Source organism: Pinus tabuliformis, chromosome J (genome assembly GCF_031772625.1).
Source record: "Pinus tabuliformis cultivar Carrire ecotype Pingquan chromosome J, CPIR1, whole genome shotgun sequence".
Classification (NCBI taxonomy): domain Eukaryota; kingdom Viridiplantae; phylum Streptophyta; class Pinopsida; order Pinales; family Pinaceae; genus Pinus; species Pinus tabuliformis.
The window spans coordinates 329,531,792-329,603,880 of record NC_142295.1 but is presented as its reverse complement, the minus strand read 5'-3'; positions in this window follow the sequence as shown (position 1 = coordinate 329,603,880).

Sequence of the window (72,089 nt, the reverse complement as noted above, 5' to 3'; positions counted from 1 at the left end):
TATAGGTTATAAATAAAATATTTGAACAAGGAGGTTGAGTAAAAGATTTTAACATGAAACATATATAGAGGAAAGATTGAGAGAATTCTACATATATATTATACCACCCTAGATCCATCTTAACTGTAGATCTACCAAGGGTCTAGAGGGATCAAATCTCTTTTGAATCTAAAAGATGTTTGCATCTCAAGAGATTTGATCCCTTTAAAAGTTTGGTAGGTCCCGAGTTAAGATGAATTTATACTAATAATATTAATATTAATATTATTGATTATGTTAATAAATTTAATATTAATAACATAATTTCCTATTATTATTGATTAAAGTTTATATTATAATGTTAATAATAATAAGTTTATAATAATATTATTAAGTTTATAATAATGTTAATATTGACACATATATAACATTAATAACAATTATTATAACAATAATATTCATGATTAGTAATATTTTCCTTAAAGAAATTTTGGTAAGATTAATATTAATAGAAATAATAATATAATATTGTTGCATTAATATTCTATTACATTGAAAATATTGCATTAATTATAAAATAAATATATTGTTATTATAGACAATATTGCATTAATTATAACATAAATATATTATTAATGTATAACAATATTTGATGTAACAATTCATTTTTATATTACTATTCATGCTATTAATAATATTATTATTAACATTTAATATTATGTTAGTAAAACATAATGTAATATGTAATATAATATAATAGTGTAGTTGATATGTAATATAATTTAATATGTAATATGAGGGTTGATGATAGTATAATAATTTGGTGGATATGTAATAATGATTTAATATGTAATATAACATATGAATCATGGTTAACCGTGGTCAACATCGATCGACCATGGATAACCGTATAGGTTAACCATCGTCAAGCATGATTAACCATCATAAACCTATAGTAGATTGCTAGGGTTAACCATAGCCGAACCATGATTAACCATCTACAACTGTCATTGCAATGGTAACCATAGTTAAATAATGGTTAACAATAGATAAACCACAGTCAAAATGTGGTCAACTATAGTCGAATCATATTCAAACCATAGTCATTCATAGTCAAACCATAATCAAGGATGTTTAAACATGTTGAACATGGACAACTATACTCAATTGTGCTCAACCGTCATCAAACAATTGTTAAACATAGCCATGTTCACCCATGGATAAACCATTCTCACATATATTTAATGTTTAATTAAAATGTTTAATAATGTTAATATGGTTTAAGACACATTAGTTACCTAATGTGGTTGAATATGTTTGACTATGTCAACAATCTTCAACTTTCGTCAAACATAAGTGTCTATTATTATTGATTAATATTAATAGTCAATCACAATCAACCACATTAGTTAAAAAAAGTCAACCATTGTAGCGAATGTTTAAATAGTTGACCATCATCAAACATGGTCAATCCTATGTTTACCATATTTCACAATAGGCAACCTTGTTCACTCATAATCATCCTTAGTCAACATAACTCGACCATATTCAAATATAGTTAACCATGGCTGAACAAAGTCAAACGTTGTCAACAGTAGTCAACTAAGGTCATCCTTGGTTGGTCACAATCAAGATTTAAAAGTGTTTAAGAATAAAAATATTAATATTAATAAACTTGACTAATAATAATAATTATATTAATATTAATATTAATATTGTGACGTTGAAATTGTACATAAATTTATCCAACGTCACAATATTATAACCATTGTTGCAATGTTACATTGCATTGCAATTTGTCCAATTTCATCATCGGACATTACAAAATGTGTTCAACCACATTCAATTTTGTGGTTGAATATGTTCAAATATGTTTGATTGTAAAACATTACAATGTTAACCATTGTCACAATTTTACATTACATTGCAATCTCTCCAACTTTGCAATCTAACATTACAAAATGTTGTCGGTCACATTTAATATTGTGGTTGAATATGTTTGACTATATTTCACGATGTTTGACAATCAACAGTGTTCAACTTCGACAAAACATAATTTCCTATTAATATTATTTATTAATATTCATAATCAAACATATTGTGACTTTAGAAGGGTACACAAATCCATCTAACGTCGCAATGTTATATTACATTGCAATTTATCCAACATCGCAATATGAAATTACAAAATTAGCCAACCACATTTATTAATCTATTTGACTATGTTGGACTATGTTTGACAGTCAACACTCTTCAAATTTGGTTCAACATATTTACTTATTAATATTATTAATTAATATTAATAATCAAACATAGTGAACCACATTAGTCAAACATAGTCAAGCATAGTTGATCATGGTTGACAATATTCAACTACAATTGATCATCGTTGACCACAGTCAATCATGATCAATGATTGACTATAAGTCAATGTTAATTGAATATTAAATGATTGATTATAATACAACCTTGATATCCGATGTTTAAATAATTGACCATGATCAAAATTGGTCAACCCTATATTTACCATATTTAACAATAACCAACCTTGAAAATCACTTGGTTGACAATGGTTGACAACCGTGGTCAACCATTGCAATCCATTGGCAATGGTTGGAAACCATGGACAACCATTGCTAAATAGTTACAATTTTTGAATGTTGTCAACCATGGCCAACCATGGTTGACCATTGTCAACCATTGACAATGGTCAACCATTATTAACCATGGTCAATCACTGTTAACTATGGTCAAGAAGTCTCAACCATTATTAATCATTGTCAACCATGGTAAATGGTTCAATATGGTCAACCATGGCAAACCATTATCAATCATTAACAATGGTTGAATATGGTTAATCATGGTCAACTATTGTCAACCATTGTCAACCATTATCAATGAGAATATACGAGCGTCAAGCATGGTCAACCATTGCAAATTGTTGTTAAATATGGTCAACCATGGTAGATCACTATTAACCATGGTCAACCATGGTCAATCATTGTCAACCATTGTCAACCATCACTGACCATGGTTAACCATTAACAATGATCAACTATAGTCAACCATGGTCAACCATTCACAATGGTCATTTATAGCTAACCATAGACAACCACTGTCAACCATTGAATATGGTCAACTATTGTCAACCATGGTCAACCACAATCAACCAAAATCAACCCTCATGAGCCATGGTCAACCAGAGTCAATGAATACACCTACACATCCATTGTAACTAATATGGTTGGTGTACATCGATTGATAGCATTTTTCAATCTCATATGCCAATCAACATGTGAAAATAACGTTAATGGGCAAAGATCAACCACATTAATAAGTGTGATTGTGCTAGTAATATATTACTACCAAAATCAAATCATGCAAGCATTTAACAATGTATACAATACAGGAAATTGTAAAATGCGGAGGAGCGATGAGTGATGATGGTTGTGCAAGGGTTTTGAAAATCTAGGTTTAACAGAGACAGGGTTGGAAGAGGAACAGCGACGGCGAGAAGGGTAGAAGGGCAAGTCCTCTGCATGCAAACGGACGTGCGAAGACATAACAAGAAGAGGAGGGTTAATAAATTAAGAAAGGACTAAAAGACACCATGGCAGGGGAGCTGGGGAGGGGAGAGATCCCCTCCTACAAAAATATGGCGGCAGGAGAATCAAGTGGGGGCGGGATGCAGAGAGACCCAAAGGAGAATAGCAAAGACGTGCCAGTTCTGGGGAATCGGTGGCAAACAAAGCTTGGGGGTCGATGTCTTCCCAGAGCTCAAAAAAAACCAAGGTATGTAATACCCAACAACAAACTTGAAGAATACAGATGTTATATGAGAGACCATGCTTTGATATGCAAGTTCGTAGGTTTCTGGCCATCGGAAAGGGACCTAGCTAAGTGGATACAACAAAGATGGAAGCTGAAAGGGCATATAGATCTAAAGTTAGGGGCAAAGGGTTTCTTTACAGTGATATTTGCAAATCTGGAGGACAAGGAAAGAACCTTTGAAGGAGGACCATATTTTATGAATAATGCTGGTTTATTTATGAGGCATTGGGATGACCGATATAATCCAGACCACGAAAATATGCTAGCAGCACCCATCTGGGTAAGACTATTTGGTTTACCAATGGAGTTCTGGGACCCCGATATCCTGGAAGGCATAAGCAATACAATCGGGGCTTTCGTTAAAGTAGCAGAGTCAACAAAAAGGGGGAGGTATACATCCTATGCAAGGATATGCGTCTATATGAATATAGCAGAACCATTGCCGAAGTACATAGAGCTAGAGTACCATGATGAAATATGGCAGCAACCGATAGACTACGAGCATATACCCTTCAGATGTAGAAGGTGCCATGAATACGGACATCTCTTCAAACAATGCCCACTGAATAAAGAAGAGGAAACACCAAGGAAACAGGAAGAAGAGCAAAGGAGGACAGAAGAGACAGATGAAGGGGAAACGGGTTTCCAGGAAATCCATAGGAAAAAAAGGCCAGGAAAGGAAATGACAAGGATGCAACAACTTACAAAATCAGTAACAGTAGAATGCCAGAACAAGTTTCATGCTTTACATGAGGAAGAAGAAGAGTCCAGAAAAGAAGAAAATGTGGAGGAGCCCATGGAAATTATAAAAGATACAAAGGAACCAGACCTAAACCAGAATAGTAGGGCAAAAGGAGGAGTAGAGGGGAGTATGGAGATGACAGCAGAACAAACCCATATGGAGACAGATACACAGAAGGACAACGGAAACGAGGAGGAAATAATCATGAAAAGATTGTTACAGGACTGGAAAAATCTTGATGAAAGGTTTATCCCAGAAGCTCAAAAGCAATTGTATAAAGAGACATTCGAGAAATACAAGGAAAAGAAAGGAATTACTTTAGCAAATCAGATAGATGAAACATGAATGCAAGGAACCCAAAGTCTGGGAATGGACAGTATTGGCAAAGGAGGTAGGAAATGAGGTAGATGGACATTGAATGAAACCATACAAGTAGTTGGAGAAATATTGGTCAACTCAGGTAGGGTTAAACCTCTTTCAGAGGTATTTCAACAACCATCCAAGAAGTTATAAAATGATAGTCACAAGTTGGAACATTAAGGGACTCAACAGCAAAGGAAAGCAGAGGTATCTAAAGGAGAGTATAAGGAAAGATAATCCTAGCATAATGATAATCCAGGAGACAAAAATTAGCTCCCAACAATTAGAAGGTATAATAAAAAAACAAAAAATACAATACGAGGTGATGGGTCAGGATGCGAGTGGCACGGCGGGGGGTCTTGCAATCCTCTGGAACCCTGAGGAGGTATTGTTTGAAAACTGGATAAGCTTTCGCAGAATCCTTACAGGCTTATTCAGAATGACAGGATCATCGGAATGGATTCTCATCTCAGGAGTCTATGGGCCGCACATACCAAGGGAGCGGAAAAATTTCCTTAAATATCTGCAATCCACAAGAAGGACCTTTCCAGGAATACCGTGGATAGTAGGGGGAGACTTTAATATGATCAGAACAATAAAAGAAAAGAGAGGTGGCATAAGTAGACCGGATCAAAACATGAAGGAGTTCAATGAGATGATTACAGAACAAAGACTAGTAGACATCCCAACAATTAACGGCAACCACACATGGAATAACTGAAGAGGAGGAAGAAACCAAATAGCTTCTAGATTAGATCGATTCCTTATATCAGAACAAATAATGAACATGGATGTCTTTGTTGTATCCACAATAATGCCAGCGATGGGTTCAGATCATTGGCCAATTAGGTTGGAAATAAATATCAAGAAAAAGCCCCTCAAAAGACCCTTCAGGTTTGAGGCCTTTTGGCTCAGGAATCCTCAGTTCTTACCTAAGGTAGATGAATGATGGACTCAAAGTACACAAAATGGAAAAGTCAAGATGCATACTTTTCAGCTAAAACTCAAAGAACTCAAAGGGAAAATCAGAAAATGGAATAAGGAGGAGTTTGGGAATATAATGGTGGGAAAACAGAAGCTAGAGAAAGAAATGGAAGAGATACAACAAAAAATTATTACAAAAGGCAGAAATGGGGAAAGAAGTAAAGAGGAAGGAATTATAATTAGCTAACTTGAAGAGCGGAGGAAACATGAAGAGATCCTATGGAAAAAAAAATCCAGGATAAACTGGTTACCCAAAGGAGAAAGAAACACCAAGTTTTTTCACCAAGCTATGATTCAGCATAGGCAAAGGAACAAGATTTTTTCCATCAAGAATGAAGAAGGAGAAAGGATAATAGAACATGAAGGAATTGATCAAGTATTGGTAGAATACCATAAAGACATATTGACAAAACCACAAGTAGACAGAGAAGCAACTATAGACCTTATCTGTAAAGAGATCCCTAGAATAAAAACAGAAGAACAAAATATGGCATTGATGAGGGCTGCCACTCTAGAGGAAGTAGAGGAAATTGTGAAGTGTATGAAGAAAAACAAAGCGCCAGGACCGGATGGATATACAGCGGAGTTTTATCAAGCAGGCTGGCATTTTCTTGGACAAGAGATTCTGGAGGCAGTAGAGGAATCTCGCATAAAACAGAAGGTATGGCCGGGTCTCAATTCTACTTTCCTTACTTTGATTCCTAAAAATGCCAATTCTGAAACTGCCCAGGGTTTTCGACCAATTGCCCTTTGCAATGTAATATACAAAATAATCGCTACTCTGATGGCTAAAAGATTAAAACCCATCCTCCCTAGCATTATCTCACCGGGGAAAATCGGCTTTGTGGAGGGAAGGCAAATTCTTGATGGATTAGTAGTCAAAAGCTTACGATCGCTTAAACTGGAAATACCTCAAGGCAATTCTTGCGGCCTTCGGATTCAGCAATAGATGGATAGATTGGGTTTATAATATGATATCAACTCCTATTTTCTCTATCATGTTAAATGGGGTGCCAACGTCAACCTTCAATGCCACTAGAGGAATAAGACAGGGGGACCCTATATCCCCTTTCTTATTTATACTGGCTGTGGAGGGTCTAGGAAGGTATTTCAAAAAAGAATTAAGGGAAAGGAAAATTAAAGGATTAAGGCTATGGGGAAACAATCTGCCCATGACCCACCAGTAGTTCGTGGATGACATCATGCTCTTTTGTGAAGCTTCAATAAAGGAGGTAAGGGGCGTTAGAAGGATTTTGGACTTATTTATGGAGGCATCAGGTATGGAAATAAACAAAGAGAAATCATGCACCTTCATCTTCAACACTCCTGACACGATCAAAGCTCATTTAACCAGAACGGTAGGATTCAGACATAGTGAAATACCAACAAAGTACCGGGGAATCAACTAGATATAAACCCTACAAGAATAGAAAACTGGCAGCAAATCATAGAAAAGCTCAAGAATAGACTTGCAAGTTGGTCTTTTAGATCACTGAACATAGCAGGAAGATTGGTATTACTAAAATCAGTTCTTCAATCTATACCAATTTACCCTCTTTCAATCATGGTTGTCCCTAAAGGGGTTTGCACTAAAATGAAGGAAATATTTGGAAAATTCATATGGGGAAGGCCAAAACAGGAGAGGAAATGGGCACTAGTTTCATGGAAAATCTTGACAAAAAGAAAAGAAGGGGGATTAGGACTTAGAGACCCAGACATTCTGAACAAAGTGCTAGGAGCGAAGCTGTGGTGGAGGTGGATGAGGGGAGGAAATGACTTATGGAAGAGAATATGGACACAGAAATATAATATGCCTGCAACAACGGTAGGCATCCTCAGAGTAGAAGAAACCCCAAAAGGATCTACAATATGGCAATTGGCAAGCCAGAGTAGAAACATCATAAACAATTATGCATTCTGGGAAATAAGAGGAGGAGGTACAGCTAGATTTTGGGAGGAGGAATGGCAATAGAGAGACAAAATGGTCAGTATACAAGCCCTGCAAACCACACATCAAAAGGCAGTAAGGGAGGGGCAAGAATACATAAGAGATTATTGGAAAGAAGGGGAGCCAAATGGGATATGGAGAATATGGAGAAAACCAGAAGAATGGGATGAAAATATAGATCAAGAGCAGCAAGGCATATATATAAAAGAATTGGAGTCAAGGAGAATCAGAGCCAGATTAGGACCGGATATTCTTAGATGGGGAAAATCCACAAGAGGGGCCTTCACAGTTAAAGAAGCATACTATTTAACAACCCACCAAGAGAGGGAGGGAGAAACCTTAGACTGGAAAATAATTTGGAATAGTAAGTGGTGGCCGAAGATAGCTATATTTGCTTGGCTAGTTGGAAAAGAAAGGATCCTGACATGGGATAAGATTCAGAAAAGAGGTTTCTTGGAACCCCCGAGATGCAACCTTTGCAAACTGGGGATCGAAACCCAGGAACACATTCTAAACTCTTGTCCTTTTGCTCAGCATCAATGGGAAGAGATCAGAAGTCTCTTCGAAAAATCAAATAGAGATCCCAGTGACATCAAAAAGACTATCTTTCAATGGGGTAAGGGACAATTCTCATGCAAGGTTGTAAGGAGAACTTGGAATCTAGCCATAGGATTTGTGATATGGCTTCTTTGGAAGGAAAGAAACCGAAGGATTTTCTTGGACAAGACCAATACTCCAGAAAAGATTTGGAGAGGAATTCAAAACTCAATTAGAGAGACTGTTTTGGCAGAGACCTGGGAGGAGGAAGATTGGAAAGCGAACCCTGAAGAAGGAAGAATCTTAGCAAAACTAAATATGGAATTCGGCATGGTGTATCCTAGAAAAGAAATATAGCAACAATCCCAGACTCAAAGTCCAGAACAGTTCAGGTATCATGGGCGAAATTTCATCAAATTGAATTTTGATGGGGCTTCCAAAGGGAACCCAAGGCCGGCAGGCTTTGGTGGCATCTTTAGAGACAGTGAGAGACGCACAAGATGGGTGTATGAGGAATGAGGAGGCGTAATGACCAAAAATGAAGCAGAACTGTGGGTTGTTTATCAGAGTCTAAGGATAGCAGTAAGGAATGGCTACACAAATATGGAAATTGAAGGCGACTTAGTGGAAATGCTACGAAATCTCAACAATGGGAAAGAGTGGGAGAAAGTAGCAAGAAGCTGGAGGACGACAGGGATCGTTCAAGACTTGGCCAAAATTTTAAAGAGAATCGAATACAAAATCATTAACCACGTCACGAGAAAAGGAAACAAGGTTGCAGACTACCTCGTAAATTGGGGATGTAAAGAACAGGGGGAAAGGATTGACAACAGCTAGCCAACAATAAGGAATAAACCGGGATGGGATGAACTTAGTACAATAATCACTCAGGAACATAATGGAACCACAACAAAATAAAAAAGATCCCCAGAGACCCCCGATCGAGGTGATAATGGCGATGATCAGGGCAATAAAGACAAAACGAGCGAGGGATGATAACGAGGCAAATGGGATTTGGGTAATGATGAAGGTGGACATAAAGATCAGCAGAAAGGATATTATTCCAAGTAGGAGCTGTGATGAAGTAATGAAAGACGAAGTTGGTGGAGGTAATGCTGCAGAGATTGGACGTGGGTACGATGGCACAGAAGAAGGATGAAGGGAGGTGGGCGCTCATGAAAACGGCAGGTGGCAGAAGAATCGAGAGAAGAGAAATGAGGGGAAATGCAGAGGAGAAATCATAAAGGAGGGAGGCGAGGCAAAGGAAGGAGGCCGTTTAATGAAACTGCAGAGAGTTTGCAAAGAGACAGGGTGGTGAAAACTTTAGTTAAGTCCATACAAAAGCAGAGGAGGCAAAGACAACAACCAGGCAATGCCGAAAGGAGGAAAAGAATGGCTACAAGGAGAAGAATGAGAAACGAAGCAGACGAGGAGAGCGTCGACCGGAAAAGCCCGGAAAAGAAAGGGAAGAGAATCGATGCTGGGGAGACTACAGAGCAGTATGAGACAGTTCAGGACGAGACAGATGACGAAGTGGAAATGTTTGATTCGACCATGACAGACGGTCCTGAGCAACCAAGAAAGAGTGTATGGAAGGATGAGAGGCTATCAAAGGACAAACCACAGGAAGAAAGGAAGTATGGAGATAGGAGAGGCAAAGGGCGAGAGGAGGGAGGCGACCCCGGGAGCACTTCGGGTATGAAAGGTCTAGGAGGCAGAGGAAACTATAGGAATAGAGGAAGAGCAAGACGGGGACGAGGCTAACGTAGCAGAGGAAGAGGATGGTCGGAAGGGAAATGGGAGGAATGTGAACCATTACCGGCAAGAAGATATAAAAAAACATTAAAGAAGAAGATACAGTTCACATGAAAACACTAATGAGGATATCAGAAGAATAATATAGCAATTGGAGGAAGAAGCGACTTCGGGTCAATCAGGATCAAAAATGGAAGATTGGGAATACTTGCTACGGGATCCAAGGAATACTAGAGGACGCATGACACTCTATAAACAAGCCTTGCATGTTTACTGGGTTATGAAAAGGTTGTTGGCGAAGGCTATGGAGTAGGTTGCGATGGAGATGGCTGAACTATCCCATGGAATTCCTAATTTGAAGAAAGAAATGCAGAACATTCAGGTCACCCTGATAATGCAGGACAAAAAAGTGGAAGAGATACAACAGAAGATAAAGAAGATCAATCCGGGAATAAAGAAAGAAGATGATCAGCAGGAAGCCATGGCTGGTTAATATCTGGAGATATGTATATGCTTTCCATAGTTTTTGAATGACGGTGGATAGGTTTTGGTTTTAGTATCAGTTTATAATGCAAATAAGAAACAATAGTAATCTCTTTGAATGTTTAGTTTACTTAGCCTGGACAAGAAGAATTAGTATTTTCTGTTTTTGGATGGCTGTCAAAAACTTGAGGTGGCCAACAGACCCGGTTTCCCTTCGGGGTGGGTTGAGGCCACCATGAAAATGTAATGGTTTCAATTCGAATTAATGGAAAAAGTATGGTCGCTCCTTAGCTTACAAAAAAAAAACAATGTATACAATACAAGTAACAACTTATACAATGCAATAGATATATGCATGACATGATGAAAATGATCTTACTAGCCAAAAAAATGGAGCAACAAGTTGTAAATCTAAGGAACTTTGGAATTCCAAAACCATTTAGCTTATCAAAGTTAATGGCTTTAAATTTTTTTTTATATACTTTCACATATTTAACATTCATATATTTCTTATCAAATTTAATGAAATCTTTAAAAAATCTATTATGTACTTTCATATATCTTACTAAAATTTTTGAGTATGAATGGAGCAGCAAGTTGTAAATGTAAGGAAGCTTGGAATTTCAAAACCACTTAGCTTATCAAATTTAAAGGCTTTAAGAATTTTGTTATATACTTTCACATATTTAACATTCATATATTTCTTATCAAATTTAATGAAGGCTTTAAGAAATCTATTATATACTTTCATATATCTTACTAAAATTGTTTATGATCTTCTAGGATTTTTATTTATATGTTTGATTGTCAAATTGTATAAAATTGTTTATGATCTTCTAGGATTTTTATTTATATGTTTGATTGTCAAATTGTAGAAACTTTAGCTACTGTTCCATAAAAAGCTCAATTACAAAGTCAATGAAAATTAGGGATGAAAATTATGGACACTCCTATAACATGAATCTACAATTAAATTAAAAAATCTACTTTATAACTCACATTCTTGATACATAAATTTACAACTAAATAAAAAGTATTAAGAAAAGCATTAGTAGAAAACATTTTTAGATCCAAATACCTTATATAAAATATAAAAAATAAAAAATCATATACTTTCCTATTGCGAGATCTGTATGGTCAAGAAACTGCATAACATGGGTCGCAGATTACAATTTCAGTTATCAGCTATCAATTACAGTTCTCTTATCTACATCAGGACGTGCACCTGCCATTTTGAATCGCATAGCTTAATGGCCAATAGAAGAGTATAAATGGCCTTCATATGAACATACCATCAAATTCTTTGGTCTGATAACTCCATGCATACGCTTCTAAAATGCAGCTATGGCGTTCATCCCGTCATTACTCTGCAACACGCAGACATCAATATAAGAAATATAAGAAATTTGAAGGTAAAATATAAACAATAAAAACCCTATATTTCCCTCTAGGATAGTGAAGATCCTAGGAACAAAATAATCCGAGTATAATTTTATGTTTACTCACATACTGCAAACAGTCCTAACAGGAGGCCACAGAGCCTGAACTTCTAACATATTTTCGTTAAGCGAAAGCTGCTTATTGTTATCAGAGGACTTGAAGCACTTACAAACAGTATATTTGGTAAGCAGCTGATCTCGAATCACGTTCTCCAGAATCTCTAGGCTCTTGCAGCAAACGCTCTCAGATTTCATAAAACACTTTCATGACCGTAAAGAGTTTAAAAAACGTTTCCAAGACCGGGGAAACCACTTTGCAAAAATTTGAGAAAGAATGCACATATGAAATGAGCACCTATAGACTCAATAAAACCACCACCATGATGGTGACAGCCATTTTCTTAGGAGACTCCATATTTCTGCACATTCAAAGCTCGTGAGTATGAGACCATAAATAATGCTTTGGAGGAAACTTCAAAGCTATTGCTGGGAATCTGTTTCCAACTGTACTACCATTTTGGATCAACTACGCGGAAAAATACAATGGGGGTTATTGACCCGTTGGGAATTTCAGTGCATCTCGATGGAATAGATTAACAGACGACCTCATATATGGAGACATTTTGTTTGTTTCCATGTGATAAACTGCATGGTTTTCCCAACGCCAAGTCATTGCCGTTTGGCTCAATCTCTACAAATGATCCCATAGCCTTATTTCTCTGACCGACCAGAAAATTATTACTTACCGCGAACTTCAATTGAATTTGCAAAAAAAAAATCAACGCCTATTCATTTATTAGCTTAAGATATCATATTTTTTAAAGCTAATGAATATTTTTATATATATTAATATAATTTAAAATAGTAAACTATTATATATATACGTATGGGGTTAAAGTTAAAAGGTTACATTGTTTTATATATATACATATATAAAAGGTTATATTGTTAAAGTTTTTGGACAAGTAAAGTGAATAATTTAATATTGATGGGTTAAGGTGGTTGTTTGTTTGCTTTGCTTTTGTGTTTTTTTTAAATAGGATGACAAGTTAATTGGGTGAAAAATTTTACATTTAAGATTTGAATTAAAAGAGTTTTGAGGTTTATGAAGTTTAGTAAGTGTAAGTTTTGGAAGTGATGATTGATTGTATGCTATTTATTTTAGTAATATCAATATCATTTTTAGCTTTTTTTTTTTTTATTAAGATGAGAGACTTTTGGAGAAATTTTAAAAACAAGATATAAATAGTAAAGATGATTAATAATTCATTGATGTTTGATATTGTAACATTCATTTTACTAATATCAATCTCACATTTTTATTTCTCTATAAATATCATGGGATGTAATAAGTATTAAACTAATTATTCAAAATCATTATTAAACACACCAATTAATAACTCACTTTAAATAATTATTTCTAAAATAAAATTTAATATATTAAATAACAATTTTTAAATTTTTAATTAATAATAATAAAAACATCTTAAATCACGTTTAATAATTAACTCAATTATCATTGTCATTCTACGATATAGATTATAAATAAGAATATATTTATATTCATATTAGCACCCGAACTATTTAAAGAGGCTTACCTTGGCATGACAATTAAACACAACTTAACCGTTTGTCAAAGCTTCTCTTTGGACGATTTCAAAGGAATTGAAGTAGGCGTCCTCGGAACGTCCTAACGTGCATTTGAGGATGAAACTCCGGCCCACTTTCAGCGTGGAAAATGGAGCTGTTGAATGAAAATCATTCAGTTTACGAAGGTAAGAATTAAAATTCTTAATTATTAAAATTCGATGACCTTTCTATTTTTCAAACTAAATTATTAAGATTTAATATTTTTTATTTTCTTTAATTCAAATTTATAAAAGGATTACAAATTACTATATTTTTATTTACACTTAAAGAATTATAATAATATAAATTTATTAAAAAAATATATAGAAAGTAATATAATTTAAAATTTTATATTTAGACGCATTTTATTTATGGTATTTTTTTTTCCAAATATAATTTGAAATTTTATATTTAGACATTTTATTTATATTATTTTATTTTATTTTTAAATGGATGATATAAATTTTTGTGAAATTGAGACTTTTTATTATTTAAAATATGTTTTTGAATGTATAAATGGATTCAATGTCATCAATAGTTTCTGGGAAAGTCAAAACTCCATTCAAATACTTATCTGTAAATTGGTTGACAAAGCCCTAAAGTATCAATCTCAAGGAGCAGTTAGTGGCTCGATAGAGTTCTGGCCTCAAGAAGACCTTCTCATATGGAGGGAGGACCTTGTCCCTACAAATTCAATTTGGTAACTCGTGGGAAATCCTTAAACCTCCTAATTGGCCATGAAACGGTGTATTTAGGTTATGTGGACTAAACAACTAGTACTTGCAATTTCAATGAATCTCGACATGATTTTGGACAAAATTGACTAGAAAATATGTCGAGAAAAGAACCAAAATGTAGAAGAGTTGGACTAAAATAAACATAAACACGAATTAGATATAATGATGATGATGATGATGATCACCATCATCATCATGATTAAGATTGACATAGAATTGTGTAATTGGATGTGAAGCACGTTAAAGGATTACTTTGATTTTTTAGAATCTTATTAATGTGTTTAAAAGAAATTACTGGAAGTGTTACGAAATTAGCATTGTTTTGATGACTTAGGATGTTAGGAAGGTTGGTATTGGAATAAATATTTAAAAAATGTGATCTAATTTAAGTATATATATGGAACTTTAGGAGAACATGCTCGTTAACTTCAAGTTTCTCATAATCACAAAGATGATAGAATTGCACATCTGATGATGTTTTGGAATTTTTTGACACCTAGTTGTGCTATGTAACTTGGGAGATTTGGTTAAAATTTTAAGGATGTTGATTTTGTTCATTGCAATAGTCAAAATCAAGAGCCACTTTTGAACCTCTAAATTAGGGTTGACCATTTCCCTGTAGTACTTTAGTTTCCTTTTATCTTATAGTTCTTTTTCCTACCAAATATTCTCTTTAATTTAGAATTAACAATATTTTCAATATTATTGGTATTCTATATAATGACATCTTCCTATGATCCCTAATGATTAATCTGATACATGGCATCTTGATGCCAACCCCACTTGAGCTAGTGGTTTTTTAGCTAGATCTTTAAGTGTTTTTGAGGAGCCTCTTTTTTAGCTAGATCATGGTTGTGCACTCAATTAGGGAAATGGTTTTTTGTATGGGGAGGATAAAATAGAGTGAATTACCTTTAATTCTAAAATTATAAATTCTAAAATTATTTTGGATCTGCTCTATCTTTCTCTAGGATTCTTTAGAGATACTATGTCCCCAAGATTCACATCCATATAAGATAAAAAGAGTGAAAATTGTATCAAATATGAGTGTATTTTTTTATATGAAATCCCACTTCTAAAGGTCCAGTACTTTACACTTGCCTTCAAGTCCATAATAATTTTTCCATCCTCCATTTATCATGTTCTCAACACTATGGTCACAACTGAGCTTTTGATGAATATTAATACCATCATATACAAAAGTTTCATATGTGATTTTTTCAGATTTTTTTTTTATCGTAAGCTTTGTTTTGTTAATATTCACAATCATACCCATATTAGAGTATAAGTCATTGAGGATTCTTATATGGTTATTAAGGTCATAAAGATTGATTTATATAGGAGAAATATTGGCAACATAAAATATAAGGATGATCAATATAAAAAAAATAGTCAAGCTAGTACAACTAACTTCTCCCAACCAATATTTTGACATATCAATGTATAAGGTAAATGGGGTAGGGGATAGGGGACAACATTTCTTGATTTGTATATTATAGTTAATTTATTATAATCAAGCCCTAATGTTCCTAAACTTGAAAATAACACTCTCGTGAAGCTTTAATTAACAACTCATAGCTAGAAGGAACTTTTAGACCGTCTAACCTATTCCAAAGGTTGGTCCTTGATATAGTGTAAAAATATTTGTTAACATCAACAAAACAATTGAGGATATTTGTTTTACAATTGTAACACAATGATCATAGGTGTAACAAGATGGCCCACAATTTAATGATAGCCTCTAAATCTAGCTTGGACTTTGGCCTTTTTTCCATGGCTTTTGGGCTATATTGTCAATCTTCTTTTTCAAATTACTTCCATATAGATTGAATAAGATGGCACTAATCATAATGGTTCAATTATTAGAGGGACTAATTTTATATTTGCTTTATAGATAGGAACATTGAGGCTTTGAGTATAGAGTTTAGGTAATCATTGCTTGACTGCTAAATTGGGATATTTTATATGCAAGAGATAAGGATAATCTCTGCATTTCTTCAGATCTTTTGATGGTAGAATTTAATTTCCTTAGATTTCCCTTTTCTGAGTCACTTAATCCTAATATTTACCTCTTTTACAAAATCACTTCATCCTCTATTAATACATTTGAAATGTTGTCCATAATAATAGAGGGTTCATAAATATTTTTAAGATAAGAGTTTCAATTTTTTAAAGAGAATCATATTATTTTCTTAAGTTTTATAGGCCAAAAAATTGCACCAAAAAATTTTAGGATCTCGCTTTAAGAAACACAGTAATCAAAAATTTATATCATAAAAAAAATAAGTGACAAAAAAATTATTTATAATATAAATATAATGTAATGTAATGTACACTAGATATGAATATAAATACTAACATGCATATTCATTTGGTAGGTGTTAATAGAAATCATTTACTCAATATAATATTTAATAAAGTGAAAAATATATAGTGGCATAAACTTATTGGGGAAACTACCTTTTAAAACTTAGTAGGAAATTTAATCCATGGTAGCCTCCATCATCTCGTCATCGAAACTTCTTATGCACTTTCAGATGATACTAAGACATACTATGCTCTTCTAAGTATATTTTTCTCAAAATGCATAGGATAAAACCTTTTGTTAATTTTATAATAATTTTAAACCTTTGAGTACCCTTCCAAAAATTTTGGTCAGGGGAAGAACTCTAGATTGGTGGTGGGTGTTATGATCCTTATGATTTAAAAATGAAAAGGAATCAACAATTATAGTCCTCTTCAAGGTGGAAACCTTCTTTTACAATGACTACAATGTACAAGAAAATATTTGATGATCCTAAGACTAGGTCTCCTTTATATATATATACGAGACAAGGGGTACAAATATAATAAAATAGGACTATGAGGGTTTCTAGCCTACATAACAATATACATATTAGTGTTAAAATTGTGTTTATATAGAGCTTAACATGCACCTTTGCTTGAAACAAGTGTTTTCCTCAACAATTGATTAATTGTCAATGATTCTCCAAGAATAAGTCACCTTCCCATGTTATATCTTCCATTGGTAGGTTCTTACATTTGATGATGTATTCCACAATTATATAGCCACTCAGCTACTTAATCCTTATTTCAAGGATTATTTCTACTTCTAGTATGATTTTCCCTTCTTCATTTATCATCAATGCACTTATTGATTTCAAATCAATAGCATGGTCATGATCTTGATTAGGTGGAAGACTCTTAGGAATTAATCCAAATACCTTGGGATTATTTTTTACATCTTTTTAGAGATTCCACAACATAGATGATATTTACATTTGAACATTTAGTGAACATAATTATGTCATTTCACCTTAGTGCACTCCTTTTTGAGTAATTTTGTCTTTCCATTGGATCTTATCACTTTAGACCATTTTCCTTGGATACCTCTAAGCTCAAATTCCTTGCCTTCTTAGGTAAGTCTTATCCAGAGATATTGAAAATTAAAGGTCATTGTTCCCAATGAGTGTAATCATTGGACCACTAATACAACATCAACACTGCCCATATGTATTGCAATCATGGGATGGTCCAACAAATACTACCACTTATTGAGCTTAATATTAATGCACTTCCATAAACAATTTATGGTGCTTTGATCTCTAGTAATTAGATGAAACTCTAGTGCTCGATATAGGAAATAATTGAGAAGTTTTTCTAATTTGTAATTGATGAAGTTATGGGTGCTGCCCAAATTAATCAACGTTATTACATTTTTTATTTTTTATGTATCCTTCTATCTTGAGGTTTTGTGGAGTATTGATTCTAGTCAATGCATGACAATATATTATTGTAGTAGTCTTTTGTAACTCTAAATCTTGTGACTATTCCAATTTTTAAACTTATTCCTCTTTAAAGCCAATGTAGAATAATTTCTTCTCACTGCATTTTTTCCCATTGCTATACTTTCTATCATATTTGAAACATAGTCCCTTTCCTCTTATTTCATCCATTTTCCGAGGAGTCAACCTTGTTGGTTTAGGAGAGGGAGCATGATCTTCACTATATTTATTCATGGACAATTTTCTAGTGGCCATATTTTCACTTTCAACCTTTCTTTCTAGACTGAAAGCATGATGTAGAGTGTTAGGTTTAAAGAGATACACCACATGTTGGATTCTTTCCTTATAAATTTCCCATAAATAGGTCTAATAGATTATCCTCAAAAATAGTCTTCACTTTGAGACTCAAATTTTAAATTTCCCACTGCTATACTTTCTATCATATTTGAAACGTAGTCCCTTTCCTCTTATTTCATCCATTTTCCGAGGAGTCAACCTTGCTGATTTAGGAGAGGGAGCATGATCTTCACTATATTTATTCATGGACAATTTTCTAGTGGCCATATTTTCACTTTCAACCTTTCTTTCTAGACTGAAAGCATGATGTAGAGTGTTAGGTTTAAAGCGATACACCACATGTTGGATTCTTTCCTTTAAATTTCCCATAAATAGGTCGAATAGATTATTCTCAAAAACAGTCTTTACTGTGAGACTCAAATTTTGAATTGTTGAATATTATTTGCAACTAATATCCCTTGACTAAGCATTTATTTGTAAATTTGTATATGTTATGTTTCTTGTTGTTGTGACTTTAAAACTGAAATTGGACTACTTTGTCATTATTATGTCACTAATAAATATTTTACGTAAGCTTATTTTGTTAAGTTTTTAGTAAGAAAATATAGAAAATAATTATGAAGCTACAGTCGGTTAAAGTGAAACTATGGGATGTAATTTAATGATGAAATTTAATTACCCTTGATGGAACAATACCTAGGCATCTAATCTGAGCTTTATATTATTAAATTATATTTTTTTTTTTATCAATAACTCTCTTTGTAAGTCTGGATGTTGTCTTAGAAGGCTCCGGATAGTGGGGCTCATTAATGAGCCAAGTAACCAATTAAGCACATTATACCTAAATTTCAATTAGATTGTACATAATAATTAAAAAACTTATTAAATACATATAACCCTTTCTATTTTCAATGGGGTGTTCTCATCGTCGACCAAGAAAGTAACTGGTAATGATCTCGTGCTACTGATATGTGTAGATCTAGGAAAACATGCTTCAAAATGTGCAATGTCACTGTCAGCATCTAGTGCACATTCTATCTTATGCTATGCAAGGGGTGTAGTACTAACATTGACCTTGGGGATTGTACTATTCTGAGTGATTGGCATGCCACTGAAAGGCGGAGATTGAAATTGGTATCAGTATGATGTTGTGTCCATGTGGAATGGTGATGGTACCAACACCGACCTTTGTACGCCTACGTTGAGGATCAAACTCATCAAAAAAATCCTATAAAAAATAGATTTTTTATAAAGGAATTGTAAGAGTATACAAATTAAAATCGTAAATAAATAAATGGGACAATTAAATATATTCATTTTTATGGCATAATGACGAATCTTCTGCATCAATATTTTAATTATTTCCTTTGTTAAATATGTCTTCAACTAAATATCAACCAAAGAAGCAAGCTCATTGTTTGATATTTTCATAAGATTATTTATTGTTTGCACTAGGTCTGTAGAGGAATATATTTTTTTATCTGTAATATTTTCCTCGGGATGATTTGTCGACTGATCTAGCGTTGGTTCATTTCCCTTGTCACCCTGATACAATGGTGTTTCCCACAATGCAATATCACATTACTATTCATAAGAAGTTTTTAACATGAATCAAGAAAGAAAGAAATGTCAAAAGTCGATGTTCCCCAAACTGAAAAGAAAGACCTCGAAAGGGCTAAAATAGTTGGGACAACATGTATATGAATCCTCACGCCTTATCATAGAGGTATGATTTTTACCATTAAACAAATTATCCCTAAATTCAGCCTCCCCTCGCCAATAATTTCCATTGAAAAGGGTTGAGATTTATTTTGTAGTTTGAGAGATTTGGCTAGCCCCAGGTTTGAAAAAGTTAGTCACCATTGTTGGTAAATATGTATCCTAATTCAAGCATTTAATTATAGAATCTGGGATCATAAGGCTTGGAGATGCAATCACTGGAAATACAAGATTAGAGCCTATTCTAACAACTAACACTAGAAAGAACCAATTACCAAGGATTATAACTTGTCATTGGACTTTGGAATTATAATTCATATCAAGTTGCAAACCAAAATCTTTCATTACCGATATAAAATTTTCACGTGTTTCTACTTATGTGGCTTATTAGCTCTTTAGACTTTAATGGTTGTAATCCTCTAGTGATGAAACCTATTTAATCATGCTCAGGAAAAGAAAATTACAATGTAAATGTCAACAATTACAAGCAAAAGTGTGTGAGGTAAGTAAAGAAGACAAGGAAATAAACTACAAGAAATGCATTAATAAAATATCAAAAATAAATGCTAAACAAGCTTAGAGACATAATGATATGTTGTAGGTTCTTATTTGTTGTAGGATTCTTTTACCAATTGACTTGAAAGCTCTTAATCAATTAAAGAATCATAAACTACACACCAAAATAATTCAGTATTGTGATGTAGGATTTGGTTTCTGGTACTGATTAAGTACCAAAAATCTCGAAATTGAAATTATGAATATTGGTACCGAATTAAGTAACAAAAATCTTGAAATTAAAATTCGAAATATTTGTACTGAATCGAGTACCTAAATTGTAGAAATTAAAATTTTGGGTACCAAAACATGTTAAGAAACTAATTTTAAGTTTTCTTTACTCTTAAGCCTGAGAAAAATCAATTTTAATTTGATCATAACATCTTCTATTAACATACAGAAAAATATAAAAAGTAAATTTGAGCAAAATACTACATGAAACATGAATCTAATAAAAACTGAAATGAAATATTAAACAAAATATATAATCAACAAAACTAAATATTTCTAAATACTACTCTATGAATAGAAAAACCAAAACGTTACCTAGGTCGAGGGGTCCTTCCTAACTTGGCAATGTTCCTAGAGACTAAATAAGATCAAAATAATATACGGAGCTGAGAAATAATTAAATATTTATTGCAAAAATTAATTATCGAATTTACATACGGAAATTAAAATCTCTTACAAAAATAAACTCAAAGTAATGTTGCAATTCCTCTCTCTTTATAATAAATAAGATGGAAGAAGTGATAATATTGAATCCCATATAACTCTCACTTCCATACTATGATTAAAATAATGAATATCATTTAAAGAAATCTTCTTATGATTTAAAATTATATTGAATCATGCATTGGAGATGGAAAGGATGCCACTTGGAATTAGTTTGAATTTATTCCAATTTTAGATGTAACTACAAGTCTTGGATTTAACTGCATGTAGCTATTCGTGTAGAGGTGTAGAATTAGGTACTGAATTTTTGAACTAGCACTGTACTAAGTACCAAACTCCAGACTAGACTGAATTGGTACCAATCTGCTAGAACTAATACATAGATGGAATTTTGTGTAGTTTAACATTCTCTTTGGCCACATAAGCACATTATTAACCCATCATTGATAAAATCATATTAAAGACCCGTCTAATCATTAAAAATATAAGAAATCAATCATAATTAACCACATGGTAGAAGAGGTTAATTTAGTGTAATTTGATGGTATAATGGCTACGAAAGTATCATAAATGTGGGAATATGGCTCATGAATAGATACTTTATATACTGAATGAGATGACATATTCAGAGCCCAACATTCCCCCATGCCTAATATTTTGGATGTCTAATGCAAACAAAATCCTTTACTATCACAATGTTTTTTGGTGCAGGTGGTTAAAGGTTAATTGTTATACCATCATAGACTTGATATATTTTACGATAGGGTAATATAAATTAAGGATAAGAAAAATATAGACTAGGAAGAGATGATGCATGATATAATGTGATGATGAAGATAATGGCTATGTGCATGTGGACATGGAAACTTTTAAGACCATTATTCACTTTGTGGTTCTTTTCTTAGATAAGCAACAATGACTTCATCCTCTTATTAAGAGAATTCATATGATGATTTTTTTAATGCTTTATGATGTACAAAGTTAAGACAATATAGATGTATATTTGTATTCATGTACCACAATACTTTTCTTATAATTCTTATTATCTTACGAGAATATACCTTTGATGGGTTTAGAAATGGAGGATTTAATGGTAGCTTAAGAAAGGTAAAGATTTATGGAATAGGAAGTGTTTAATCATCAAGCTTCCTTTAATTTTAATGAGTTAAGGAGTTTTAAACACGTTTTTGTTTTCGTCTAGTACTTGTGAAGAGAGATGTGAGAGGTAAAACTCAAGATCCTTGGCTAAAAATTAACTAAATCACTAATGGGGGCAATGATCATGCCCTAGTGCCATGGAAGAAGTTCAAAAGTTCAAATATGTACTCATGGCCCCTCACCAAGTAAGCGCAGTCGGATAAAATGAAAATTTGGAGCATATGTGCCCTTTTGGTTAAAATCCAAGCAAGTTATGCGAGAATCAACATCCATCTACACCCGACCTACTCTTGATAGCATTTCAAGGGGGTAACCTGTAGAGGTGATAAGCAGGCGCTACACGCCAGAGTTCAAAAGTCAACTTGGTGAGCCCATCGATCAAATGACCCATATTAATTCCATGGGGTAATCAATGGATCCATCATCCCACCCTCCTACCTGCTAGAGGATGGTGGGGAGCACCTGCCACGACGGTCAGTCTATTGGCGCCAATTCAGGCGAGCGGGGAATCAAAATCATAACGATAACATATTTAGCCTCCTCTCACTCCCATCCACATGTCTGTTGTCAACACACAATATCCTTCTACCACGCATCCTCAAATGACATCACCCCCATGTCAGTCGACCATTGGCCCCCCGCCACCTATAAAAACACTTCCCGCATTGAATTTTTCAAAGTTTCGAACTACTTCCTAGTGTAAATGCCTCTCATCTTCCATCTATTCTGCAAATGTCGCCCAACCATTTAGCCAATCCATAACAACCCCTCCAATGTCATTTTTAGCTTCTCCTAGGAAAACATTTAACTCATATGTCCCTTTCACCTACAATTCATTTGATTATTCATCGGAAAATGAAGAAGGCAGCCACTAAGCCCTCTAAAACCCATGAGGCTAAACCCTCCTCTAGTGTTAGGCATCTCATGGATAATAAGGCATAAATTGTAGACCCCTCTAGTGCTTACCACCTCGCAGATCTGAGATTCAACTTGTATGGTAGCCACATTAGAGGGGAAGACCCATTTTCGGTGGTTGACTCAAGATTGTATTACCAAATTACACCGTAAATACACCATTTTCCTGAGTTTGTCTCCTGGCTAGCAGTCGCTTACATAGATGAGAAAAAAATGGTTTTATCTCATTAACTAGGGTCAAAATCCTTGAGGTAACTCCAGAGCTAACTCAAAAGGCCCTAGTTTACCTAAGCTCCTCTGAACTCCCTCAGTTCACAGAAGCCACATTGGTCTACCACTACACTACCCTTCTAGCTGATGAGCAACAATCCTTCTTGCAAATGGTTCTAGCACCTCGCTTGTGGTCTCTTCATATTTTTGAGAATTTCCCTATAACCCTCTTCACAGAGCCTATTTAGCCCACTGTATCCATAATATCCCTAATTGGTCATCTGTTTGGGGATGGTGATCCAAATATAACTTCTAAAGCCTCTCAAGGGTTTCTAAGCCAAATGACGCAACCCGACCATTTCTTTGACATCCTTGCTTACCTACCTGAGGCCATAAGATTCTAGTTACACCATTTCCCCACCACCTCCTATTTCAGATATTAATCCCTATTGTTCTTCTTATTTGTGTACACTCATGTGAATGAATTCGAGTGCCTGGGTCTCAGTTTGGTGGCTTCTAATGAAAAAATGAAGTTTATTTTCCACTGGGATGTTGTTGCTAGGAAAAAACAAGAGCATCAGGGCTATTCCCAGTTTATATCCTCCTACATGTCCATTTCCTATGAAATAATTCATGGTGTTTCCCCTCTTAGATTTCTCCCTTAGAAAACAACAATCCTCTAACTTAGCAAGGAAGTTAGGGTGGTAGACTAGTACCTATTTGAGGACTTCATAGAAATCATGGTCTATGGTTATGAGCTTCCTCCTTACCAATTTCTTTTGTTTATGCCCATGAGGCTTTTCTCTCCTGAATTCATCAGACAAAGCCTCAATGTAGACCAATTTCATTTTGTCCCTCCTAAGAAGGGATATATGTTTAAGTTGGGAAAGCGTGTGGGAACTTTTATTGTCAATTCCAAGAAGACCCACAAGGAAGTTGAGGAATTACTCAAGAAGATGAATTTTGATCTAGCGGAGGTCTGGCATTATGATCCTCATGGTGTCATTTCCAAGAGAAGAGAGATCATAAAGGATTCGACTTATGAACATGAGGATAGGCCTGAGATGGAATGGAAAGCTAAATTTGATTCGTCGCCGATTAATACAGAGATGGAGATCAATACTCAAGAATTGAAGGACAAGGCACATAAAAGGACCGTTGACCAAGCTAAAGATGTCAATATGGAATATGTACAACCTAGTAAAAATGAAAAAACCCAAGAGATAGAGGAAGAAGAAATTGAGACCATGTTGGTAGAGACAAGACCAGATCAACCAGGCTTCTAGGTGACCTTGGAAGACCCATTATATATTGTTGCCTCATCCTCTTTAGAGGTATCTATTTTAATTTCTAGATGAATTGCAATTGTCACTAAGCCAAGTTGGCCTATTGGAAAGGCCATTAAAGAAAGAAACAAAAATTTAAGGGAAGAAATGTAACAACAAATGGCATCTCATTTAGTCCCCTATCAGACTAGACTTCTGGCTGGCATGTACTTAGAGAGAAATTGAATGAATTTCTCCCTGCAACACCCACTAGCATAGTTTCTACCTTTGGACTCTTAGTTCAAAGCATTGGATGTTTCACTAGAATTGACTAATGTCCCTCTGCCTAATAATATTAACTTCCACATGCAAGTAGGGTAAATTTTGTATAGTGAACTCAATAGAAATGCATTGACTATCAGCAAGGATGAGAAGTTATTATAGAAGGCAATAAGAAGGTTGAAGTAGGAGAAAGATAACTCTAGAGTTCTACACATGCAGAATGATAGCTTCAAGGAGATCATTGTGAAGTTGGGGGTAAATCTAGGAGACAAAGTTGCATTTGAATCCCTCCTCCAAAGTTCACAAGCATAAATACAGTAGCTAAGGAACAAATTGAAGATGTCAAGTAGTGGACATGTGAAATCTAAGGAGATTTCATAGGTGGAAGAAGAGAAAGAAATCATGGCCAAAGAACTGATACAAAGAAACAATGAGATAGTAGTCCTTAAGCAGCAGGCGACGAAACCTCAACGGTTAATAGAGACACATTTTTGCAGTGCTTGTGCCTAAAAATCCCCAAAATACCATAGAGTAGCTCACCAAGGCCCTCACTGAACTCCAACTTTTGGAAGGGGAGCTTAAGAAATTTTAGAAGGATTTGGACACTTCCCAGAGAAACCTGGCACAAATAGAAAAACAACTTGAGACATCCAGGACCAATGCATAAATAATTGGTAACAACTTACAGGTAGAAAACCAGGACACTGTTGAGCTGAAAGGCAAGATAAAAGGAAACATGTCTCTCCTGCAAGCCAATAAACTCATCTGGGATGAAATCATAGAAGTAATGAAAGGAAACTGGGAGTACATAACTGTGATGGATGAACAAAAGAATGTGATCAAGGATTATAAGTTTTTTATCCTTAGTGCCAAAGAAGGTGGGGAAAAGAACTCCCGAAATTCCAAGAAGTTCATTCAGTTTGTGAATTAAATCCACTCAGTGAGTTGATGCCAATTGATGTAGTAGATAGAGTGTTTGTTATCATGGAGATCTCTAAAGTTGCCCAGAAGGAGGAGGCCAGAGTCAAAGCTGAGGAATTCCAAAGGGTTGTATAGAAATATGTAGATGTTTTCCATGCTATGTTTGATGAAAGAGTCAAGGCAAGGTTGCCTAGCTACTGGGATATTGTGGGTATGCTAATCCCATGGACATAATAAAACCAGATGTTGTAGAGGCCAAGAGAAAGGAAGACTCCTCTCATGAGAAGGTTGCCACCCTTAAAGGTAAACTAGTGGATAACTATCTTAGAAAGGAGTTCCAACTGTTAGGGTTTAGAAGAAAAAAAATTCCACCCAAGGTTGAACTATATAGGGGCCATGAATCTCAAGATCGCATATCATCGATTCCTTCATGCTCCTATACTCGCTCCAGCACTATGGAAAAGGTGTGAACAGTTTGCCAATCCTCTTGTGCTTTAGATTATTAACCCAATGACACTGCTTATAGAACCTTCTTATGATGACTAAGGGTTCTTTTTATCGTGTCGATCATGACACTTTGATTTTATGTTTTATGTAAATATTTTATTTAAGAAGAAACTGTCAGTTAGTTAGAATTCAGTTTGTATAGTTGTGTCACTGAGAGTGCTGATATTTTGTTATGATGATTCAATTCCAAATTAAGAAAGAATATTTTGTAATAGGATATCTCTCTAAGGCCCTATAAAAATAATTTATGATATCGAACCGAGGTTTCAGAATTTTGGTTTTCCAAGAGAGAAGCTGAGGAAGTTGTCCATGAAATGTTTGCTTTGTGGAAGATTAATAAGACTTTTGGGTGATTCTAGCTCATATAAATGTGCAGTATGTATTTCCTCTTATTTTTTTTTATATGTTTTCACTCTTATTCTTAGATGACATGTCATAGAATCTCTTGGATATGTTTTTCATGGAATTATGGATTCATTTAGGTCTAATACTCATTAAAGATTCATATAGTTGATATGAATTGTTATCCTTAAAATGTGTTCCATGTATCTCAACACTTCATTAAAATATACTTCTCATATGTTTCACAATGAAATTCAATGAAAAAGATTCTTAGGTTTAATCCCTATGCATTGGGTTTCTCTCCTCTTTATTTCTTCCATCTGATATACTACACATGACGTATGAAATAACATACATGTGTATATGATATTGGCCACTAGAGCTATATATTAATGCTTTTGTGAGTTATGTTTGCCATTCAATCTTGTATTTCTCCTCTTAAGGAAGGGTCTGAATCAATTCCATCTCAAATATAATAAATATTGAGTGTAATAGAAAATATCAGTAGATCTTGGAAGCACTCTTCAATATCTTCTAGGCATTGGTCTCCTTTCAACCTAGAGGCTCTCTCTAGGAGCTACAACATCTTCTGGCATTGTTGTTGGCGATGAATCAGAAAGTTTTCCCTGGGTACGACATTCATATACCCTTAAGTAAGGTGAGATTAAGGGGTGTGGATTGTAGACCTCTCACGTTGGTCACTCCACTATTTAAGTCTTATTTTGAGCACCCTGGCTTTCAAAAGGCCACATACTCGCTCTAATTATTCATGACAAAGAACTACTCCTGTGTTTGACCATGAAAAGATAATATCTAGGAGAGTCTGGAAGGAACAAACCCATATCACTCTAGTTCTCATGGCCTCCTTTCCAGGAGTATCATCAACTAGCTCTTAAAAGGATGTGAAAAATAATCCCCGAGTCTTCTTCCATGGTCTTGAAATATCTTGAGGAACATTGTGCATTGTTTGGCCCATTTTCTTCTAGAGTCACAATCGAAGAAGATTCAATAAAATATCCTCCTTTCACATTTAATACCTTCCCAAAACCTGAGGAGGTTAAAGACATTCTCATAAATAGTCCACACAGAGCCTAAATAGTGTTCCATCACACCCCCAATTAGTTGCAATTTAGATAACTCCTTAGCAAGGCCCTATGACCACCTCCTTTGGAAAACATGGATTTCCCTAGTTTTCTCCTAAATAAATATGCCCAATTGGACTTTCCATAACCCCTAAATGGTATTCCATAAGACTATCTTAAGCTTTTGCTAAGATTCACCGGAGAAGATGATATCTCAGCATAGAGACATAGAGAAATCTTTTGTGCATTTGCAAAAAATATGAACGTAGAACACTTGGATGTGGTGCTGAGATTTTTTGTTCAATATTTGGATGGGGAAGCAAGGAAATGGTTCAAATCCCACCCAAACCCCTTAATCACTACCTTGGAGGTGACGGAGAATCCTTTGATGCAGAAATGGGGAAAGAAAAGGGATCATGGGTACATTGTCACTCAATTCAATTCAATGAAGAAAAAACATAATGAAGTTGTTTCAGAATTCATAAATAGGTTTAACAAATTATACAACAATCTTCTAGCTGAAATAAATCCTCCATAGGCTGCTGCGAAAGTGGTGTTTGTTGGGGCTTTCAACATGAATTCAGATTCACGCTTAGGGAAAGAAAGTCTCATACCTTCGACTAGATTCAAATAGATGCTTATAGGTTGAACTAAATTTCACCTCCACCGGGAAATGGAGAGAGAAAAATGAGTATGGTGACAAGAGAAGAGGAAAGGAGGAAGCCAACTCTTAGATCCATGGGAAGGAAAACCAAGAAAAAAATCTTGAAGAGATGAATAAGTTTATAGGAAATTTATCTAACAAGCTTATAAAATTGGAATTAGAAAACAAAAACCCTCCTCGACGAAGTCAACCAACTCCTAATCAAAATTTTAGTCCCCAGTATAGGATACCACCTTTGCAGCTCTTACAAAGGGAAAGAAAATATCAACAAGACCACATTCATCCCCCTTTGTATTTGGAAGATGATCTAGAGGAGTGTGTTGAAGATGCCATGGAAGTTCAAGAAAACCATTTCTCCTCTCTCTCTTAAGAGGAATATGAAATTGAATCACATGAGGAAGAAAGGGATGAGTTGGATGCCCCACTAGATGAGGGTGTTATTGAAAATTATTGTAGACAGTTTGCTAACTTCATGCAGTCTCAGTTACGCATAAAGTATGACCTCAGATCCTCTATAAAAAGGTAAATATTGAAATACCAAAATGATGAGCCCACTCCCTCAAATTCTCCCAAATCAGTTGAAGAGGGAAAGAACCCTCTGGACCAAGTCTCACCAACAAAGAAATTTGCCTCATAATCCATACTTCACGAGCCTGAAGTTTCTAAAATAAAGAGTTTTCCCTTACCATCAAAACCCATTTGTGATATATAGAAAGATCCTGCTGAAGTTTCCACATCTGATTGGACTCCATTTGCCTTTAATATTTAAAAAGAGTTGGAGAAGCTAAAAGTATATGTTCCCATAATTGAATTGTTGAAATATCCAAATTAAAAAGCTCAAGTATCTAAGTTCATGTATCCACCTACCAAAAATCCTATCTAATATAGCCTAAGCTCTAAGAAGAAAGGCCAATGGTTTTATTTGTACCTCATGTTGAGGATGAAGACTCTTCCACTACCCCTTTCAACGTTACCTTGGTGATTCATGAACTTATTTTATATAACTGTAAGCTTGAGTCATGAGCCTCTCACAATTTGATTCCATTGTTTGTGATGGAGAAATTGGGGCTGCAAATAACAAAACCATATAAGGATATGTACTCTTATGATTCCAAGGGATTAAAATGTCTGGGGATGATTAAAAATTTGGTGGTCAATTTGGGTCAGATTCCTATAAAAAGTGTAGTAATGGACATTGTGGTTGTTGATATGCCTGCAAGGTTTGGTATGCTTATTTCCAGGTCATGGGGGTCTAAGGTTCAAGGATCTATCAAACTAGATTTAACATATGCTACCATCTCCATGTTCGGTGGAGAAGAAATACGACTGTATAGAGAATCAATATTTGTAAAGACAGTTACAAGGGTTGATTGTTCAAATAATGCTCCTATGTTTAGTAAAGAGAAATATTTCTCCTGTTTGGTGTTAGAGTAAAATGACCTAATCCTAGATGAAACATAGGCAGAGTGTTTTGTCTAGCCAAAATAACAATCATTAGAATGTGATAAAGTGTGGAATATTTACTTTGATTGCGCTTATTCCAAGGAAGGAAATGGAGCAGGTATGTTTCTGGTATCGTAAGAATGTAACCTGATTCCTCTTTTATTCAAGCTAGAGTTTGAAGCTACTAATAATGTTGATGAGTATGAAGCTTTGTTGTTAGGACTGCAAGCTACCAAGAATCTGAACAGTGGATGTTTTATAGTGTTTGGAGATCCAAAGTTGGTGGTGAAGCAAATCAGAAATCAATGCCAAGATAAACACCTAAGATTGAAGGCTTACTAAAATGAGGTATGGAACACGATTGATAATTTCTTCTCAGCCTTTAATATCAAATATTTTCCCAGAGAGAGAAATTGGATGGATGACTCCTTGGCCATAACTGCTAGTAAATTCAAGCGTTCTCAAAACCCATTACTGAGATATGAAGTTGAAGTTAGGTACAGACCTTCAGTGCCAGGTAATGTCAAATATTGGCATGTGTTTGAATATGAGGAACAAATTAAACACTTTATGGATTTTATTGGAGAATTTTCGAACTCAGTGATTGGACGAGAGGATGAGTAAGTAATAAATGAAAAACAATTCAGTGGGGGAGAAACTATTGTTGGAAACAAGATTTTACAATTAAAGGGAAACACCATCCCTAGGGGATTGGTCCCATTAGAAAGTTTTTTTAACCAAAATGATGTGGTTGCCAAACCTGTTGAGCAAGAGCTGGAAAAACATGTGGAAGGTTGAAACATTCCAGTAGACCAAGACCCTAGGGTAATAAAATCCAAAAAAGGAGTTCCTGATGAGTACAAGAAGTATTATCTAGGCATTTCTAAACATTATATAAATGTGTTTTCATGGTCTTATGATCACCTAAACACATTTGATGCTACTATCATTCAACATAAGATACCTTTAAAGGGTGGCGTGAAACCATATAAACAGAAACTCAGGAAAACTAATCCTATGTTACTCCCATCAATTGAAAAAGAGGTAAATAAGTTGCTCCAGGACAAAATCATTGTATTAGACTAGGTGGAAAACTTAGTCCCCATTAGAAATAAGAATGGGGAGATAATATAATGTGTTGACTTGATAAATCTGAAAAAGGCTTCATTAAAAGATAATTACATTCCACCTAAAATGGACTACATTCTACAAAAGCTGGTAGGTTCAGCCTGGATGTTGATAATGGATGGTATTTGTAGATATAGTTAAGTGGTTTTCCACCCTGAAGATTAGGAGAAAACTACTTTCACCATGCCATGGAGAACATTTATGTATTCTAGAATTCCCTTCAACCTCATAAATGCAAGAGCCACTTTTCAGAGAGCCATGGTTATAGCATTTGTGGGGGAACAAGACAAATTTGTGGTAATTTACCTGGATGACATCACTAGTTTTTCAAGAACAGATGAAGGCCATATTGAACATCTAAGGCTTACTTTTGAGAAATGTAGAAATTATGGGTTGTCTTTAAATCCCAAGAAATCTCAGTTCCCTCTAAGTGAGGGAAAACTGCTAGGGCACATTTTGGAAAAGGAGGGGGTGAAGTTTGATCCCAAAAGGGTGGAAGTCATCAATAACATCCCATCAGCAAGAAATCAGAAAGAAGTCTAGGTTTTCTTGAGCAGAATCAACTTTCTAAGGAGGTTCATACCAAACTCTGTTGAGATAGTTAATGAAATTACAAAGATGTTGAATAAGGATAAAGAAGTGAAGAAAACTTTAGAAGCTCAAGAATCATTTTCCAGAATAAGAAAGGTTTTCATGGAAGCTCTTATATTAATCAGTCCAGATTATTTAAAAGCATTTTTCATTTTTTTTTTCTTCGCCTCACATAGTGGCTATTATATTAATGCAGAAGAATGATAAAGGGCATGAGAAACAAATTGCATTTTTTAGTCAGGTGCTAAGATATCCTGAGGTAAAATACAATATTTTGGAGAAACAAACTTATCACTTGGTCAAAGCCTTAAAGGGTTTCAGAATCTATGTCTTGTAATCAAATATAAGTACCTATGTTCATACAATTGTTGTGAAAGATATGCTGGTGCAAGGTGATAATGAGGGAAAAAGAAGAAAATGTATTACAAAATACAGGAGTATGATATGGATATCAAAACTATCAAGCTTATCAAGGGGCAGGGGCTAGCTAAAATACTATCTAAAGAAAATTTCCAAGCATTGGGCATAAACTTACATGATATAAATGTTGGGGAAAGTGAAAAATTGGAGCAACAATAAGGGATTGAAACCTCAGCCCAAACAATCTAGTTCAAATACATTTTTTCCCATTGGTACAAAAATATTTTCCATTATCTACTTTTTCTAAGGTGCTCAGTGAACTTTGACAAAAATAAGTGCAGGGCTCTAAGGCTATAAGCCCAGAAATTTATTATCTCAAATGGGAAATTGTATTGGAAGGACCCAGTGGGCATTTTACTCTTATGCTTGGTTGAGGAAGAAATCCACAAATTGATTGATGAATTCCATAATTGTGTCTATGGGGGACATTATGGTTGGAGAGCTAAAACCCACAAAATCCTCAAGGAATTATCTTATTGGCCTAAGCTATTTGGTGAGGTGTATACCTATGTTTGGGCTTGTAAGAAGTGTTAAAGGTTTGCAGAAAAGTAGAAGTTAACACCTTTCCCTTTAATCCTTATTTTCATTGAAAAACCTTTTAGGCAGTGGGGGTTGGACTTCACTGGGGAAATACATCCACCTTCTAGTGGTCAGCACAAGTGGATACTCATAGCTACTGATTACTTCACTAAGTGTGTAGAAGCAACCCAAACTAGAAATGCAACAGATGTTGTAATAATTAATTTCATGGAGGAAAACATCCTTTCTAGGTTTGGTGACCCAAGAATATTGTCACTGACAATGCTCAAGTGTTCAAGTCAACCAATTTTATTGATTTTTTCCAATGGCCATTCTACCACCTATTATCCACATCGAAATGGATTAGATGAATATTCAAATAAAATATTAGTAAGGATTCTAAAGAAAACAATATCAGAAAATGAGAAGAACTGGGATTCACAACTGAAATTCACCCTATGGGCCAACAAGGTTACCACTAAGAGGTCCACTTGGAAATCCCCTTTTGAGTTGGTTTATGGGAGGGATGAAATCTTTCCCATGCGATTAGCTATGCCAGTAGCTAAATTCTTACAAAATGTCGAGGAGGAGCCAAATTCTCTAACCAAAAGTATGAATCAATTGGTAGAACTTCAAGAGAGCAAAGAACAGGTGAATTAGAGTTTGATGAGAAACTAGGAAAAAATGAAATCCCTATTTGATAGAAAGGCAAAAGGTAGGTATCTTCAGCTAGGAGATTTAGTGCTTAGATGGGATGTCAAAAGGGACGAAAAAGGGAAACATGGCAAGTTTAACCCCATGTGGTTTGGACCTTTCAAGATTGCTGAAGAAAAAGGGAATAATACCTTCTTGCTGAAGAATTTAGATGGTGAAGTGTTTGACATACTATTGAATGGGAAGTTTCTCAAGCCTTACTTCTAGCATTGAAGAAGTCCACTCTCTTCCACTATAAATACCGGTGAGCCAATGTAAATACCAGTACTATTTTATGGTTTTTATTACTAATTTTTGTTTTATCAAGGTTTAAATAAAATACTCCATACCCAAGGAGTAAGGAACTAATTTTCGAGTTCTCAATGCATTATATACAATACATTATCCCCAGTTGGAGCCAATGTTGTTGCCCTCTAGTACTTGGGAAGAGAGAGTTGAGATGTCAAAATCAAGATCCCTAGCTAAAAATCAGCTAAATCAATGATGGGAGCAATGATCAGGAGCTAGTGCCATGGAAGAAGTTCCAAGGTTCAAATCCACACTCATGGAACCTTCACTAAGTAAGCCCAGTTGGCTAAAATGAAAAAATTGTGAATATGCATCATTTTTGTTAAAATCTGAGCAAGTTATGGGAGGATCACCATTCATCTACACCCGACCTACCCCCTAACAACATTTCGAGGCGGTAACCTGTGCAGGTGATAAGCAGGCGCTACCACTAGAAGTTGACAAGTCAACATGGCGGGCCTGTCGATCCAACGGCCTAGATTAATTCTGGGGGGTAACTGATGGATTTAGTGTCCCGCCCCCTTACCCACCCACCATGATGGTTGTTTTGCTGGTGCCAATTCAAGTGAGAGAGGAATTCAAATCAAAACATTAACATCTCTACTCTCTTACCGCTCCTGTCCACCTATCGGCTATCACCACTCAATCTCTTTCTCCCATGTGTCCTCTCATGAAATCACCCCTACGTCAATAGACCCTTGGCCTCTCCCACCAATAAAGACCCTTCCTGTCTTGAATTTTTCAAAGTTTCGAACTACCTCCCGGTGCAAACACCACTCGCCTTCCATCTGTTCTGTAAACGATGTCTAGCCATTAAGCTAGTCTAGAACACCCCCTCCAACATTGTTTCCATCTTCTCGAGGGTAAAATGGTAACATTTCAGCCCCTTTCACCTGTAATTCATTTAATTATTCATTGGAAAATGAAGAAGGAAACCCCTAAGCCCTCTAAAATACGTGAGGCTAAACCCTCCTCCGGTGATGAGCATCTCATGGACATTAAGGTGCTAATTGTGGGCCCCTCTTGTGCTTACCACCTCACGGACTGATGCAAGAACACCCGAATGAAGAGGCGACAACTGGGAGTTGGTTCTTGTTTATTGTTTGTTTTCCCGTTCTATTTTGACAAACAGAGAGGGAAACATCTCAAATTTCTAGTTTATTTAGTTTAATTTTGTGTTATGGTAAATAAAGGCTAAATCAGCCATTGTTAGCTTTGATTTAGACAAGATAGGATTAGATGGGAATTAGTTGAGGAAACTATCTCAAAACTGAAAAAATAGTTCCTCAAACTGCAAGAGGAACTACCACTGATGTATTAAAAAGGACACAAGAATGTAGAGTAGGAGGTTAGCCAAATTGAGGAAGGTTGTAAGCCTATGGGCAGACTGTGAGGAAGGCCACTGGTGTGAGGCGAGTAGACCACAGAGAGAGTCAGAGTCTAAAAAAATACTTTCTGTGTTTCTTTTTCTTTTATGCGCAAAGTCCAATTTAGAAATCATGTATTTGTGTTTTTAAATGGTTGAAGAACTGAGATTAATATGAATCATAGCCTCTCTCTCTCTCTCTCTCTCTCTCTCTCTCTCTCTCTCTCTATATATATATATATATATATATATATATATATATATATATATATATATATATATATATATATATATATATATATATATATATATATATATATACTTGTAGGTGAATTTTGCATGACCAAATAGGCGAAAGGCTTCTAAAGAAGAAAATTGCTTGGAACGTGGTGGAAGCATGAAAAAGGCCTGAAGATAGAGGAACCAAGGTTAAAAAGGTGACACTCAGGGGCCATTGGATCCAACAGATCGATGTCCAGGGTTAGATCAGCGAAGTTTTTGTGTAACTTTCTGTCGCAGGTGGAAAATCCAAATTAAATTCAAAATCGGTAAAAAACGGAGTCTGGATAGACCCAAACTCGACATTTTATGAAGCAGAATGAAGAACCTATCGGGTCCGAGAGGTTAGTCGCATCGGAGTTTTATAGAGGCGGAGTATCAACCTTAGGATATACCGACTTGCCGACTTGCGATATCGCGACGGAGTGATACCGATAGCCGATAATCGACGATTGGGTATCGGAAGGGTCGAAGAGTGGAGGTCGGCGCCGCAGACCTAACAACAACTATAAAGTGTGGCTTATAAAATTTTAAGTCAAGCTTCTGTTCTGGTGGGGTTTACCCTTGTTCGAAGTATGTTTCCTATGTAAACAGGATAGCAATGGTTTAAGTGCCGATAGTGTATTTGGGATATGATAGTCGCATATCAGAGGGGTGATGATATATGTGTATGTACGACACGTGAAGAGAACGATGCCAATCAATGATAAAGTTAACCTCAGTAAGTGTGCAGAGGCCATACTAAAGGCCGAAAGGAGTGTTTTGCATGTTTATTTCCTTATCAAAGTTTTAATGAGGTAAATAGTGCCGATACGTGGTTTCTCTCCACATTAACCACAAGTTAATAGGGTTGTATATATATGCGTACCTTAAGAGGTTAAGTAAGGGTTTCTCAAGGGACTGAAGAATTCCAATAAAGGAAAAGAATCGCTGCAAAAACTGAACTCCTATGTGAAGCCGTAAACCTTAAGTTTTAGAAACTAGCACCTGTTGTTGAACGGCGGCATAATTTTGGTATTAGAGCAGGTTTTACCATCTCTTGGTAAAGATAGAGGTAGGAAGAAGGGGTCGAGGAAGAGCCGTCAGAAGAGCAGCAGATGGGGGATTAAGAGAAGAGATCAGAAACCTGACTGCACGTTTGGCAGTGTTGGAAGCAGGGAGGCGTAGAGAGCCGGAAGATGGAGATGATAGTGAAGAGGAAAATGTGGTTATGACAGATGGGTCAGACGATGAAGGGCTAGAAATTAAGCTCTTAAAGTCAGTTTTGTTGGCTAGTAGCAAGCCAAAGCTAGAGCTCTCTAATTATGATGGCAATTTGTCCATAGAGGCACTGTTGGACTAGATAAATGGATTAGATAAATATTTTGAGTATGAAGAAATCAGTGAAGAAAAGAGGGTCAGGTTTGCTGTCACCAAATTTAAGGGACATGCAGGATTATGGTGGGATAATGTACAGGCAGAAAGGACGAGATTAAACAAACCCTTGATCAGAAGGTGGGATAGGATGGTTGCGAAAATGAAAAGCAAGTTTCTGCCTAAAGATTATTAGATTTCCCTTTACAGACAGGTACAGAACCTAAAACAGAGAATGATCACTGTGAAGGAATATACAAAAGAATTTTATAAAATTAACCTAAGAGCTAGTTATGTTGAGGATACTCTTGAGAAGACAGCGAGGTTTCTAAATGGCCTGCGGATCGATATCTTAGACGAAAGTAGCATTCTTTCCCCTAAAACGTAGATGAAGCTTATCAGAGTGCTTTGAAGGTGGAAGAAATGATTGCCAGGAAACAAAATGCCAGGAGAGGACGTGGTTCTGGTAGAGGTCGAGGACAGACCTTTGGCAGAGGTAAGACTGGCAGCAGTAATGAAGAGGGTAGTAGTTCAAAGACTTTGGGATAGAGTGAAAGGGAAGGTATCACCAGAGGAGGGAGGCCATACTAGCAAGGAAGAGGTTGTGGAAAAGGCAGAGGAAATGCCTATCAGTGTTACAAAAGTCACAAGTGGGGACACGGGTCCTTTGAATGTCCTGAAAATGAACAAATTGGGTAGAGGGGAGCATATATTGCTCTGCCCAATGAAGCGGAGGCACCACCATAGGAGGTGGAGAATCTGCCAGAAACCAGGGAAGCCCTGGTATTGAACAATGTGTTATTAGAACCAGCCAAGGAAGTAGTTTATCAGACACAAAGGAAAGCATTATTTCGAATTGTATGCAAGTCACACGGAAAATGTTGTAAATTGATTATTGACAGTGGGAGTACCAATAATTTGGTAGCTACAGAGATGGTGGAGAAACTGAGTTTGAAGAGAGTAAAACACCCAACTCCATACAGGGTGTCGTGGTTGCATAAGGGACACCAATTGTTAGTTGATGAACAATGCGAGGTAGATTTTCAGATAGGCAAGTACAAGGATAAAGTGACTTGTGACATAATGCTGATGGATGTGTGCCATATTCTACTGGGTAAACCATGGCAGTACAATAGAAAGGTAGTCCATGATGGGGTGGCAAATTGTTACATATTTGTCAGGTATGGGATAAAGCATACCTTGTTACCTATGAAAGAAGCGAAGGAAGGAGAGGAGACAACAGAAACAAGTGGAACGAAAGCATTACTACTAGGAGGAAAGGAGTTTCTGCAATAGATTGAAGAAAGTGAAATGGGTTATGTGGTTGTTAGAAGACCAAGAGCAGCGTTAGTACATACCAACCTTACTGATTTACCAGAAGAGATATAGAACATGCTGCAATTTAGTGATATTGTGGTAGATGATCTATCAGATAAATTACCACCAAAGAGGAGCATCAATCACCATATTGATTTTATTCCAAGAGCCAGTTTGCCAAACAAGGCTACCTACAAGATGAGTCCAAAGGATAATGAAGAAATTCAGAAGTAGGTGTAGGAGTTGTTCGATAAAGGACTAATTCGGGAGAGTTTAAGCCTTTGTGCAGTTCGAACCGTTTTAGCTTCTAAGAAAGGAGGTGAGTGGAGAATGTGCACGGATTCCTGGACCATTAATAAGATTACTATCAGGTACAGATTCCCATTACCTTAAATGGATGATATGATGGATTGTCTGAGTGGAGCAGCATACTTTTGAAAGATAGACCTGAAAAGTGGCTACCACCAAATCAGAATTCGAGAAGGTGACGAGTGGAAGACAGCTTTCATGACAAATGAAGGCATGTATGAATGGTTGGTTATGCCGTTTGGATTAAGCAATTCTCCTAGTACATTCATGCGGTAGATGAATGAGATGCTCAAGGAATTCATTGGGAAATTTGTGATTGTGTATCTAGATGATATACTTATATTCAGCAAGACGAAGGAGGAACATTTTCGACATGTGAGGCATGTATTAGAGAGATTGAAGCAGAATAAATTCTTGATAAATTTGAAGAAATGTTATTCTTTCAAGAAAGAGTTAATTTATTTAGGATTTGTGATTGCTGAGAATGAATTAAAAATGGATCCGGAAAAGGTTGCAACTATAGTTAGCTGGTCATCCCCCAAAAGTTTGTTTGAGGTATGGAGTTTTCATGGATTGGTGAGTTTTTATCGGAAATTTATTAAAAAATTTAGTGGAATTTGCGCAACTATACTAGACACCATTAAGAAAACAAATCAGTCTTTACATTGGATAGAAAAGGTAGAGAAGAGCTTTCAGCTGCTCAAAAAGAAAATTACCGAAAGACCAATTTTAATATTACCAGACTTTAACAAACTTTTCCAAGTTCATTGTGATGCCAGTGGGATAGCCATTGGTGCAGTACTTAGTGAAGAGGACAAGCCGGTAGCCTATTTCAGCAAGAAACTAAATGAAAGTGGGAAAAAATACACTTCCTTTGACAAGGAATTTTATGCGGTGGTTCAGGCACTAAAGCATTGGAGACATTATCTGTTGGCCAATGAATTTGTCTTGTTTTCAAACAATTCAATGTTATAGTGTATTATGCAGCAGCATAAGATGAATCATAAACATGTGAATTGGGTGGAGTACTTGCAGAGTTTTACATTTGTTTTGAAACATATAATCGGTCAAGCCAACAAAGTGGTAGATGTGTTAAGTAGGAGGAATCTGATCCTACAGGAAAGTACCATACGAGTGTTAGGATTTGAAAATCTTAAGGACTTGTATGAGGCAAATGCAGATTTTGAGGAAGCTTATGAAGCTTTCAAAAATCCATTGTTAAGAGATAGCAGTTCATTGCTGGACTATAACATGCAAGACATATTGTTGTTCAAAGGAGGGCAGTTATGCATTTCGAAATGTTCTATGAGAGAAAACTTAATTCAAGAAAAGCATAGTGGAGGTTCAGTCGGGCATTTTGGCATCGACAAGACCTTGGATTAGTTGAGCCACTTTCACTATTGGCTGAAGATGTGCAAAGATGTACAAAGATTTGTAGCTAGATGCAAAAATGTGTCAGCTTGCCAAGGGACATGGCCAAAACATAGGGTTGTATGAATCCTTACCCATTCTGAGTAGACCATGGGACTCGGTCAGTTTAGACTTTGTCTTAGGTCTACCATAGACACAACGGGGATTTGATTCCATCATGGTGGTGGTGGATCATTTCACTAAAATTGCACATTTCATTCCATGTAGGAAAACCAGTGATGCCACGCATGTAGTGCATTTGTTCTTTACCGAGATAATCAGATTACATGGCTTGCCAAAGTCTATTGTTTCGGATCGTGATGTTAAATTTACAGGACATTTTTGGTGAACCTTATGGAAGAAGTTAGACACAAAACTAAACTTCATCTCAACTTATCATCCACAGACCAATGGCCAAACTGATGTGGTGAACCGGAATCTAGGAAATTTGTTGAGGAGTTTGGTTGGAGAAAATTCTCGACAGTGGGATCGTGTGCTTGCATAAGAGAAATTCTCTTGTAATGATTTGCCCAACTGGAGTACAGGTAGTAGTCCTTTCTAGATCCTATACGGAATGCACCCACGTGGAGTACATGAGTTATGGGATTTAGGACACTTGGAGTGTAGAAGTGCTGATGGTGAAGACTTCACAAAGGCAATCAATGATCTTCATGAATAGGTGAAATTAAAATTACAGAACAACAGTCAAAGATACAAGCAAAAGGCATATTTGAAAAGGCGGGAGGTGCAATTCAATGTAGGAGACCTGGTATTAGCACACCTATGCAAAGAGAGGTTTCCTAAATGCAAGTACAATAAGTTGAAATGGAAAAATATTAGGCCTTGTAGGATTCTTCGGAAATTTTCTGCGAATGCTTACAAATTGCAGTTACCCCCAGGTATTGGAATTTCACCCATTTTCAATATATCAAACCTATACCACTACATTGCAGCAGAGGATGAAGACAATTCAGAAAGAAGAACATGGGACACCCAAGAAGAGAGTGACATGTGGATTAAACAAATGCCCTGAGCAAAGCCTCTAGAGATCGAACAGATCCTAGATACCCAGGTGTATAGATAGACTAGACAGAAGGAATATCTGCAGTACATAGTCAAGTGGAAGGGTCATCCTAGTGAAGATAGTTCTTTGTTAAATGTTGACCAGATTCAGAATGTTGGGTACTCTATTGAATAGCTCATGGACAGGGAGCATGAATTTCATTCACCCTGGGAGCTTGATGCGGGAGCACCCGAATGAAGAGGCGACAGCTGGGAGTTGTTTCTTGTTTGTTGTTTGTTTTCCTGTTCTATTTTGACAAATAGAGAGGGAAACATCTCGAATTTCTAGTTTATTTAGTTTCATTTTGTGTTATGGTAAATAAAGGCTAAATCAACCATCATTAGCTTTGATTTAGACAAGATAGTATTAGATGGGAATTAGTTGAGGAAACTATCTCAAAATTGAAAAAACAGTTCCTCGAACTACAAGAGGAATTGCCACTGATGTATTAAAAAGGACACAAGAATATAAAGTAGGAGGTTAGCCAAATTGAGGAAGGTTGTAAGCCTATAGGTAGACTGTGAGGAAGGCCACTGGTGAGAGGCGAGTAGACCACAGAGAGAGTTAGAGTCTAAAAAAATACTTTCTATGTTTCTTTTTCTTTTATGTGCAAAGTCCAATTTAGAAATCATGTATTTGTGTTTTCGAATGGTTGAAGAACTAATATTAATATGAATCATAGCCTCTCTCTCTCTCTCTCTCTCTCTCTCTCTCTCTCTATATATATATATATATATATATATATATATATATATTTATATAGATATACACTTGCAGGTGAATTTGGCGTGACCAAAGAGGCAAAAGGCTTCCAAAGAAGAAACTTGCTCGCAACGCAGCGGAAGCATGAAAAAGGCCTGAAGACAGAGGAACCAAGGTTAAAAAGGTGACACTCAGGGGCCGTTGGATCCAACATATTGACGACAAGGGTTAGATCAGCAGAGTTATTATGTAACTTTGGGTCACAAGTGAAAACTCAAATTACATTGAAAATCGGCGAAAAACGGTTTTGGATAGACCCAAACCTGACATTTTATGAAGCGGAATTAAGAACCTATCGGGTCCAAGAGGTTAGTCACATCAGAGTTTTATAGAGGTGGGGTATCAACCTTAGGATACACCGACTTGCCGAGTTGCAATATCGCGATGGAGAAATACCGATAGCTGATATTCGGCGATCGGGTATCGGAGGGGTTGGAGAGTGGAGGTCGGCGCCATGGACCTGACGACAACTATAAAGTGTGGCTTATAAGCATTTAAGTCTGGCTTGTGCTCCGGCGGGGTTTACCCTTGTTCAAAGTATGTTTCCTATGTAAACAGGATAGCAATGATTTAAGCACTGATAGTGTATCTGGGAAACGACAGCTGCATATCAAAGGGGCGATGATATATGTGTATGTGGCACACGCAAAGGGAGTGATGCTGATCAGCAATAAATTTAACCTCGATAAGTGTGCAGAGGTCGTACTAAACGCTGAAAGGAGTGTCTTGCATGTGTATTTCCTTATAAAACTTTTATTAAGGTAAATAGCAATGATACATGGTTTCTCTTCACGTTAACCAAAGGTTAACAGGGTTGTATATATATGCATACCTTAAGAAGTTAAGTAACGGTTTCTCAAGGGACTGAAGAATCCTGATAAAGGAAAATAATCACTGCAAAAGCTGAACTCCTGTGTGAGGCCGTAAACCTTAAGTTTTAGAAACTAGTCCTTGCTATTAAATGGTGGCATCATGGACCTCTGATTCAACTTATATGGTAGCCACATCAGAGGGGAAGACCCCTTTTGGGTGGTTTACTCAAGTGTATACTAATAGATTGCATCCTTAGAACATCATTTTCTGAAGTTTGTCTCTTGGCTAGCAACAACTTACATAGATGAGAAAAAAAAATTGTCTCCTCAATCGGTGTCAAAATCCTTAAGGTGACCCCAGAACTAATTCAAAAGGCCCTAGTTTATCCAAGCTCCTATAACCCCAACAGTTTATAGAAACCAAATTGGTCTATCACTACTACCCTTCCAACTAATGAGCAACAATACTTTCTGCAAATGGTCCTCGCACCTGGCTTGCAATATCTACCTATTGCTGACAATTTCCCAATAACCCTCTTCGTAGAGCCTATTCAACACATCCTATCCCTAATTGGTCACCTATTTGGGGATGATGCTGGAAATATAGCTTCCAAAGCCTCTCTAGGGTTTCTAAGGTAAATGATGCAACCTGCCCATTTATTTGACGTCTCTGCTTACCTACCCAAGGGCATAAGATTCTAGTTGCACCATTTACCCACCACCTCCTATTTTAGGTATTACTCCATGTTGTTCTTATTATTTGTGTCCACCCATGTGGATGAATTCAAGTACCTGGGCCTCAGTTTGGTGGATCCCAACAAACAAAGGAAGTTTGTTTTCAACTCGGATGTTGATGCTAGGAAAAGACAAGAGCCTGAGGGCTATTCCCAGTTTATATCCTCCTACATGGCTATTTCCTACAAAATTATTCATGGTGTTTCTCCTTCCAAAGTTCTCCCTCAACAAAAATCAATCCTTGAGCTTAGAAATGATTCTAGGGTGGGGGACTAGTACCTGTTTGAGGACTTCACATAAATGAGGGTCTATGGGTGTGAGATTCCTCCTTACCGATTTCTTATGTTTATGCCCATGAGGATTTTTGTTCTTGAATTCATCAGACAAAGCCTAAATGTAGACCAAGTGAAATTTCTCCCTGATAAGAAGGGATATATGTTTAAGGTGGGAAAGCATGAGGGACATTTTATTTTCAATTCTAGGTAGGCCCACAGGGCAGTTGAGGAATTACTCAAGCAGATGAATTTTGATCTAGTGGAGGTCTGGCATTATAATCCTCATGGTGTCAATTCCAAGAGAAGAGAGAGCATAAATTCTTTGACTTGTGAAGATGGGGATAGGTCTGAGATCAAACGGAAAGCTAACTTTGATTCGTGGCCTATTAATACAATGATGGAGATCAAGACTCAAGCATCGAAGGACAAGGCACAAAAAAAGACTATTGACCAAGATGAAGATGTCGAGATGGAAGATGTACACCCGAGTAAAATTTTGAAAACCAAAGAGATAGAGGAAGAATAAATTGAGACCAGGTTGGTAATGATAAGACCAAATCAATGTTGCTTCTAGGTTGCGTTAGAAGACCCTTTATAGACTGCTAACTCATCTTGTTTAGATGTAGTTGTTTTAAGCTCCAAGGGAATTGAAACTATCACTATGGCAAGCTGGCCTATTGGAAAGGAAATTAAATAAAGATACAAGAAGGTAAGGGGAGAAATGCAACAACAAATGGCATCTCACTCAGTCCCCTATTCGACCAGACTTCTGGCTACCATGGACTTAGAGAGAAATCAAATGAAGTTCTCCCAGTGACACCCAATAGCACAATCACTACCTTCAGGCTCTCAGTTCAAGGCTCTCGATGTTTCATTAGACTTTACCAATCTCCCTATGCTTGATAAGCTTAAATTCCAGTGGAAAGTAAGGGAAATTTTGTACAGTGAACTTAATAGAGATGAAATGGCTATCAACAAGGCAAAGAAGCTATTAGAGAAGGAAGCAACAAGGTTGAAGCAAGATAGATCTAACTCTAGAGCTCTACACAAGCATAATGAGAGCTTCAAGGAGTTGATTGTGGAGTTGGGGGTAAATCCAGAAGACAAATATGCATTTGAATCCTCCAAATTCCATACATATAAATATAGGAGCGAAGACACAAATTGAAGATGAAACATAGTTAACATGCGTAATCTAAGGAAATGGGATAGGTGGAAGAAGAGAAAGAAATAATTGCCAAAGAACTGATAGAGGGAAATAATAAGATAGTATCCCTCGAGTAGCAGGAAGCAGAACTTCAATAGAGGATAGAAATGCACATTTGTGCCATTCTTGTGGTTGAAAATCGCCAAAATCCCATAGAGAAGCTCACCAAGACCCTCACCAAACTCTAAATTTTAGAAGGGGAGCTTAAGAAACTGCAGAAGGATTTGGACACTTCCTAGAGAAACCTGGCACAAAATTGAACATAGCTTGAGATAGCCGGGAACAATGCAGACCCAATTGGTAAAACTTACAAGCAACAAACCAAGAGATTATTAAGCTAAAAGGCAAGCTGAAAGGAAACATGTCTCTCCTGTAGGCCAAGAAACTTATCTAGGATAAAATCATAGCAGGAATGAAAAGAAACTGGGAGTATATAACTCTAATGGGATAACAAAAGATTGTGATCAAGGATTATGATTTTTTCATCCTTGCTACCAAGGAATATGGAGAAAATAACTCTCATATTTCCAAGAAGTTCATTCAGTTTGTGAATGAAATGTCACTCATTGAGTTGAAGCCAACTGTTGTTGTAGATACAATGTCTACTATTATGGGGATCTCTAAATTTTTCCAGAAAGAGGTGGCTAGAGTCAAAGTTGAGGAATTCCTAAGCGTGGTACAAAAATATGTGGATGCTTTCCACGTCGAGTTTGATGAAAGAGTGAAGACAGGTTTGCCTAGCTGTTGGGATCTTGTGAGAATTCTAATCCCATGGACACAATACAAGCATATCTTAGTGGAGGCCAAGACCAAAGTTGACTCCTCCCATGAGAATACTTCCACCCTTAAAGGTAAATAGTGGATAACTATCTCAGAAAGGAGTTCCAACTGTTAGGGTTGATAAATACTTTGTTCCACCCTAGGTTGGACTATACAGGGGTCACAAATCTCAATATCACATATCAACGATTATTTCATGCTCCTCTACCTACTCTAGAACTATGGAAAAAGTGTGAGCAGTTTTTCAATCCTCATGTACTTTAGATCATCAACCTAATGACACTGCCTCAAAACCTGCTTATCATGACTAAGGATGTTGTTGATTGTGTCGATCATGACACATTGATTTTTTCTTTTATGTAAATATTTTGTTTCAGAGGAAACTGTGTCAGTTAGTTAGAATTAGGTTTATACAATCGTGTCACTGAGGATGCTAATATTTTATAATGACGATTCATTGCCAAATTAAGAAAGAAAAATTTGCAATATGCTTTCCATCTAAGGCGCTATAAAAAAGTTTATGATATTGAACCAAGGGTTGGGAATTTTGGTTTTCCAAGAGAGAATGTTTGCAAGTTGTCCATGAAATGTATGCTCTGTGGAAGATTAATAAACGTTTTTGGTGATTCTAACTCATATAAATGTGTAATATGTATATTCTCTTGCGTTTGTTCCATATGTTTTCACTCTTCTTCTTAGATTACATGTGATAGAAGTTGTTGGATATTTTTTTCATGGAATTATGGATTCATCTAGGTCCAATGTTGATTAAAGATGCTTGTAACTGATATCAATTGTTATCCCTAAAATCCCCATCCATGTATCTCACCACTTCATTAAAATATCCTTCTCATGCATTTCACGATGAACTTTAATGAACAATATTCTTAGGTTTAAGCCATGTGTGTTGGTTTTCTCTCGTTATCTCTTCCATCTGATATATGACAAATAACCTATGAAATTGCATGTGTATATAATGTTGGCCGCTAGAGCTAGATATTAATGCTTCTAAGAGTTATGTTTGGTGTTCAATCTTGTATTTCTCCTCTTAAGTAAGGTTATGAATCAATTTCATCTCAAATATAATAAATACTAAGTGTAATAGAAAATATCAGCAGATCTTCGAAGCACTCATCAAGATGTCCTAGGCACTGGTATCCTTTCAACCCAGAGGTTGTCTCTAGGAGCTACAACACATGTTTTACCTCAAGTATGAATTTTGAATTCTTATTTGTACCATAGGATGCAATGGAAGTTGTATGATGGTGAAGATGTGGCAGAGTAAGGCTGAGTCTGGAATTGTATGGAAGAGCTGGAGTTGATGAGTGTTGATCTGATCTGTTGAAGGAAGATAAAGAGAATGAATTGAATATTTTGAAAATGTACCAACAACCACTCCCCCACGCTTTAGGTTTTTCATGCCATCGTGCAAACAAATTGAGGTAATGAAGAAGTGAGGAGGTTGTTGAGATTACTCTAGTACGAAAAGGGACCTAAAGAAAAGGAACAATAGAACTAATGAGATGAATACTAAACAAAAATAAGTCATCTTTGATTTATTAAAATGATGCAAAACTAAAATCAAGCATAGAATAATTTCTAAATCACTCGTTACATATTGTTTCATCAATCCTTAAGTGTTTTATGCTCAAGAAAAAGAAACTTTGTATAAATGAGCCCCTTCTTTGTGGACAGAAAACTAGGAGTCTTATTATGATCACAACAAATGATGAACTAGTGAAAATTTGTTATTACTAACCAAATCCCAAAGCCTTATAACTATCCAAGTATTTCATATAAGCTTTACAGTTGAGTTTTATTAATTCTTTGTGATCATAGGTCCCACTTCTAAGATAATTAAATCTTATATATAATATGAGAAACCAATGATAGAGGACTCAAGGTTACGTTAAGGCCATTCTTTAGTAGCAAATTTATGGATTTTGTTTTTCCCTTGACTTTATCCACACATGATTCCTTTTGATTGTAACACTATAGAGTAACCATCATACATGTAGAAAAAATCCTTGGTTTGATTGATACTTCTTTAGGCAAAATGTCCCATTTCCCATCAACATCCATAGCCCCAATGAGTTTACCTAGTGGTATCATAGGACAATACCCATTGCTAGTAGGTGTTCATAGCCTCGACGAGTTAACCTATTAAACCTATTTTACTCTGAGGGCTATAGTACCATGTTTCCTACCATTTTAGGTTTATATTATGGATATTTATTTTGCAATTAGTATATGGGGGAGGGCCTTCAGAAAGACCCTTAAAGGCATAGAATGATACGTTTCAAAGTGACTTTGATTACCTCCATAATGTCTTAGACACATAAGGTACTTATAGTAACTCAAAGGACATAGCATGAGTAAGACATTTTTAATGTGAGATGGTTGAGGCTAACCAAAGAATAACCAAAAGACACCTAAAGTCCTACTAATCATAGATTTTGTGTACGCTTTCACTTTTCAAGTAGTATTCCACCATGAGCAGGGATTTCATTAACTCTTCTACAAGAATTAATAAAGATGCTCATATATCATGCTTTGGTGTTTTGGTTATGATATTCATGTTTTTTCGTTGGTATCATTGTATGGACCTCTTAAATTTTTTATAATCCCCTTAGTATGTTTCAGTAACTATATTTTGAGCAATTGTTTTGTATTGATAATTAAAAACCTATATGAATAATAAAAATGAAATTTCAGAGTAGAAAAGGTATATTAGCTATGAATAGTTTGGAATTATTGTTCAATTCAACTTTTATGAAAAAGATTTCTTATTCAATCATATTTGTGAAATAACAGTCTTAAAATAGATATGTAATGACAAATCATGAATGCATCATTTTTAACAACTTAAGGGAGAATGATAGATATCATAATATACTCCCCTAAGTGTTCCATTGTGTTGATGAAGATGTCTTTTCCACTATTGAGTACCAATATTCTTCCAATATTTAAGCATCCCAAACAAACAATATCCTTGAATCTGACTTTGTCTTCCAAAATAGAAAATTGGTACCAAAATTCTGGGTACTGATTAGCTAAAATGTGGTACCAGATAGTTGGTATGCAATACTAGATGATGTTGTAATGCAATCATTTCATACTTCAGATAATATTCCAAACAGAATGGCCATAGCTTACTTTATTGAAAAGAGAAACTAGAAAGCAATATAACTATCATAACTAAATAATAAGTGGGAAAGAAAAGTAATAGTTGAAACATGTTGCTATTGGAATTGACACTGAGTGGAAATATTCATTAAAACAATATGTACCTAAAATATACCTCAACAAAAATCTCCTATAGGAACATAGTTCTCCTATTTGCAACTAGTTTCTTTTTATTCGTTAACATCCCCAGTTATGCAAAACAAATGAGAAATGTGTTTCACTACATTTTATAACTAACTACTATATGCAACATTTATTTATTTACTATCATACTCTACCTGAGAGAAAAAAGTAAATCCTCTCCTCAAGTATAGGAGTATTTCCAATGTAACCATGTGTGTAATAGGTGTAAAAATGCCTTCGTACTCAAGTTTAGAATATAATCTTCAATGCATACCCGAGTATGAAGAACCAACTATTTTAATTATGATGTCAAGAAGTGAGGAAGAATGAAGGAGTGGTATGGCCTTATAGTTTCCTGAAACCAACCTTCAATAGAATCAAAATGATCTTGGTTTACCTATTTATTTGGATCATTTGGCATATCATTCTTTACTGTGCCATGCAGATATTCTAGTATTACATGATTTTCCTCTTGCCTGCTTATGGGATCCATAGATAGGCATGTAAAAAGTTCTTCAATCTTAGGGTCTAATGGTTGCTCCCCATCAAATACGGTCCATGATTCTTCGGTTTCCTCAACTAGTTTCCAAGGGTGGATATCTTCTTGTGAATGTGGTTCATGGAGTTGTTGTTCTTTTATCACTTCTAGGGAGGCAGTTGAGTTCTTAACTGATGTTAAGATTTGTTCTTCCTAAGAAGCAAAATTCCTAACTACTGCTAGGATTTGAGAGAGTTCTTCCAAAATATTGATCATACTTGAATATTGCTTTGTTGGTTCATAACCCCTATCCTTGACATGGATTAGTGTATGGATTTCTTATTAAAAGTCCTAAAGAAATAATAAGGAAACACACATAAAACAAATGCAAGAAAATTAATCATGTACTCAAAGCACCACCATGCTACTAAGACCCTGCTTTCATCAAGTTATTTTTTCACACGAGTTAGGCTTATCTTCTTTTCATGAATCAAGCTAAAGTAAAACACACTTGCAAAGAAAAATAAGGAAACAAAATCATGTAGAAAACTTGTGAAAAAAACTATGTTCTAATCCCTTTAGCCCCTCGCCGGCAATGGTGCAAATTTTTTTGGTTAAATTATATGTATCATAATTCCAAAATTTAATTATCGAATTCGGGATTGTAAGACTTCAATATGTAAGCACAAGAAATACAAGATTAGAACTGATTCTAATATATGCTAGCAACTAACACTAGAAAGAATCATTCGCTAAGGATTATAAATTGTCATTGGATTTTGGAATTCTAATGCTTATTAGCTTCCAAACTACAATATCTCATTACTGATATACAATGTTCATGTGGTTTTACTTTTGTATCTTACGAGGTCTTGAGACTTTAATGGTTGTAATCCTCTAGTGATGAAAACTCATTAATCATGTTGCAAAAAAGAAAATTACAAAGCAAATTCCGACAACTACAGACAAAAGTGTGTGAGGTAAGTAAAGAAGAGAAGACAATAAAATACAAAAAATGCATTAATAAAATATCAAAAATAAATTCTAAGAATGATTAGAGTCATAAAGATATATTGTAGGTTCTTATTTGTTGTAGGAATCTTTTACAAAGTGACTTCAAAGCTCTTAATAAATTAAAGAATCCTAAATTGCAAACCACAAATTATTTAGTATTCTAATGTAGGATATAGCTTCTAGTACCGAATTAAGTACCGAAAATATAGAAATCGAAATTTTTAACATTGGTATGGAATTAAGTACCGAAATTCTGGAAATTAAAATTCTAAATATTGATAACCAATTGAGTACCAAAATTCTAGAAATTAAAATTTTGGATACCATAACATGTTAAGAAACTAATTTTAAGTTTGCTTGACTCTTAAGCCTGAGAAAAATCAATTTGAATTTGATCATAACATGTTATATTAACAGATCTGAAAATAGAAAAAGTAAATTTTAGCAAAATACTACATGAAACATGAATCTAATGAAAAACTGAAATGAAACATTAAAGAAAATATATAATCAAGAAAACTAAATATTTCTGAATACTACTCTTCGACTAGAAAAACCAAAACATTACCTGAGTTGAGGGGCACTTCCTGAGCTGGACACCTGGATAGAGACTAAATAAGATCAAAATAATACGCACAGCTGAGAAATAATTAAATCTTTATTACAAAATTCCAATTATCAACTTTACATATGGAAATTCAACTGTGTTACAAAATTCAACTCATAGTGATGCAATTACTTTAAAGTCCTCTCCTCTTTTTCTGTTGTGCATATGCATTTCTCTTTATAATACATAAGATGGAGGAAGTGATAATATTGACTCCCATATAATTCTCACTTCCATACTATGATTAAAATAACAAATATGATTTAAAGAAATCTTGTCGCGGTTTAAAATTATATTGAATCATGTAGTGGAGATGGAAACCATGCCACTTGGCATTACTTTGACTTTATTCCCATTTTAGACATAATTACAAATAATGGATGCAAATTCTTGTAGCTATTTGTGCACGTGTGCATAATTATCTACTGAACTAAGTAGTAAACTACGAGACTAGACTGAATTGGTACCGAACTAAGTACCAAACTATGAGACTGCACTATACTAGTATCAAACTGGCAAAACTAATAAAAAGATGGAAATTTTCGTAGTTGAACACACTCGTTGGCCACATTGCCAAATTAGTAACCCATCATTGATAAAATCATATTACAGACATGTCTAATCATTAAAAAGATAAGAAATCCATCATAATTAACCACAAAGAGAAGAGGTTCATTTTGTGGAAGTTGATGGTATAATGGCTACAAAAAGTATCATAAATGCATGAATATAGCTCATTAATATAGACTTTATATTCTGAATGATATGAAATATTCACATCCTAATAACATCCAATAGCGAATGATAGACATTTATATAAGCCATCCATGATTGTTAGATCATGTCAAATGGAAAGAAGGGAAAAAAATTCTATGTTCGTTGTCTTATATAATGATTCTACATATTAGGAATGTGAAAGGTATAACTTATGATCTTCGCAGGTAATTAATTTAATGGAGTAAGATATGGGAAGGAAAACTATTGCAAATAGAATAATTGATAAGACTCCGAAAAAGTCGTACGTATTCTATCAAGTTTTATGATAATGAAAAATACAAATGAAATTTCCCAAACTTGAAAATGTAAGAATCAGGGTTCATATATGAAAACAAAAGAATAATCAGATATCAAAAAATAACCCAAGGGAGAACACACAACCAAGAAACAAAGATCCAATATGGAAAGGCATCTAAACCTGTTGATCAAAATTTAGTTATACAAGAAGTAACAACAACACCTGAGGTAGTGTAGAAAGTATCTAATGAAGTTAAGATAAATCAACATAATCCTTCTCCACCTTGACCTAGAGAAGTCAATGATAAAAAAAGTGATTATTAACAATCTCTCCAACTGTCAAGTAGTCATGTCTTTTGGATCGATCTCTCCTCCGCAACTGCTGAACGCGTGACCTAGCCTGGGTGATCATAGTTCCCAGCCGCCTTCCAACAGCCGCCTGCCACCTCAATGGAGCAAATGGATCCTCTAGAACATGGATATCCATCAACAAACCATTTATAAGAGCAATAAGATACAACAAATGTGTTCACATCTCTCATTTCTACTATTTTACCTCCAAAAACCAGGTCGTCATTAAACAAGTTTGTGAATAAACTTGATGACATTTGGGAGATATCCTTCCCTCCAACTCTCCCTTGATGAGCAGCATTGTCCCCAGTAGAACATGTTATGGTTAGCCAGTTCACAGGTTTATGGCCATCCCCCAAATCTATCCAGAAATAGGTAGAAAGAAACTAGACTTCATCAATCACTGGGAAAATCTCCCTAAGATTTTGTGGAAGAGGATATTATACCTTCCATTTTGAAACAAAATAAGATCGTGATTTAATCTTCAGGAACAGTCCATACTTGATGGACATGAGAGGACTATATCTAAACCGATGGACCCCTGATTTTGATCCTGAAATGGATGTTCCTAGCATTGTAACTGTCTGGGTTAGACTATCGCATCTTCCTCTTCACTGCTAGGGAAATACATTGACATATGTGAGCCAAAGGAGAACATGCATGCACGTGCAAGGATCTGTGACAAAGTGGATCTAGGGAAAGGCCTCCCTGGGGTAGTGAAAATCAAAGTAGACCAATTGACGCATATAAAACAGTTGGACTATGAACAGACCCCCTTCAAGTGCAAGGTATGTCATGAATACAATCATTTTGCAAATAGATCTCTAGAAAAGAAAGAAAATGATAATGTGAAGAACTGGAAATGAAATGGGAGCAAGTCAAATGGAAAAAATCATCCAACAAATAGACCATTCCCCCTTCATCCCAACCTCAAGACTCCTCTGAACCTTCTCAATCGTCACCATTGTTGGTAACCCTCCCTCCCTTGCAAACCCCAACCCCTTCAACCCCTTGGAAGAGCCCTTAGCTCCCCCCTCTTCCCCCTCCTCCCCTCACCCCCCACTCTCCTTTCTCATGCCTTCAATCCCTATTAACCTTCACACCCCTCCTCCCCCTTCAATGGATAGAATATTAACTAGAAATCAATCCGAGGGATCCCTTCAAACCCTTGAACACCACAAAAAAGTAGGAAGAAAATCCAATAAGGAGCTGAGAGATGATGCAGTAGCTAAAGAGATGGCATTATGAACACAACAACCCATGGACTCCTTCTTTGGAAAAAGTTTCAAGAATAATGAGAAAAATACAAATCAGCACAGAGGGAAAGGTCCCTCATCTCACTAAACAAAAAAGTAATGATTGTGGTCTCCTAGAATTGTCGTGCACTGGGAACACCTTTCAAAGTTAATGTAGTAAGAGATATATTAGCAAAATAAACCCCAGACATATTCATGCTTCAGGAGACCAAAACAGGCAGCCAAGAATAAAAAAAATGATAAAAAAATTAAAAAATTATGATGGAACAACAATACAGGCCATAGGGGCCTTAGGAAGAATTTGTACACTATGGAAGAAAGGAGAATGGGAAATACTTCAACAAAAAAAGGAACAACATTGGATCAGAACGGATTTAAAGGAAACAAGCACCAAGGAGCTATATTGTATTATCAATGTATATGCTCCATACCACTATAGGGAAAATGAACAATGTTGGAGCACAGTGAAAGAAACTTTAAAAGAAACACAAAACAGAAAAGTAATTTTGGGAGGGGACCTCAACCTAGTTCTAAATATTGAGGAGAAATTTGGAGGGTCCTACCATACAAACCCATCTAGGGAGGTTCTCGAAACAATCATGGAACAAAACAAGCTAATTGATATTCCACCAAGTAATGGAAAGTACATGTGGAATAACAAAAGGGTGGGAAAAAGAAATATAAAAGAAAGATTGGATCGAATATTGGTTCAAGAAAACATCATCTCAAGTTTTAATTCAGCAAGATAAAAAAATATTCATAGCATGACATATGATCCCAATCCGGTGGCAACCACTTTGGGAATGATGGATAACCAAGGGTTGTTACCTTTTAAATACTGCCTAATATGGGACAGCAGTGAAGAGTTCAAAAAATTAATCTCGGAAGTGTGGACACAGAAGGGCACAGGTTCGCCTCATTTTGTGTGGGAAAGCAAGCCAAAAAAATTGAGAAAAGAAGTGAAAATATGGGCAAGAGAGAATGAAAATAAAAATAAAAAAAGAAGAGTCGAGCTAATTAAAAAAATGGACAATTTACAGGAGGCAAAGGAAAATAAAGAGGAAGATAAACAGGACTATCTACAAGAAAGGGAACTCTTTTGGGAAATATAAAGAGAAAATAGAAAAGAAGAAGAAGAGATGAGATTAAAGTCAAGAAGTCTATGGCTGAAAGCTAGGGACAAAAACACAACCTTCTTTCACAACTTCATGAAGTTTAGAAGATCAAGAAACCAAATTGACAAAATCCAAGTAGATGGACAAGAAGTAAAAGTGGAGGAACTAAAAAAATAAGCACATAACCATTTTAAAAACCTCTTGACAGCAAATGAAGAAACAACAAACCATGATAATTTTATTTAGCATACTCCAAAAAGGATAAATGAAGAACAAAATGTAGAAATAATGAAAGAAATTTTAGAAGAAGAAGTAAAGGTAGCACTATGGAGCATCCACCCAGATAAGGCACCAGACCTAGATGGCTTCATAGTAGCCTTTTATAGGCAGCACTGGCAAACTATAAAAAAGGATTTACTAAGAATGGTAAGGAATGTTTTCAAAAAAAAAAAATTGGGAGGCAACACAAAATCTTCCTATCTGGCATTAATACCAAAGGAAGCTAACCCCTCCACTTTCAGCAGATTTCAGCCAATCTCCCTATGCAAATCTTCCTACAAGATAATAACAAAGATCATAGCCAATAGAATAAAGAAAGTTCTTCCAGAAATAATATCAGAAAACCAAGGAGGTTTTGTCCCAAACAGGCAGATCATCGACAATGTAATAGTGGTCCAAGAAGCCATTCACTCAAGCATGTTGAGAAAAGAAAAAGGAATTATTATAAAATTAGACATGGCCAATGCTTTTGATAGAGTCAGCCTACCATACCTCATGGTTGTCCTAAAGAAATTCGGATTCTCAATAGAAATTATAGAGGTCATCAAGGCTTGTATCACGGATCCATGGATAGCACCACTAATAAATGCAAGGCCCAGTGACCTCTTCCAAATTTCCAGAGGATTGAGACAGGGATGCCCACTATCTCCTTTCCTATACATCATATTGGCAGACACTCCAAGTAGAGCACTGGATAAAAAAAGGTGATAAAGAATCATAAATGGCTTGCAAATTTCAAAAGAAATCAAAAGTATCAACCACTATTTGTTTGGTTATGATACTCTATTGTTGGGAGGTGCCTCGAGCATAATTTCTCAAATATTTAAAAAAGTCATGGATAAACTTTTGCAGGTCTCTGGTGGTATTTTAAACAATACTAAGTGTAGAATTTATGGCTGGAATACCTCTCCCAGAACCATGCAAAGAATCTCATAGATTCTTGAGATCCCTATTCAAGAAAGCTGGAACCACTTCTTCTACCTTGGACTACCCATTTCAAAAGAAAATTTGAAATCAGAGTTGTGGAGTAAACAAATTGAAAAAATGAAAGAGAAAATTCAAAAGTGGGGAATGATATGGCTGAACATGGCAGGTAGGGTAATTCTAATCAAATATTTGCTCACGACACTCCCAATATATCAATATGCTACAATCATGGCACCGACAAGTGCACACAAACAAATGGAACTAATTGTCAGAGGCTTCCTATGGCAAGGAAGGAAGCAAGAGAATGTAAAATTCAGTTTGGTAAAATGGGAGAAATTAACTTTGTCGTATGATAAAGGAGGCTTATCTGTAAGGCTTCCCAGCCTGATGATTTTTGCCTTAGGAATTAAAAACATTTGAAGAATGATAACCGGAAAGGAGAGATGGTGGAAAAAATCTCTAGCTTAACAATATATAAACCACCCAAGAACAAATTTGCTGCTTGAAAATATTCCAATAAGACTGTGCACACAAGTATGGAGGCTTGTAAAGAAAATAATACCAACAATCAACAAATATATCTCAAAAATACCAGGCAATGGAAAAAAAGTCATGATATGGGATGACATAATAATGGGGAAGGAGCCTTTAAACCTTGTCACGGGCCATGAAGACATACAAAATTGGATGAAGAATAAAGGATTCACAACTCTTCACTCCATCTCCAGCTGGGAAAATCAAAATTGGAAAGAATGGTACATCCCAATTATCCCTCAAAATCTCGAAGGGCAATGGGACAGCCTTCGGCATCACCTCAAAGGAGAAACACCAACAAGCATGGAGGAGGAACACACTTTTTTTTGGGACCCAAGTGGAGGAATTTATACAATTAAGACTAGATACACAGCTCTACAATAACAGTAGAATCAACAAGATTGGGCACAGTGGATGTCTATATGGAAAACTGAAAGCCTCCCAAAAATGAAAATTTTCATAAGGACCCTGCTAAAAGGAAAAATCCTTACTTCTGAAAACCTCAATATAAAAGGCTTATCTAGTCCATCCAGGTGTCCGATGTGCTTCAAGTAAGAATACACTATCCATCACCTCTTTCTGGATTGCACAATCATAAAAGAATGCTTGAAGCAACTGACAAACCCTTTGGAAGTTAACCTAAAATTGTCCAGAACGTTCATGGATTTCTTCATAGAATGGAAAGATAACTTACCCCTACTCAATAAAGAAAAAGGCAACTATTAAAAGGTTTTGGGAAAGACTGCCAGCTGTTCTTTGTTGGAAAATTTGGCTCTCAAGGAATAAAAGCGTCTTTAAAGACCATGCACCAAAAATTGGAAAGCTATTATAAAAAACATGGGGTATCACTTCTGAATTTTAAATGGGAAAGATACAACAACAATAGTTAAAAATCTCCTACGTCAAGAAGAAAGGGATTGGCTAAGCAAGGCAATAATAAAAAACAACGGAAATAAAAATCTTAGGGGCACACCAAGACTATCCTTCCCTTATTCATATGCAGTGCTGTCAATGAGAATGTTGAGGCCTCTATTTGGCATTCCCCTCATTGATTCCCCGGATCCTCTGCTTCATATTCTCCACTTTCACTAAAAAGCCTAAGCATTTCCCTCATCAAAGCTCTTTCAATCAATCAGTATGAAGAGTCTCCTTCCTTATGCGTTCACATAGTTGATAGTGACCTAATCAATATCCCTCTGTGTGTTAAGAATTTTAAGGTAGAAACTTCTCTCGAACTTGCAGCACTCATTGCAACTCTCTACCAAGCCCATGGTGCTCCTAAGCATCGCATTGGTCACTTATTCCAACTCTTATCAACAACACAAAGAAGTGGGAAAAATCAATCAAATAGCAGTCAGCAGAAGAGGAGTCATCAATTCAAGAGAAGCAAAAATCGACTAAGACACAGTGCACACAGGAACTTCAGAAAGCACTACAATACCACAGAAAATCAAACTTCAGAAATGGAATTCAACCCGGTGGAGAAAGCTGCTCAGAATGACAGTTGTGCCACCTGCAAAGTGAACAAATTCATGATCAGCAGACTCAAAGAAACAATTCAAGACCTCAGATCTGAGATGAAGATGGAGATCAACTACCAAAAGATGCAGTTTGAGAATCAGAAAGTAGAAATCATAGCCCTCAAAAATAAATGTATACATTTGGAGGAGGCTGTTACATACATCAAAAACTCCACTCTGAGCCAAGAGGGAGAAAACTCAATATACCAAGGCAAAAAGCAGAGGTCCCAGCAAGAAAACTCTGTAAACCAATACTAAGCAGTTGTAGTTCTACAATAGTATACAAGTAAGATGTCATGTAAGTTTATTTTCTTACTATGTCAGTTCGTTAGGCAATATGCTAGAATGATCTTAGGCTCTATAAGAAATTTGGGATTCAAGCACTCAAGTATCAGGGACTATGAACCTGTTTTCCTACTAACGCTTGACTTCAAACTTTCTCGAATGTAATAGGAGTCAGCTCTTTTTTTTTGGAAATACAAAATTAACCGATCTCATAAAATTGAAAAAACATCTCTCCAACATATAGGTATTAAATACCATGTACCTATCCTTAAATATAAGAAGCCTCCAACAACTAGCTGAAAGAAACAATAATCAAGACTATGGCTTTTACCATGCACACAGAGGGTAAACAAAATTAGAGTTTTTACCATGTGCATGGAGGGTAAAAAAATAAGTTTTTTCACCAGGGGTTCTTTTCCTCCTTCGTCAATGTTCCTTTGTCTTCTCCACCTACGTTTCTAACATTCCTCTAGTTTATCCTTCCTCTCATTGCTCTGGCTTATCCTTCCTATGCAAGGTTATTTCTACGTAGTGGTTTGGCCATAATTATTGGCCACATACCGTTGAGAAAGGAAGGGGCTCATAATCACAGTCGATTATGAAGGAGGGGGCTGAATCACTGGTCAGGGGTTTTGTGGGGTTCTTACAGAGGTGATTTTGTCTCCCGCATGCATGTTAATGTAGATTATATATATAATATATAATATATAAACCACTAGTCAAGGGTTCCATAGGGTTCTTGTAGTGTTGATTTTGTCATTCGTGCATGGGTTAATGTATATTATATATAGAGTATATAATATATAATATATATAATATACATACATACATACATACATACATACATACATATCTATATATATATATATATCTATATATATATATATATATATATATATATATATATATTGTATATATTGTATATATTATATATTGATTTATTTGATGCCAAGATGCATAACACTAGTGAAAATAGCACTAGAGGAGGTGAGAAAGAACTCCATAGTATAAAGAATAATAAAGGGAAAAGAAGAGAGAGGGCATTATTCACCTAGGAGAGGGAAGGGTAAAAGGGAATTCCCCAGAAGAGTCATTAGATGTAGCATGCAAATTGATTCATGCTACGACAATTAGCAAGTAGAGATTGGATTCATCAATCAATTTTAGGGAAAATTTGAGAAATCATATGGTGAGAAGAGAGATAGATAAAAGGAAGAGATGAAGAACACTAGATTCATTAGGATTTAGAGTTGATTGTATTAATATATGGAAATATTGTAATTATGGAACTTTGTTTAGGTGTCAACAAAAATCAAGTGATCACAACAAGTTATCAAAGGAAAATCAATAAGATAGGATCAATAAGCCACAATTCCATTTATGGTATAATCAACCCAACAAATGTAGATGAATTAAAGAGAAAAAGGAAAGAAAACACGTTGATGGGGCTTGATATAGGTTTTTAATCCTGTTGATCTAAGGATAAGATTCATTATAGGAATCTAGGAGAGTGTTCAACCTATTTTTTACACAAAATATTGTCACCATGACTATTTGCAGTCAGTATGGGTCTATCACCATTCATACTGTCCTCCTTAGCAAGTCTCAAACCTCAGCTCTTCATGTCAAGCTTTAAAAATGAGGGAAAGTTCTTGAAAATCAACAAAGCTCCGGTTTCGCACTTTCTCTTACTGTTACCTGTTGTCCTGCACCCCTTGTTCATGTTACCTGTGGACCTGCCCGCTCTGTCTCTAAAGGAGTGGGTGCGGACCCCTATGAAAGTCAAAAAGGCGCAAGTTTATTCTTAAAAACTCACTTGTGGTTAATTCTAGATGCTTCTAGAAGGAATCTTGATGTGGATGGTTCGCTCCTAGGTGGTTCATGCATCCCAAAACTAAAGGAGCTAATCCCTTGATGAGAGGAGCTTATCCCTTTGAAGGAGGGCTTTATCCCTTTGAAGGTGGACCTAGTAACTTCCCTTCATTGCACTATAAATTAAGGCATTGGGCTAGTTGCTAGGGAGGTTAGAAGCTGAACATTTTTGAGGGTAAATTCTATTGGAATTGAGACTTCCTAGTTAAGCTTGAGAGGAGAGATTACATACCTTTTGGCTTCATTGGGAAGAGAGTGAAACTTGTCAAAGTAGAGGAGATTCTTGTTGGACTCTGGGAGGAGCTTGTCCAGCATCAAGGCACCAAGGTTGTAAAGTTCTTCTTTGATTAAAGTTAATACAATCAGATTCATTTTTCTCAACAAATTGTCTTGTATGGTTTTTTTCATGAATTCCTTGATCATCGTGATAAATATGCTTTGTTATATTGGCTTTTCAGGTGCTATTTAATGTGTGTGCTTGTTTGTGTTTGCAGATTCTTTACAAGGGAGCTCATTTGGATCAACGGAGCGTGGCTTCCACAAACTTGCACTGGACCCGAGGTAGGCCTAAAACACTTGTTTGCCTTTATTTATAAATTGAATATTTAGAGAAAGATAGAATTTTTTGGGTTTGCTTGTCACTAGATATCATTAGATACTAGGGAGGTCGGTCTTGTCCGCAAGAATGACTTATCCAGCCGACAAAATGGCGACTCCACTGGGGACTTGAATTTTTGATTTTTTCCTTTGCTTTTACTTTGACTTGAGAAATTGTGTCTTTGTTTCTGGTTTTTGGCTTGATGTGTGTGGGATTGGGTAGGTTCAGTAGATCTTGAATTATTTTTTGTTTTTCATACTTTTGGAAGAGGACCGCACCCTCTTCTTGTAACACAGTGTGGACATACCTGCACTTTTGCTTTACACACAGAGCGGTACCGCACCTGGGTATACTGGGGGCCTGCGGACCCCGTCAAAATTTTGAAAAACTTGAAATTTTCTCTTTCAGTCAACTTAGGATTTGTTTATGTCTTTTTAGCCTCTGTCCAGATCTGCACGTGACTTGTCAGAAACTTTTCGTAGGTTAATTCCATTTGCATTAGGGTTTTAGGTGAAATTCCTAGAAGTTTTGTGTGTCGGGCTTGATTTTTGTTTGGTCTTGTAGTAACTCAGAGCTTAGAAGCCTTAGAAACCTCAGATCACCTTGGTTTTTGCTGGCCTTCTTATGAGTCTGACCATTTTGTAAAATCTGCCTTTGTTGAGGAATCCATCTTGTTTTTCTCTTTGCGAAACTTCGAAATAACTTGTGTTGAAAGTTTTGGATTTCATTTTTAGAAAAGAAAACAAAAGCTAGTTGTTTTTTGACTGATTTGTGATTCTGGACAAATTAGTCCTTAGTTTGCTCATAACTAAGTAAAACATCCTTGAAAAGAAATCTAGTAAGCTTTTACTTCAATTAGCTTTTGAGAATTTATAGATCTCAAGATTAGATTTTTCAATAGTTTTGAGTGTTTATAAAAATAAAATAAAAATCTCTTTTGAAAAAGTTTGTTTTAGTAGTATTTGAGTGTTTGAAAAGAAAGGGAAATTTTCGTGAGCATAACTAGTTGTCTCGTTTTTTAGTGTATTGAAAAAGACAAAAAGCTCTTCTTTTTATTTTGTTTGTTAAGGAAAGATTTGTTTTTTCAAAGCATTTGCATTCTCAACTCTTTCTTTAGCTAGAAATTCATTGAAGAAAAAGGATTGTTTTTCATCTTAAGTGCATTTTTAGTGATTTGGAGTCGAGTCTTCACACCATAAGTTTCATCTCCGCACCTTTTGACTTAAGAAAAAACCAATAAAAATAACGCTTAAAGTAAAATCTATCTAGTAATATTTTTATTTCTAGGGCTCTTTATCACCAACATAGCTTAGGCTAGTATCTTGGAGTAGGGAGTAATTAACTCTCCAAGATAGTAAAACAAACAAGTAGCTGTATCTTGCGGTAGGAGATAAATTCCAATTGTTACATCTATGCTCTGGGAAGCTCCTCTTATAGGAGTCAAGCACGAGATTGTGTCCGAACCAGTGGGGTAATCAATCCTTCCTCATTGGGAACGATACTAGATATACATGTATTAAAAATGGTAAACCTTGGATTAACCATTGTCGAGGAGCCTGGGGTCACTTGTTGGTAAACCTTGGATTATATCAAGGAGCCTTCAAGGGGACTGAGCTTGCTACTCTGCCCTTGCATGTGTATCGGATCACAGACTGTTCCCCCAGGTATATTTGTTTCCGTTGGTAACCATAGTGACCATATTCTATAGGATTCTTTCCTAACGTGACGGTGGAGGGAAGATCCCACTGTACCTGGAGCAGACGTCGGCTAGACTCACTTGGATTTTCTGGGGGGTTCTCTTCACTCGAGACGGTTTAGTGGAGAAACTTGTGCTAGTCTATTCATTAAGTAGGTTGTCGGGGTAAGTGTTCCAACCGCCATTTCTGTATTGAATTCTGCGATGTTGGATTTCATCACCAACTAGTATTTTCGGTACGAAAAGTTACTGTTTGTGTGTGGTTTGACCTCCTAGATTCTTTAGGTGTGTGATTCAAAAAATTTTGTTCTTTAGAGACTTTAGGTGGTTTTCATTGAGATTTTCCTTTGTTTGCGTGTGAAGTAGTTAAAATATTTAATCGTGGCTGAATTACCGAGGAAGTCCCGTAGACTTCAGGGCCAACCTCCTGAGTTTTCACCGAGCCAGCTTGAAGGGCTTCGAGCCCTTGTAACTCCTAGTGACAATAGAGTTGGGTCACCTAAAGAAGGAGAGTCTTCTTTGGTTGTACATCCTGATTACCAAGTTCAAGCACCAGAGTATATTTTAGAACCTGTTTCTTTTTCCGAAGTTACTGGTAGTTTTTCTTCTACTAGTGATTTAGCTGAGGAACCTGAAATATCTAAACCTGAAACTGAACCTGTTGCTACTCCAACATCAGGATTTTCCTCTCCAACTTCCAGTGGTCCTGGTTCACCCAGGGTAGAAAGAGTCATTACCCAAAATCTTCCTTCTGGACTTATTGCTATTGAAGAACTTGTTACTCCGGAAGAAGGTATACCTATCCCTGAAAATCAACCAGCTATAGAACTTAGGGAGCGTGAATCGATCTTTTACAGTCCACCTAGGAGGGACACTTGGTATCTTTCATTGACCAATTTTTTAGAAAACCCGGGACTAAGTTTTTCACCACCTCGCATTCCTTTTCATCCAACACCTAGGGGTTATTATCCTACGTTAAATATGTCGAGACAGTCATCCATGTTTTCTCAATATCCAGAAACCTTTTTATACGGCAGTCCTTCTGTTCCCTCTGGGTATCAGTCACTTACTGGTACTCTTTCGGGAGCATCTCCTCAACCTATTGAACAAGGGTTATTAATTGGTAATAACGGAACTAAGTCGTTGAGTGTAGAAGATATTCTTATGATGTCAGGCACCATTCCAAATCCACAACCCCAAGGTGGCCAGTTACCGCCTGGGGGTAGCCTCAAGGTCCTCAATTATCACCTGGGGGGCAACCTCAAGGTACCCAATTACCGCTTGGGGGGCAACCTCAAGGACAGTACATACCTACGGGATAGTACATTCCTCAAGGTCAACCCCAAACTCAGTATGTACCTCAAGGTCAACCCCAGTATCAATATGTACCTGAAGGTCAACCCCAGTATCAGTACGTGCCTCAAGGTTATCAACCTCAAGGTCAGTACCCAACGCAAGGTTTCCAACCACCTTCCGGTCAATCATTTTTCCAAGGAACTGGAAATGTACCTTTGAATTATCAACCCTACCCTCAACCCTGTTATGGTCCTCAATATGCTCAACATTTTATGGGTCCATACCCCGGAATGAACTTAGTGTGGGATCCATCTCAATCTCAAGAGATCTTGCAACCAAATGTGCGGTTGTCATCTCAATCTGGACAACCCTTAGTTTCTGGTTCAACCCAGAAACCTGTCGAGTCTACTATTCAAACTTCTGCACCTTCTGTAGTTTCTCAGCCTAGGCCTAGTTCACCTCGAACTCCACCTCAAACGACTGCTGCAACTGCTGCAACATCTATTCAATCTACCCCACCTACTTCTGGAGTATCGATAGCTCCAGTTTCTACTGTTCCCGTATCAACTCCTCAAGCATCTTTACCTCAGTCTGGACCCACAATTCAGACTTCGGTTCAAATGCCTATAGGGCAACCTGGTCCAAGTACAGTTGTCACAAGTCAACCTCAATTTACTTATCAACCATACCAGGGACAGTACCAATTCGGTCCTGCTGTGCAACAGCCAGTCTATCAGTATCAACCGTACCCTGGATATACATATCAGCAACCTCAACAACCCCAGTACAGTCTGGTTAATCCTGGTTTTCCAGGAGGATATAATATCCCAAATGCAATTCCAATTCCTAGTTATCCTAGATATCCTCCTCTTGGGGCTGGTCTCATGACCCAGGGTTTCAGGGACCCTAATCGTCAGTTACCGTTCATTGCAACTTTGGACTTGCCTGATTTGTTGTGCCTTACGAACGATCCAATTAACTATCTTCCATTTTGGCCGCCAATGCCGAATAAGTTGCCTAGTGATATTCCTAAGTTTGAAGGCAAATCAGGAGAGGACCCGTCGAACCATGTGATGACTTATCACCTCTGGTGTGCGTCTAACTCCATTTTAGATGATTCAATCCATTTAAGGCTTTTTCAACGCACTCTAATTGGTCTTGCGGCCAAGTGGTACATTGAGTTACCACGAGCCACTTTTTATAACTTTAGTCAATTAGCTACTTCGTTGTTAACTCATTTTCAGTTGCCAGTCAGATATGACAATGGCACAGAATTATTAACTTCATTAAAACAGTCAACGTCCACTTACATGTCAGATCACATTCATGAATGGAGACGTCAACGACGTTTAGTGAAAGTTTTTATTCCGGATCAGATCTTAGCAGAATGGTTTGTCAAATCTTTATTACCAAAAATCACTGAGGATGTAGCTAAGGCAGGAATCGTTACTGAAGAGCAAGTAATTGCTCAAGCTCAGTACCTTGACCTAGTTTATACACAGTTAGGTACATTACACGAGAAAATCCCCGACCTTCCTAAACAAAATCAAATAACTGCAGCTCCTTCAAGGTCTCATGCCACTGATGGTATGATTGGTACGGTTAATACCAAAAGTAAGAAGAAATCTTCCAAGAATTCTTCTCCTATCATAACTTTACCAGATTCCCCGACAGGAGATTCTTCCGCAGAAATTTCCGCCGATATTCATGTTGTAGAGTCATCTACAGCCAAATCAAAATCCGGCGGTAAAAAGAAAGGGAAGAAGAAAAATAAAACAGATAAAAATTCGAAAGAGAAACCAAAAAAAATGGAATCTACTGATGAGAAACACAAACCTCATTATCCTTGTCTCATTTGTGATGAAGAGCATTTTACAAGAGACTGCCCTCATTGCGCAGAGGTTGCGAAAATTTTCAAAGGTTCCCAAACGCCTGTTGTTTTGAAGGATCATTTTCCTAATCAAGACAGTAAGATGATAGGTTCTTCCTCAAATGCCTCCGAAGAACCCATAATGATGATGTCCCATGTTAGGATTGCGACTCGATCGCAAGATTATGGAAGTAAAAGTCCTGTTGGTGGTAAGGAAGCAGAATCTTCTAATTCAAACCCATCAACTTTAACTCCCGGTTCCGATCCACTACAGATCGAGAAACCTAACCCAGACTTAGTAATCAAACCACCCGCCAAGGGTATACTTCGAAAGTCAGCTTTCAATCCACATGTGAGAGCATCTCAGAACTATAACATTGTTGAAGATTTGGCTACTTGACCTTCAGCAATGTCAGCTTTGGAGGTGCTGCAATCATGTCCAGCACAGCGTAAATTGCTATTGTCGGCTATAGGAGCTGTTGACATTCAGGACTCGAACCTTATAATTTTCGATCTAGAAAATAGTACACCTCGCTTACCTCATCAAATGGCTTTCCAGATTCCAGTGTTAGTAAAAAACAGACCTTGCTATAGGACTGTGATTGATGAGGGAGCCTCAACGTGTATTATGTCGATCCAGTGTTGGAGATCGCTTGGTTCTCCTACACTTAATCAATCCCCGACGATTCTAAAGGCCTTTGATGGTCATGGGTTCCATCCTTTTGGCATTCTACAGGATTTACCTATAGGGGTTGAAGGCAAAACTGTTAATCTAGATGTGGAGGTGGTTGATGCCCCTCTAGATTACAACCTTCTCTTGGGTCGTAGTTGGTCTTACGCTATGACAGTTGTTGTTTCATCGGTCTTTCGGCTTATAAAGTTCCCTCATAATGGAAAGATCGTAACTATAGACCAGCTAACTTACTTTTCATCCGACCCAGCCTCTTCTGAAAGTATCTAGCATGTCGGAAAAACAACTATCCCTTATAAGGATGTTGGAGTAGGACTAGTTAAAGATTCTGGTTTACTAGGAACTTTTCCCTTTCCTCCTCTCAACGTATCGCCTTCTACTACAACCATTCATATGATTTCATCAGACACTATTGTTTATGATGATCCTTGGATCGTACCTTCCGAATCTGAGATAGATTCATTTGGTGATGCTATGCCTTTGAGTCCATATGAAATTGCGTATCAGGCCATACAGTTGTTTTCTGACTCTTCTTCAACCGAAATTGACTTAATGAATGTGGTCCATGAAGAATCACTTTCAAAATCAAAGTCAGATTCAACAACGTTTTCTGAACTTGTTCACACTGATGAGAAAATTCGTGAAATCTTGTGTGTTGATGATTTTCCATGGGAGGATCTTCATCATAGATATTCGTTTTTACCTGAGATTGATCTCTTTGAAAATGATTTTTCATCTATTTTTACGACTGATTATGTCAAGGAACCTCAGAATCCAATGAAAAATCCTGATTCTGAGTTAAATTTGGGAAACATTTCTCGAACTATTCCTATTGACATTTCGGTTAAGCCTGGAATTGTTGAAAACATTCATATAGGTGCCTCTTGTACGGAAAATGAAATTCAAACATATAAGGCCCTATTTCAAGAATTCCTCGACGTGTTTGCCTGGTCATATGAGGAAATGCCAGGAATTGACCTAGCAATTGTTGTTCATGAAATCAAAACTTACCCAGATGCTAAACCCATCTGGCAACGTTTGCGTCAGATCCACCCGTGAAAAGCTGCTGCTATTAAGGCAGAAGTTGAAAAATTACTTAAAGAAGGTTTCATTTATCCAATTCTGTTAACGGATTGGGTATCGAATATTGTTCCCATTAACAAAAAGCAAGGAACAATAAGAATATGTATCGATTATAGGGATATTAATCAAGCCTGTCCAAAAGACAATTACCCAACTCCCTATATCAATCAAATCGTTGATGATTTTGCCGGCAGTGAAATATTCTCCTTCATGGATGGTTTTTCCAGATAAAATCAAATAAATATTCTACCTGCTGATCAACCAAAAACAACTTTCATTTGTCCATGGGGGACATTTGCTTATTGAAAATTACCTTTTGGGCTCAAGAACGCTGGGGCAACTTTTCAAAGAGCTATGTCTTACGCGTTTCATGACATCAAGCACATTGTGCAACCCTATCTTGATGATTTACCTACTCATTCATTACATCGAGCCGATCATCTCATCCATTTACGAGCAATCTTTATGAGGTGTAGGCATTATCGAATTAGGTTGAATCCACACAAGTGTGTTTTCTGTATAGAAATGGGTCGGTTATTGGGGTTTGTTGTTTCGAAAGCCAGCATTCACGTCAATCCCTCGAAGGTTGAAGCTATTGTCAAATTGCTTCCTCCTTCGAGTCTTCGCCAACTCCAAAGTTTACAAGGGAAAGAAAACTTTTTACGTCGATTCATTCCTAACTACGCCGAGATAACAAAGGGTTTTACCCGGTTGTTGAAATAGAATACTCCATTCTTTTGGGATGATATAGCTAACAAATCTTTTGATGCACTAAAACACGCGTTGACCCATGCACCGTTATTGCATCCTCCCAACTACAATCAGGACTATTTCTTATATCTCGTCGCTTCGCATTCCACCATTGGAATGGTGTTAGTTCAAAAAGATGAATTCGGTAGTGAACATGTGATATATTACCTTAGTTGAACCTTAAATCCAACTGAGCTAAAATATTCACATGTGGAGAAATTGGCTCTGGCAGCTATTCAAGCTGTCCAGCGTTTTCATCATTACATTTTACTACACAAAACTACAGTAATTTCCGATTGCAACCCTATGATCGATATTTTGACCAAACAATTGCTAGGGGGAAAGTACTCCAAATGGATTGTGATCTTGCAGGAGTTTGACTTGGAATTTGAAAAGTCTAAGTCAAAGAAATCTTTAGTTTTTGCGGAGTTGATGTGTGACTTCCCGCGTGCTGACACTGAAACTGTGGTGGAGGAGCCCACTGCGGACGAATCCTTGTTTCTAATCAGCACTTTAGATGCATGGTATGGGGATATCATAGTTTATCTCCAAACCCAATCCTTTTGGCCTGAAATTTCAAGATCAGAGCGTCGCAAAATACGATTCCAGTCCCAACAATTCAAAATTATTGGAGATACACTTTGTCGCCATGTGGCGGACTCTATTTTCCGACGTTCTTTAACTCATGAGGAAGCTGAAAGGGTTCTAAATGTTTGTCACTTTGGAGCGTGTGGTGGTCATATGTCTGGGTTTGCCACAGCCCAAAAGATATTGTGTGCTGGCTATTTCTGGCCGTCTCTATTTAAAGATTATATTAACGTGGTCCGAAAATGCCACAACTGCCAAATTTTTGATCGAAAGATTCGCGCTCCACCTGCCCCTCTCCACCCTATAACTGTCGTCGGTCCTTTTGTGAAATGGGGTATCGATTTTATTACATGTAACCCTCACTCGGTTGGGGAGCATGCGTATATCATCCTCGCGGTAGATTATTTTACCAAGTGGGCCGAGGCGATGCCTACATTTGAGGCAGATGGTAAAACTGCTGTGATTTTCGTGTTCAATCATATAATTGCTAGGTTTGGTGTTCCACAAGCGATTATCACTGATCATGGGCATCATTTTCGAAACATGATGATGACTGAACTTGCAGACCAACTTGGCTTGTGTCACGATAGTTCAACTCCATATTATCCACAGGCTAATGGTCTGGTTGAAGCCATCAACAAAGTTCTAGTCATCATGATCTGACGAATCACTGGGATTCATAGGTTGAATTGGCATAACATGCTATTTTAAACGCTTTGGGCGTATCGAACCTTAGTAAAAACATCAACCGGTTTCACTCCTTTCCAACTAGTTTATGGTTTGGAAGCTGTGTTACCCATTGAATGTGAAATCCCGTCATTGCAAATGGGCATAGAATTACTTCCAGCTACTTCCGAAGAGGAAAAACGTTTGTTGTACTTGGCTCAGCTAGATGAGAATCGAAGAGATGCTGCATTAGCAATCGAAACTCATGCCAAACGTATTAAAGCTCAGTATGATCGAAATGTTACACCTCGTAATTTTTCGGAAGGAGACCTAGTCTTATTGTACGATCAAGCAAATGATAAATTAGGCGTTGGAAAATTTGTACCCATGTGGCATGGTCCTTATGTTGTTAAGTGAAAGCTGGCAAAAGTGGCCTATGAATTGGTAGACTTTGACGGGGTCTCTTTAGGTAAGCCCAGAAATGGTCTTTACCTGAAGAGATATTATGCTTAAATCTGGGTGTGGAGATTTTTTAGTTAGGTTAGTTTTCTTTCTATCTCATGTGTTTTAGATTAAAAAGTGTGCTTAGCTTAGAGAGTGTTTTTTGTCATTATTCCTGCTTATCTTGATTTTACTCTTGATATTGCAAATGTCGACGTCTCTCCAAACATACATTCGTTTTGTTGATGGTGCTTGTCGTAATACACGGAACGTTTCTTCCACAACTTGGGTTATCTATTTGCCCTCTGATGAGTTGGTATCTATGCATGGGGTAAGCCTCAGTCAAACAACGAACAACATTGCAAAGTATAGTGCAGTGATTGAGTTATTATCTGAATCCATCTCATTTGGTATTCGGAGTTTGATTGTGAGGTTAGATTCTGAACTCATTGTATTACAGCTTAATAGAGTATATGCCATTAGAAATCCAGTGTTATTGAGATTATTTTTGAGAGTTCGTCTCTTGGAACGTGAATTTGACTATATTGAATATCAGCATATTCTAAGATATTTAAATACATTAGCAGATGCAATTGCTTCTCGAATGTTAAGTAGACATTTGCAATAATCATACAAGTAAATTTAAAAACATTCCATAACATGTTTTACAAGATAAGCCGGTAATAGTGATATAGTATAGCATAGAAGTGTGTCAAATATACATCGTCTTCCATCATAGGTTGAAAAACACCTTATGATCGGCAAAAATGACAGTAGAAAAAGCAAAAAATGTCATATGAGTCTACGACAGGCGATCATCCTATCACTGGTGATGATCACGATAAGAAACCACTGTACGGGCCACCCTACAAAGGAACCTCCTAGAAGGTCCTGGGACCCCAATCACATAGCGTTGTAGCCTAAGAGGAATGTCATCTATGCTAGTCCCTGGAATGTCTGCTATCAAACGCTCTAGATGGCTCTCTAATTTGGCCAAAGTCTCTGTAGATTCGTCCTGTGGGGCTGGTGCTGCTGCAGCTGGCTGTTTCCTCTCATAGGGCTGGAGAGTGGCTGGTCGCCGTGGACCTACATCTGCATTTGAAACTTTTTACTATCAATTTTGGGACGGTTTAAAAACAAAAAAAATTAAATTAGAAAATGTTGAAAATGATTTTACCTGAGCCATCCCATTGCTCTCCTGGTGGAAGAGCCATATCTCGGTCACCACGATAATCTATCCCAACATAAGGAGAATCCTGAATAGAAAATACTTGGTTCTCCAACCAATGAAAATACTCAGGAGTAAATCGAACGACTTCTGTTCCCTCCTCAGGATGACGGGCCATAACTGCAACCCAACGCATCAGTTTGGGCTCTTGGGGAAGTCCAGCTCCAACGGTAAGATGTTGTGGGACCAACATTGGGACCCTCTCTAGACCAAAGCTCACAACTAAAGCACCATATCCAAAGGTCTTCAATTGTCCATTCTTTGCTCTAGTTAGTTGGCCTTTTACATTAGCCAACACAGCCTCGCACCAGTTGAAGATGGTGCCTTGAAAGCAGTCTACTACCATCCGCATTTTGGATCCAATGGCTACATGTAGTGCTACGCTTCCGCAGAGCCTGGTAATAGTAAACGCAATCACTTTGAGTTCAGGACGGGATATGGTTTTGATATCAATCCCTTTGTCTCTAGTTTGGTCGTTACAAAACTCTAGCCGGAGGCTATCGACAGACTGGCCACCTGGCCTAGTCCCGAATAGAGTCAAATGTTCACCTCTCTTAGGTAAACTAGTCAGAAAGTAAATGTCTTCCGGATCCATTTCAATTTGGTTGCCACCAGTAAAGAAACACTGGTCCTGTATGTTCCACCTGTCTACCAGCCACTGCAAAAATTCCACCTGGGCCCTCATGCCAGGTATGGCCCAGAATTTGTATAAACCGCATGCCTTCAATGCATCAATCGAAGGTTGATGATTAATCGTGGCGAGATCCACATCCTCATTCTCCCGTTCCTGCCAATCAAGCATGATGTATATCCTACATTCAATAAAAAGGCAGATTAAAATATTTAAAATCAAAATTTTTGGGTTGAATTTGAAAAATTTAGGTTTAAAAACCTTTGTTGCGGGGACCGCACCCTCTATGTTAGAGACAGTGCATAGGTCCGCACTCTGCCTTAATGGCAGGTGTGCGCCCCTGACTTTTTTCCTTTTACGAAAAAGTCGCGGTCCGTAGGTTTCCTATGCTATGCCTGCGGACCCGCGCGCGCAGGTT